Source organism: Salvia splendens, chromosome 21, assembly GCF_004379255.2.
Source record: "Salvia splendens isolate huo1 chromosome 21, SspV2, whole genome shotgun sequence".
NCBI lineage: Eukaryota > Viridiplantae > Streptophyta > Magnoliopsida > Lamiales > Lamiaceae > Salvia > Salvia splendens.
This window is the reverse complement of record NC_056052.1, coordinates 11,486,908-11,558,996: the sequence shown is the minus strand read 5'-3', so window position 1 is coordinate 11,558,996 and position 72,089 is coordinate 11,486,908.

Genomic DNA, 72,089 nt, shown 5'->3' with positions numbered 1-72,089 from the left:
TAAAATGTGTTTGTTTTTTTAATTGAATTGAGTTGAAATTAAAAAAAAATGAAATTGAATGAATAGTAATTTAAGGAACGGTTAAGGAACGGTTAAGGAACGAGGGTTGCAGGTTCCGTTCCTTAGTTAAGGAATGAAGTAAAAAAGTACAGTGGGGCCCTCAATTAGTGGTTTAAGGAACGGTTTAGGAACGGTATAGGAACAGCGTTGTGGATGGCCTTATAGCTCAAATAGATATTAAATGTCTAATTAAAATATAGAGTCATTTCTCTACTAGAGGAGAATGCTCCAATAATATCTATATTATTACAAAGACGAGCTACACATAGTTGGTGCTCTATTATTGGAGAAACTCCAATTTCCGAAGCATGCTCGTACAATTGTTGGGACAAGTCAGTAAATTGTATACGGTAAAAAGGTACAATGAATAGTGTGAAATAGTGCATGAATAGTGGAGTAGTGTTGCAGATGACTTCTTCTCCAAAATCCTCCACTCTCCCTTTTGTTTCAACAAGTGCAAAATGGGTAATAGGAATGGTTGGACATCATCAGCTACAAGAATAAATGTCCAGTACTAAATGATCATATAAATTTGAAATGATCACATTTAAGTTCACTGCGACATGCAAAGTAGAATTTTTTTCAAAAACTTCATAATGAGTTATCACAAATATATCATGCAAAGGAGTGGATGTGCTATAATAACACTCCCTCCATCCCATAGTAGATGTCACACTTGGAAATTGACGCGGGATTTTAGGAGGTGTTGTTTTGTGTGTTAAGTGGAAAAAGAAAATAATATATTTATATTAATGTGAGAGGGAACTTTTTCTAGAAAATGTAACATCTTTTGTGTGACAAACTAAAAAGGAAAGTATGACATCTACTATGGGACGGATGAAGTAATATTTAATGTCGGAGAAGAAGCTGAATATAGTGGAAGTGATTTTTTTTCATCCATCAACACACCACAAACACCTTCACACTCAAAACTTCCAACACACTCATACTTTTTTTCAAGCAAGCACGAAGGAAAAGGGAGATTTGCAGTCCAACCAAATTTTTTTGCTTTTCATTTCAGTGGGTCTTTCATCTAAATTTCATATTCTTTTATTTAAGCATGTCATATAGTATGAGAGATCATATAGAACATAGATCAAAGTCAAGCATGCTCTTTATATTATCGAATACGCCATATTTTTGTTTCATATTCAAGAAACTAGACAAGCTCCTAACATGTTTCAATTTGGAAATAAGTATCTTACAAATGACAGCTCCTTTGAAAATTAATAACTGAAGATCGAACCGTTCAAATTTAATTTCCTTAGGTGAAATTGAATTTGGATGAGTTCTTTACCTTCCTTTAAAATTTCATAACGATTGGACAATGTTTGAACTTCCGATTGTGTACAAAACCGACACTGCTATTGTTGAAAACGACAGCCACTTCCGAAATTAGTAATGGAAGATCTAACCATTAAAATTTGATCTCCTTCTGGAAGAATGATGCTTTATCAGTCTTCTACCTTCGGTTAAAATTTCGGGACAACCAGATATTGTTTGGACTTCCGATCGTGAAGTAAACCGAGACAGAGATGTTGAGCAGATACAAATAGGTAGGTTTCACGTATAGAGTTTCTGGGGTGGGAGCCTATTATTTGAATTATTTAAGTACTTGGACTAGTATTTTTCAGTCCGTTTGTTGTTGGGGCCATTTCAAGTATAAAATTCATTTGGGCCTTAGACTTTATTTTATGTTATGGGTCAACATTTACTAGTGCGTGATGGGTTAAATTTTGATAGAGTTAATTGAACTATAATTAATTAATTCTTCATTTGGGATTAATTAAGTGTAATATTGGGATTAAATTAATTGCTTGAGAAATATCTTGAATTAATTTAAGTATGTGAGTTTGTACATTTTTTTATTAAATTAATTAATCTCTTGATTAATTAATACCAATAATTAAATCTTTGGATTTAATTAAAGTGAATGAGTTTATGAAAGAGAGAAGAAAAATAGGATGCATATATCCTAGGAGCATATCATCCACTATTGCTATTTCCTTGAAGCTAAAGTAGATTTTTTTCTTTTATTGGACAAGGTCCATTGCAAGGAATTTAACTCCAACTGAGTTAATATTGTTTTACGGAGTTTGGAAGTATACAGGGTGAACTTTTCTATCCTACATACAAATATGGATAAAAATATGAAGTATATTTCAGATAATATTTATTTATGCAAATGATGTTGTCTTGCCATAAATATTTTATTTTATGTGATGATGTCTATCTGTTTTGGTTATACCGAATGTGCTATGCCAAAAATTATACTCCCTCCGTCCCCTAATAGGAGTCGCTCTTTGACCGGGTACGAGTTTTAAGAAATGTAGAGAAAAGTTGGTTGAAAAAGTTAGTGGAATGTGGGACCCATATTTTTATATGGGTTTTATAATAAAATGTGAGTGGAGTGAGTTAGTGGAATGTGGGGCCTACTACCATTTATGGTAAAAATGAAGAGTGACTCTTAATGGGGGGGGACGGCCCAAAATGGAAATTAGCGACTCTTATTCGGGGACGGAGGGAGTAAATCGAATTCGGGTCCAGCAAGGGGAGAGTCCCTACTCGGACTAGTGTACACGTGGACTGTGTGTCATCGAAAGGGTTGGCAGGTCTGGTGACCGTGCAAAGTGGTCACTTTCCCAACACAAGATGTTTTAGATACGACGAATTACTGAAAGAACTTAGATTGCACAATTGAACATTTTAAGTATGAGAATTTGGTAAGCTTGGGCTTTTATGAAAAACCCCTTAGTATTACTGTGACTGATGGCTTGACAATATTTTAAATGTATAATTGTATCTTTGGACAATGTGTTCATTGAGTACCTTTGTACTCAGCCCTGCATTTATTTCTAAATGTGCAGGTTGAGTTGTGATGGAGTGGAGGGTGCTGATCCAAGTAGGGCTTGCTTACTCCTGTGTCTATACAGTACTCTCGGAGGTTCATTTCTTCAAACATGGAACCACGTTCATTTGTTTCCGCATCATTATTTAAGCAAGTTAAATCCTGCTTTCCCTTTATGACTCTGACAAATACTCCATAAACAGTATTGTATGAACCTTGAACTCAAATCTTTATGATCGAGCGAATCCTATTCAAGTATTCTATTTGAGATGCTCGTAATCATATAAATTGGCTATATGTCTTTTCTTAATTTCCATCCCTAATCACGGTTAACCGAGTTTTACTATTCTTAGTAAAATGCGGTCGTGACAACTCTTTCCACTATTTTTTCTCTTTATTTATCTTACTTTACACATTTTTTTTATCTCTCTTACTTTACCGAACTATACATTAAAATCCGTGCCGTTTCAAAAATTTCTATTTTTAAAGGAAGGAGGTAGTAATATTTTGATTACTCGTAATATGGATATGGATGGACTCTTAATATTATTCTCTATTATGGTCCAAAATAATATTCTGTTGAAATTATATTAAACTAGGGATCATTTTAATTGATTAAGTCCAACATGTAAGACCAATGCAATATCCTTGAATCCTAATATATCTGGCTCATTATAAATCTATGGAAAGGGGACTAGACATATGACATAAATTATATCCCTCATAAGTGAAAATTTAAAAAACTTAGCTCCCATCACAGAGATTTTCGAAAATCTCACAAACAAATTCGATTTATGTCTCTTTTCTAGATCAAGTCCTTTACATGTGATCAGTTTTAATTTGTCGATAAAAAGATCATACCTTGAGTTTGAGAACAGATCGGAAGATTCGTATTGAGTATCAAGATCATTACGTGAATAAGCACAATCAATTGTTGATTCTGTGGAGAATCAAAAAGGTATATTATCTAACCATAAAATATATGTTTAGGACATTAATTTCCTGCAAGAATTATTGCGCTAACATGCTTATTATTCGAATGAATATGACTGCAATTAATCCTATAATCACCTAAATAAATACTTTTGTAAATTTATTTAGTTTGTTAAATCTTATGTTAAAAACTCAACACACAACACATGCACTAGAAAGTATAGTTCGCAATGATTTGTTTTCAATTTAAGGAAATTGAATTTTCAGGAGATGGCTTAGCAAATGTTGTACATGATCCTTTACGGCTTTGGGAGAAAGAAAAGGATAGGACTATTTGGGGTTTTGCCGAAATATGACTGATAAGGCTAATTTCATGCATAGGTCTAGGGCTTTAATTCGTGAAATTTCTGGGTCTAACACACGTTTTAAGCCAGGTGTGTGAAGATTTTCGCCAGGTCCAGCAAAGGAGGGAGACAGTTGCGTGGACCTAGGAAGAAGGCGAAAGAGTGGACATTATGTGGAAAATTGCTCGACGGAGGAAGCCTCGGAGTTGAAGGGTAGAATAGAGATTTCTACGAAGACTCTAGAAGGTTATGTCCGCGTCTATAAAAGGGAGAAGCATGCACGCTGGAGGGATCTTCTCGGGTGGGAGACCTCGAGAACAGCTTGTAGCTTAGTTCACTTTTTCACACACTTGGGTTCTTTCGTGGGGAGATTCAGGGCGTACTTGGGGTTCACCTCTAGTTTTCATACATTTCGATCTGGTCGTAACACCGTCCTTCTTTAGGGCGAAGAAACAATTTATTTTCCGTTTTCGTTTCTGCTGAATTCGCCGAGCTTCACTGTTCGAAGCTCGGACCTCTTTGTTTTCTGGATATTTCTCTGTTTTTATGCAAGTTTCGTTTTAGCTTATGCCGATTGTGTTGATCTTTGTTTGTTGATTATGTTTACTAGAATTCTGAGTTGGATTGTTGGAGTTGGTTGTTTTCGAGGTTGTTTTCTGGATTATTGCAGGTTCGTGGTTGTATCTGGGAGAATGGAGTTTGTTTGTGGATGAATCGGGCTTTTAACTTGCTGATGTTGTAAGGCTGTCTGTGATTGTTGGGATTTGGAGTTGATCTGAGCAGATCTATGAGAATCGGAGTTATGGAGTTGATTTTGCTGGGTGTTGAGTTCGGATGGCTTGGATCCGGAGTGGATTAAGCATTCGACGTGAATCTGAGCCGCGTTGATTTAATTTTATGCCTAGCCTACGTGTTTTCATTTCATTTCGCCTAGTTTATATAGATCTGACGTACGTCCGATTCGTAGCAAGTTTTCGGCGTCCCGATTTCTATATTCTGTTCGAATCTAGGAGTATGCTCTGTTTTCTCCATTTACGCGTCTGAGTTGGTTAGGAAATTGCATGAGTTTGTTAGTTGCAGCTTTTTCCGTACTTACCTTATTTGAATGTCATGGTCCCCACTTTTTAATTCTCTCTGCCTAGTCATATTTAGTCAGTCATTTACACGGTCTAGTGAATAATTGTTTCTTTCGGCGTTGATGTCTGATTTTATAAGTGTTCTGTGTCCTAGGTCTAGCATTTCATTTCCGTGCCTAGGTCTAGTGGTAGTTTAAACCTCAACCCTTTTGCGTGGAAGCAACCGCTTGTTTCCAGAGTCTCTAAGCACTACTTCACGACTCCATCTTCGTGGGATCAACCCCACTTCCCTATACTAATCCATAGTACTCGGGTTGAGGGATTTAATTTTTGAAGGGGAGTCGAGTGTGTCCAACGACAAAAACACTCTGTGTTCCTTGAGTTCCTGGACCTAGTGATCCAGCGGATTTAAGAAGCGCGGTGTCTTGACCAAGCACTTGCATAGTTTTCCCTGTAAGCACACGAAGATACGATCCGACACCTCCACTTCAAATGGCGCCGTTGTCGGGGATGGAGGGCGTGCTTAGTGTTAGTGTTCAGAGTCTGTGGTGTAAATAATTTTTACTTGTTTTCTTTCTCTTTTGTTTGTAGTTTATGAGCAGAGGCTCAGGATCTACCTACTGGAGCAACTCGTCTGGGAGGAAGCACGACCAGTTTAATTGGCGGGTTAAGAACACAGCCTCTACTGTGACCACCAGATCAGGGTTCACCATAGGAGATCCGTTTCCGAGTGAATTCACTAGCGACGAATCTTGGACGTCGTCAGGACGCGAAGATCCAGAGTCCCCACCCGAATCAGAAACAGAGTCAGAAACAGGGGAAGCAGAGGAAGTAGTCATGGCGCAGGTAGTAGATCCAGATCCAGAGATCGGCTCTCTCACTGCCCACTTAGATGGAGAGTCAGCACAAGCCATAGTGATGAATCCACGCCAGAGAACTATTGAGATAAAGACAAACGTGCTCTGCATCTTGCCGACGTTCTCTGGGCGTAGAAATGAGTGTTCGTATGAGTTCTTAAATGAATTCAGTAAGGTGTGTGGTATTCAGAAGAGGCCGAATGATGCAACAGAGGAGGATTATCGCCTACGTGCGATTTCGTTTACCTTGAAGGGGGAAGCTAACACGTGGTTATTAAGGTTGCCCCCGGATTCTATCCGCACATGGAGGGATTTCAAATTGGAGTTCCTAGATTATTTCTTCTTATCCAACAAGACGAATGCACTGAAGAAACAAATATTAGAGTATAAGCAGGATTACGACGAATCCTTGAGTCAGTATTGGTCGAGATTTAAGGGGTTGTTGAATGCATGCCCGAACCACCGAATGATAGAGGCAGAGACCTACTCTCTGTTTTACGAAGGAGCGACTCCTGAGTCAAAGGACTTAATGAATTCTTCGAGTGGGGGGAATTTCACAAGAAAGAGGGGAAGTGAAGCAAGGGAAATCCTGGGAAAGTTGATCGACGCTAAGAAGGCGTACGATAACCATAGGAATGCAGTAAGAAGAGAGTCGGTGCATGCCGTAAGAGAGCGAGAAGATGATAAAGTGGAGGCAAGGATTGATAGGCTCGAGAAGGCTCTTTTGAACGCGATTGAGAAGACGAATCCACTGACTTCACAAGGGAAGGAGAAATCTCCTGGTCCAGAAGATAGTCAAATTCAGCAATATTACGGGACCCGGGAAGGAGATTATCAGGCCCAGGTCAGTGCAATGGGTAGTTGGAATCCTGATGGGAGCTGGAATCCAGGAAGACAGAGAGATGCACCTTGGAGGAATCATCCGAATTTCAGATGGACTGACAATGAGCAGAATCAGCCAGCACCACAACAAAGTCAGCAGTTTGCACCTCAGCCCGAAAGGCAAGGTAACTGGTCAGGAAGGAATCAAGAGGGGCAGGGCAGCTGGATCAATCGGAACCAAGGAGACCACTCAAGCTGGGGGAACAGAAATCAGAATAATCAAGGGAACTCTTATGTGCCACCGCACCAAAGGAATTTTCAGAACAATTACCAGGGCCAAGGAAATCAATACAACAACTCTTCAAACGGTCAAAGGAACACTCGTCAGAATCAAGCGAGTGGACCGACTCTGAGTATAGGGCCAGGGTCCAGTCAACCACGAAAGTCACCAAAGAGTATCGATGATATGGTGCACGACCTCGTCAGTTCTCAGCAACATATGCAAAGCAACCTACAATCGAACAATGACGTAGTGCACAAGCTTCGAGATGCTCAACAGGAGCAAAAGGCAGCCATGGATATGTTGGCTAAACAATTGTCCCAGATAGCCACTTCTTTGAGTGATATGAGGGAAAATGAGGGAAAGATTCCCACCTCCGTAAGGCCACCAGATAGGGCGAATATAAGTCAGGTTACCTTGAGATCCGGGAAGGCATATGATGGGCCAGTGGTAAGCACGAAGGAAGCGATAAGCCCCAAGGAAGGTAAGGAAGAGGATACAATTCCTAGATCTAGGGACTCGGAAGGAGAACGTTCCTTGGTCAAGGATGACCTTAAGATAGGAGACTTGGAGAAACCCTTGCCTAAGTCAACTGAACCATTCTTCCTCGATCCAGAGCCAGTGTTTGGGAACGAGGCAGTAAGGTAGGAGACTGGAGAATTCTCAGCTGAAGGCTCTTTAGGAGCAGGAAAACGACTGAAGCCTTTCCCAAGCCGGGGGGAAGCCAAGAAGAAGTAGGAAGAGCCGGTGGATTTCATGGACACTTTTGGGAAACTAGAAATTAATCTACCATTCCTGCAGGCCTTGAAATTGCCGGTGTTTAGCAAGTTCATCAAGGAATTTATAGCTGGAAAGGCTAGACCCAGTGGGAAAATTTTGATAGGCGAGAATGTCTCGGCAGTGATTCAGAAGCGGAGGATGCCTTCGAAATGCAATGATCCAGGTATGTTTGCCTTACCCATCTCTATTGGTGATGTGAAAATCGAGCATGCTATGTGTGATTTAGGTGCGTCGATAAATGTGTTACCACTATCTATATACAAGAAGTTAGTAGGGGTAGGCATGGTGGACACGAAAGTTGTGATCCAATTGGTAGACAGGTCATGCATTTGTCCTGAAGGAGTGCTTGAGAATGTGATAGTGAAGGTACATGATTTCTTGTACCTAGCTGATTTCCATGTGATTAGGATGAGTGATAATGAGTCTGCAGAGTCTGGCGGAGTACTTCTAGGGAGACCTTTCCTGCGTACCGCTAAAACTATCATTGATGTTTTTGACGGTACTATCTGCCTTGATTACAATGGGGAGAAATATACATTCAGCATAGATGAGGCAATGAAAAGACCTCTTGACGTTGAAAATTTGCATGCTATAGATGTTATTAACCCCTTGGTCCAGGAATATCTTGAGACAGAGTTAATGCAGGAACAGAACGAGAATTCTGAGATAAGTCATGCCATTGATAGAGAAGTAGCCAGTTGGTGTCAAGCGATGAACACAAGTGAGTTATCGGATGAGGAACTAGCGGAAGCAATTCTGGAATTCTGTTCAAGTCCGGAGCTAGCTAGGTCAAGGAAGACACCTTATGTGGCGAGCATGGACAGTTCTACTGAGTCTAAGAAGGGAATGACAACAGAACAAAACCCCTTGCCCCAGGAAAAAGATGTCCCCAAGAAAGAATTGAAAACACTTCCACCTGGGCTCAAGTATGCGTATCTGGAGGAGAACGAAAACTTCCCAGTGATTATTAACAGCAGCTTGACCGAGGGACAAGAAGAGGAACTACTGAATGTAATCAAGAGAAACAAGAAAGCCATTGGGTGGACGCTCTCTGACTTGGTTGGAATCAGTCCAGATATGTGCATGCATCACATTCGTTTAGAAGAAGGAGCAAAGGCCTGTAGGGATCTGCAACGCAAGTTGAATCTGAACATGAGGGAAGAAGTGCTGAAGGAAGTATTGAAGCTGCTATCCCTAGGAATCATATATTCCATACCCGACAGTGAATGGGTTAGTCCCGTACATATGGTACCCAAGAGGTCAGGTATACAGGTAGTTAAGAACGATAAAAATGAATTGGTCCCCACTCGACTTGTTACTGGGTGGAGGATGTGTATTGACTACCGGAAGCTGAACGAGGCTACTAAGAAGGATCACTTCCCGTTACCTTTCATTGACCAGATGTTGGAGAGGCTCGCGGGCAAGCAATATTTCTGTTTCCTGGACGGATATAGTGGGTATTTTCAAATCTATGTGGATCCCGAGGATCAAGAGAAGACAACTTTCACGTGTCCCTTTGGAACGTATGCTTATAGAAGGATGCCGTTTGGTCTCTGCAATGCGTCAGGGACTTTTCAGCGTTGTATGATGAGTATTTTCTCGGATCTCCTAGAGGATTGCATTGAGATTTTTATGGATGACTTCACGGTGTACGGGAATTCATTTGACTCGTGTTTGGCAAGTTTGGATATAGTGCTGAGGAGGTGCCAGGAAAAGCATTTGGTTTTGAATTTTGAGAAATGCCACTTTATGGTCCCTGAAGGAATTGTCCTAGGGCATGTGGTATCGGAAAGAGGCATACAGGTAGATCAAGCAAAAATCGATGTCATCTCAAAACTGCCTTACCCGACAAATCAGAAAGAGGTGAGAGGATTCCTAGGGCATGCAGGATTTTATAGGAGGTTTATAAAGGATTTCGCGAGGATTGCTCAACCACTCACTCACTTATTGCATAACGATGTGGAGTTTGTGTTCGATGAGGAGTGCAAAAAAGGCTTTTCAGTTGTTGAAAGATAGACTAATATCTGCCCCCATTATTAGAGCGCCCGACTGGAATCTACCCTTTGAAATTATGTGTGACGCAAGAGACTATGCCGTGGGAGCGGTGTTAGGTCAAAGAATTGATGGAAAAAGATATGTGATCATTTATGCATCCAAAACACTGAATCAAGCTCAGAAGAATTATGACAACACCGAAAAAGAAATGCTGGCGGTGGTATACTCATTTGAGAAGTTTCACCCGTACTTGCTGGGGTCGAAGGTGATCGTTTTCACGGACCACGCAACTATTAAGTACTTGCTGGCGAAGAAGGAGTCTAAACCAAGATTAATCCGTTGGGTATTACTTTTACAAGAATTTGATTGGGAAGTTAAGGACAAGAAAGGAACTGAGAACAAGGTGGCTGACCACCTAAGTCGTATTTTTCAAGGGGAGACCGAGGAAACAATTCCAGATGCATTCCCCGAGGAACATTTGTACTATCTGGAAGAATTTCCTAGACCCATCAATTGGGAAAAGCTCATGGCATTAATAGGTCCAGGGGATGCCGAGAAAGGGAAATGTCAGACAAATACTGAGCCATGGTTCGCGGACCTGGCAAATTACTTAGTCACTGGAGAGGTGCCCAGTTCCCAAGTAATCTCCCGGGCCCAGAAGATGAAATTGAAGAGCGAGGCCAAGTACTATTTCTGGAATGACCCGTATCTGTGGCGAATGGGAGCCGACCAAGTAATCCGGAGGTGTATCCCGAAGTGGGAACAGAGGGATGTGCTGAATCATTGCCATGCCCTAGCGTGTGGAGGTCACTTTGGACCTAGGAAGACCTCAAGGAAGGTGTTGGACAGTGGGTTTTACTGGCCTACGTTGAATAAGGATGCTTTTGAATTTTGTCAGAACTGTGTGAGGTGTCAACAGACCGGGGGAATCTCCAGGAGGGACGAAATACCACAAGTTCCCATAATTGTATGTGAGATCTTCGATGTCTGGGGGATGGACTTCATGGGTCCATTTTCGTCTTCATACGGGAACACCTACATACTTGTGGCAGTGGATTATGTTTCGAAGTGGATAGAGGCAAAAGCAACCACATCGTGTGAAGCTAAAGAGGTAGCGAAGTTCCTTATAGCTAACATTTTCAACAGGTACGGAGTGCCCAGAGCTATAATATCTGACAATGGGACACATTTCCGCAACCGGACTATTGAGCTCTATGAGAAAGTACGGAGTTCACCATCGACTTTTCCACACCATACCATCCTCAGTCCAACGGCCAAGCAGAAATATCAAACAGAGAAATCAAAGCGATCCTGGAAAAGACGGTGAATCCGTCGAGGAAAGACTGGAGCAAGAGAATTGATGATGCATTATGGGCATACAGAACAGCATATAAAACGCCCATTGGAATGTCTCCTTACAGGTTAGTATTCGGCAAGATGTGTCACCTACCGGTGGAAATTGAGCACAGGGCGTACTGGGCGGTCAAAGAGATTAATATGAATCCTCGAGCTTGTGAGGGAGAGAGGAAACTGCAGCTCCAGGAGTTGGAAGAATTGCGACTTGAGTCTTACGAGTCAGCAATGTGGTACAAGGAAAATACCAAGTTGTGGCATGATAAAAATCTCCGGACCAAGGAACTACAAGTTGGGCAGAAGGTTCTCCTGTTCCAGTCCCGACTCAAGTTAATGCCCGGTAAGTTAAAATCCAAATGGATTGGGCCGTATACTGTTGTGAGTTTGCGTGCAAATGGAGCAGTAGAGATCCAGGGAAGTTTTTCAAACAATACTCCTTTTCTTGTCAATGGTCATAGGGTAAAGGTATTTAGGGATAACTCGGAGATGTGTGTAGTAGACGAAATGCCATTACGCGCACTCCCTGAATTCGCCTAATCAGTCTGGGAAGTGAGTGTTCTTAAAAGCTCTCCTAGGTCCAGTATTCAAGGAAGTTTTACCATACCCTGACCCAGGAAATCTTGAGAACACTTGAACATAAATTGTAAATATTTAACCGCTTTCTTTAAATCAAGAAAACCCAAACAAACTCAGAAAAAAAATAATAATAATCTTCCAAAAATATTTTCGAAATACCAGACTCCTTAGGAATGTTTTTGATACTGTCATATCCTAGAAACGGGGAGTCTGGCGTTTTAGTTTTTTTTTTTGTTTAATGTGTTTCCTAAGTATGGTTTCGCAGAAGGAATTTGCTAGGACAAGGAGTTGAGAAGTAAAATTTTGGAGGGAGTTGGCACCGGTTCGAATTTCAAAGGACACCTTTATGGGGAGGCGTACAGTCGCTAGCATCATGCCTGCAACTGCCTGCAAACCGTCCTCTCCCATACCTATCGGCTAATAACCGTGTTCTCCTTTTATTTTTCCTTACTCACTCTCTCTCTACATCCAAAATTCCCCAAATTTCTCTCTATGTTTTCTTTCTCTAACCCTAATCAAAGAAATTTCTGTCCAAGTTCTTGTCAAAACTTTTACAGAATTCTTCATGGATAACAAGCAGAGTACCGGAAACACTTCAGGATCCGCCGATTCAAGTGCGGCGGCGTTTATGGCGGATATACTACAAAAATTTGGGGGGCCAGACAAGGCAATGGAGGCGTTTGCCATGTTCGCGGCGGTAATGGGGAAATCTATACCAGTCGTTTCGACATCTGCCGTATCACAACCGGAAACTTCAGGAGTTTCAACACCCAAACCGGTGGCTGCCGCAGAACCCACCCCCGCTGTACCAGAAGAAGCCATCACTATTCAAGAACCAACCGCCGCAGAAACTCGCGAAGAAGAAGCAGATCTGACCGCGGGGTTGGAGTTGTTGGCCGTAAGTGAACCCAAGTTAGGTTCTGTCACTGAGGAGGTAAATCCTGTTATTGCCACTGTGATATTTGCTGAGAAGGAAACCCTGAATGCATCTGTGGGTATAGATCTTTCTGCGGCTGTAGGAGTTACAGAGGGGGAAACCCCTGTTTTGGAAGAATTTGCTATGGGGGAAACCCTTGTTGTTGATAGTAATGTTTCAGAAGTGGTTGGGGAAACCCAAATTAGTGAGAAAGATGTCAGAGAAGGGGAAACCCCTGAGAAGTCTGAGGGGACAGAAACCCCTGTTTACATTTCGGGTTGAACAAGGAGGGAGAGGCCCTCGATGCTGAGAATGCTCAAGAACCCGTCGATGTCGGGTTGAATTTGCTCGTAGACCTGACGGGGGACACCAATTCGCCAGTAAATCCAAGGGAGGAGCAAAGACAGGCTCGTCGGAGTCTGCTTGATGAGATACATGAAACCGTTCCGCAAACAGAAGAAGGATCGCTGAGTCTAGAGACTGCGGCTCCTGAGCAGGTAAACTCTCCTAGACCTACTGATGGGGAGAGCGACGAGGAGGAGCGCAGACACGCGGTCGAGAGGAAGAAGATGGGGAAGCAGATTGCTCCTTCCTCGTCCAAGAAAGCAAAAGGGAAGTCCGCTGACCACTCTCCCTCTCCACCTGCTAAAGTACCATTCGATGCCGAGTCGGAAAGCCCTAATGAGTCCAGTGACTTCGAGGAAGAACAAGAAGTGGAGCTCAATTTTGAGCCGAAAGAAATCTGGATCACTAAGGAACTGCTGAACGCGATGGGGAAGTTTGAGGACCCAAAACGTACATCAATATATGCGGAGAAGAGTTCCGTGGGGAAATATGCCAAATCTGGGAAGATGTACGATTCGGCCGAGCTTAAGGGGATCTCAAGCAATGACGGTTTTCGGGGGTATATAGGGGCAATCGGCTTTGACTGGTTGCTAAAGCATAGCACCATTGAGGTTCCGATAGACGTGGCGCGGGAATTTTTCTCGACTTTCCGGTTTAAATCCACCACCGACTTGGATGCCGATTCCATTAACTTCAGGCTCTTCAATGAAGAGCATGTGATGAGCATCAGGGAGTGGACTCTACGGATGGGTCTGCTGACGCGTACAGAAGATGACGAAGGATTATGGAATGAGAGAATGGTCGGCCCACCAAAGCTCACACCAGGTTTCAAAGCGCAGAGCGCATGGGAGTTCTTGACTCACCCGAGGGTGGGTCAATTTAAAACTAGTTGCTCGAAGGCTCACCATATCGAAGACAGGGTTCTGAGGTTCGCCCAAACCTTCATTAGCTACAATCTGATGGGCACAGCCAACACAGCCTTGACAACCGCCGACTTATACTTTACCTGGTGCATGGTCACGGGTGTACGTGTCCACTTGGGTTACTGGTTAGCTTAAGCCTGCCACCAAGTAATTGCCAACCCCTCCCGGCATCTATACACATGCCACCTTCTGGGGGTTTATTTGCAGCGCAATGTGATCATGAAGATCCACAAGGCTTGCCGGGAAGTGAAGATGTGTCTACCCCCTGAGGTTTTCAATATGGAGTACTTTTTCAACAAGGGGCTGCTAATCATGCACAAGAGGGATGTCTGTTTTTACGAAGTTGGTAAGTCGGAGGCCCAGATCAAACAGGAACAAGAGGTGGTGGGAGTGAAGGACGTTGCTGACGTGGGTGAAGCCAGGAAGCCAGTCGTGGAAGTGGACGCAATGAGGAAGGAATTCAGCTGGATGAGATCCGAGATTCAAAAGGTGATGGAAGGGATAGTGGCCCTGCGGGGTAAAGGGAAGGACAGTGGTGAAGCTGAGAGAGTAAGGAAGGAAGTTGCTGAAGTACGAACGGAAATGGAAGAAAAGAGAATGGAGGAAATGGTAGCCCTCAAGGGGCGCGTTTCTGATCTGGTGGTAATGTCGTCCCGATGTACTGAGAAGATGATGGAGGGTGTCGCGTTAATAATGACAATGATGAAGTGGTTACTTCCTGGACCTAGTGGCGGACCCAAGGCGCCAAGTCCAGGAGATCTATCTATCCGGAAGCAGCCACAAGTCACCAAGCCTCTAATCACCCCGTCCTCTACTAGACCCATGACCTTGAAGAAGACCGTACCCGGACAGACAGAAGAGAGGAAAGAGAAGCCGGAGTCGCCGGCAAGAAAGAAAGCTAAGGTGACCCAACAGGCCGTGCCGCCCAAGTCTGGCTCCCGAGGGGGCCAGGCATCGAATTAATCGTCCCAGCCCAAGTAACTTTTACTTTTCTTCTTTCATTGCTTTCTGTTTTAATTTTCTGTGCCAGCATGCTTGTTCTGTACATATGCGTTACTCTTTCCCGCACTTAGCCCAATTCCTGGTCTAAGTGTGAGAAGGGGTTGAACTGTTTTGCATGCTTGGTTTTAGTTGTTGTGCTTTCTCCCACTTAGCCCGGTGTACGGTCTAAGTGTGAGAAGTTTGTTTATTTTGGCATGTTGTTTGTCTGTTTTGTGTTCTATTTTATGTGTTTGTACTTCCCTATTTCCCCCCTCCACTAGGATAGCTTGGGGACAAGCTTGAGTGAAGTGGGAGGGGGAGGGAATAGGTGCAGAATGTGAATGCGAGTCTTATAGTTTTTTTAGTTTTGTCTGTATGTTACGTGCTGCATGAGCTAGTAGATACAATAAGGCAGAAAAATTCCCTTAGTAAGAGCGATTGAAGATAAGATACACGTCAACTTTGATGCCCTTTTCCTTAATAAACTTAAAATGGTTTGGATGAAGTGAGGACGATAGAGGATACCTTAGATAACCTAGTTGTGCAGCCCTACTATAAAGTGAGTTATAAGCCTAAACACTTTGAGCTAACTTGTAACAAATGGGCAACCACTTGATGCTTAGGGAGTAGAGTATAAAGGAGAAAAAATGGGTTATGAAGGAATAAGCTGGACAAAGTCCAGAACTGGTGGTATAAGCTGGATGAAGTCCAGGGGAAAAGAAAAGTAAAACAGAAAGTAAAAAAAAAAGGAGGTATAAGCTGGACGAAGTCCAGGGGGAAAATAAAAAGAGGAAAAAAGAAGCTTAATTATCTAAGGGCAGGAAGTAAAAATTACCTGACCCAGGAAATATTTGCCTGACCCAGGAAAAAAGAGGAGATGATAAAAAGGAGAAACTCTCATAACCCAACGCATCAGTGGTGTAAATTTAACTCTGGAGCGTTTTTTATCCTAACATCCCTGGTGAGGAATGAGTGATCGAGCGAACCTAACCGCTAGGGAATCCATAGGTTTCTTGACAAACTTACGAACCGTTTGGGTTGACAAAGGAAGAAGGAGGATTTGGAGACTGTAGACGATCTGAGAGAACTTAAGCTAGTAGGGACAGTCGCCTAAAAGTTGAAACTAGTGCATGTTTATGTGTTGTGTTTAGTGTTCTTTGTGTGTTATTTTCTTTTCTGAGTCTGTAAGTTTTCTAGGTCTAGTTTTTTGTTTTTGTTAGATCTTGTTTGTAGAGTCGTTCTTGGGAATCGTGCATTGAAATTCGCCTTATTTCATTTTCTTGTCTTTCATACTTGAGGACAAGCATGGTTTAAGTGTGAGCAGTTTGATAAGGCTAATTTCATGCATAGGTCTAGGGCTTTAATTCGTGAAATTTCTGGGTCTAACACACGTTTTAACCCAGGTGTGTGAAGATTTTCGCCAGGTCCAGCAAAGGAGGGAGACAGTTGCGTGGACCTAGGAAGAAGGCGAAAGAGTGGAAATTATGCGGAAAATTGTTCGACGGAGGAAGCCTCGGAGTTGAATGGTAGAATAGAGATTTCTACGAAGACTCTAGAAGGTTATGTCCGCGTCTATAAAAGGGAGAAGCATGCACGCTGGAGGGATCTTCTCGGGTGGGAGACCTCGAGAACAGCTTGTAGCTTAGTTCACTTTTTCACACACTTGGGTTCTTTCGTGGGGAGATTCAGGGCGTACTTGGGGTTCACCTCTAGTTTTCATACATTTCGATCTGGTCGTAACACCGTCCTTCTTTAGGGCGAAGAAACAATTTATTTTCCATTTTCGTTTCTGCTGAATTCACCGAGCTTCGCTGTTCGAAGCTCGGACCTCTTTGTTTTCTGGATATTTCTCTGTTTTTATGCAAGTTTCATTTTAGCTTATGCCGATTGTGTTGATCTTTGTTTGTTGATTATGTTTACTTGAATTCTGAGTTGGATTGTTGGAGTTGGTTGTTTTCGAGGTTGTTTTCTGGATTATTGCAGGTTCGTGGTTGGATCTGTGAGAATGGAGTTTGTTTGTGGATGAATCGGGTTTTTAATTTGCTGATGTTGTAAGGCTGTCTGTGATTGTTGGGATTTGGAGTTGATCTGAGCAGATCTGTGAGAATCGGAGTTATGGAGTTGATTTTGCTGGGTGTTGAGTTCGGATGGCTTGGATCCGGAGTGGATTAAGCATTCGACGTGAATCTGAGCCGTGTTGATTTAATTTTATGCCTAGCCTACGTGTTTTCATTTCATTTCGCCTAGTTTATGTAGATCTGACGTACGTCCGATTTGTAGCAAGTTTCCGATGTCCGGATTTCTATATTCTGTTCGAATCTAGGAGTATGCTCTGTTTTCTCCATTTACGCGTCTGAGTTGGTTAGGAAATTGCATGAGTTTGTTAGTTGCAGCTTTTTCCGTACTTACCTTATTTGAATGTCATGGTCCCCACTTTTTAATTCTCTCTGCCTAGTCTTATTTAGTCAGTCATTTATACGGTCTAGTGAGTAATTGTTTCTTTCGGCGTTGATGTCTGATTTTATAAGTGTTCTGTGTCCTAGGTCTAACATTTAATTTCCGTGCCTAGGTCTAGTGGTAGTTTAAACCTCAACCCTTTTGCGTGGCAGCAGCCGCTTGTTTCCAGAGTCTCTAAGCACTACTTCACGACTCCATCTTCGTGGGATCGACCCCACTTCCCTATACTAATCCATAGTATTCGGGTTGAGGGATTTAATTTTTAAAGGGGAGTAGAGTGTGTCCAACGACAAAAACACTCTGTGTTCCTTGAGTTCCTGGACCTAGTGATCCAGCGGATTTAAGAAGCGCGGTGTCTTGACCAAGCACTTGCATAGTTTTCCCTGTAAGCACACGAAGAAACGATCCGACACCTCCACTTCAATGACTGAGCCGACTATTCTGGTGATTAGAATATTGTTGAAAGACTGAACTTTGGGGCAAAATAAAATAAAAGGAAAAAAGTGGAACATTTGATTAAGAGACCGGAGTCGGAGAGGAAGAAGAAGCAGAGCATATCGTTCTACTACATTGGCGGAAAAGTACGATGTCATGTTAATGATTGAGGGCAGCCTTGACATAGTCATGCATGACTCCTCCATGCCCGTTGACGAGGCTCGTTTCATGCATTTGTTATGTGATAAAACTACACCCATTTCTGCAAGCTAACGTGCAAATGTGAGCAAGGTGTGTGTAAAGTCCGCCATAATCAAGAGCTGTGTGGATCAACTGGGCGGACAGACGGATCAAGAGGAATGGAATCAAGTTGTTGCGCTGAGTGGATCAAGTCAGATCAAATGGACGCAGCAGGAGCACCCGTACAAAAGATTGAGCATAACTTGAAGACCCCAAAAGCCAAGGGCAGGAAAGACTTTTCGAGAGGATGGTACCCTAGGGATCAGAACCCTACGTCTCTCTATAAATAGCAAGCCAAACGGGAGTAGGGGGATATACTCACATGGAGATACACACTTAGAAATTCAGCTCTCTTCTAGGGCTGAAATAGGTGATCACTATATTTCACCTTTTTATTTCCGTCGCACACACTTGGGTTTTAGTTGTGGTTGGGTAGTGGTTTTGTTTCGAAGTTTGAAGTTGCGTAACACAGTTCCGAGAAGGGGCGAAGATACAATCTTTCTATTTCGTTGTTCTGCTACAATTTCTTTTAAGTTTGTTTTGATGTTTATTGGCTTGGTTATCTTTGGAAGCACTTGAGGTTATGAAGTCAATTTTTCTTGAAATGTTTGTTTCTCTATGCATGATCTCGCTGGTTTAATTGCGTTTCTGATCTCTGAGCATATTTTGGTTAAGTAGTTTTGTTGTGGTGCTATTTGTTAAATCTAAGTTGCCGTTTACAATTCTCTGTTTGATTGTTGAGTAATTATGGATGGAAGATGTTAGGATGCTTATATCTAGTTTGTTTAAGGGCGGTGAAGCAGATCTGAACGTGTTTACGATGAATGAAAGTATGTTCGCATGTGATTAAGTTTTCTAGTTGTAGATATGAAAGTCGTCTTCGTTATTTCTGCATGATTATAGCTTAGTTAGTTTATTTACTTAATCTTAGCCTGTATTTTAGTATAGATTTAATTTTGTAAGTCTATTATTTTAAGTTGAGAGTAGTTCGTTAGCAAGGAAATGTTTGAGATCTGATTAGGCTTTGTTCTGTTCTGATTCTACGAGGAAGATGAAGTTGTTGTAAAAGTTTACTTTATCGTACGTTTTGCTGAGAACTGACACTCACTCACTTTTACTTTGTCTGGCTATTTCGGGAAATCACAGTATGAGTTTTTCAGTTCAGATAGGTTTTTTTTCCTCAAGCACCATCACAGCGGGGGGTTTAGGCAGACCCCCAACCTGTATATATCAAAACATCCAAGAAACATACATCAACCAAGTCCAAAAGTGACTCGGTCCGCACGAGATGTACAAATCACAAGAGCTAACATAGCTACTATGGTATCCACACAGACCGGGTACTACCCATCTAACAATCGAGAAAACTAACATAATAAGCAAATAAATACAAGGATGATGGCCAAGGGCTGACCAACTCCAAAGGAACACATAAAAATCATAAATCAAAACCATGAGCCAAATGTAGTAGTCATCCATCTCGATATCTAAATCTTAAGTTCGGATAGCCCAACTGGTCCATCCTCACGAGCAACTTCAAATACCGAGGCGTTGAATCCGCATCGAAGAAGGTGATGGCAGGGGTCTGGACCCCCCTACCTGCCAAAAAATCGGCTGCCCGGTTGCCCTCTCTATAGATGTGAGAGAACATAGCCTGCAGCTGTGAGAGCAAAGTGCGAGTGTGAGCCATGTGGTGTCTCACATCCGCTGCTACCTCGCATCCTGAAGTGAACACCGCGACCACTGCTGCAGCATCCATCTTGACCCAAAGCTGCGAGGAGAACTGCATAGCCAATGTCAACCCATGAAGAAGAGCTAAGAGCTCAACCTCGAAGGCCGACCCAGCTACGAGGGGTGTACAAAAGGCCCCCAAGAGAGAACCGTTTGAGCCCCGTACCACTCCTCCACCGCCAGCCTGTCTCGTCGAGGTGATATAGGCCCCATCGGTGTTCAGCTTCACCCAAGGATCGTCGGGTGGATGCCAAAGCACACTCAGGGACAGTAGAACTCGCCGGCGAGGAGGAGCCAAAGGCACGAAGTCAACGGCCGGGGTGCAACCGCGCCAATGAAGGGGGACTAGCACACCCACCGCCACCAAACAGGGAATAATGAAGCTGATGTGCCAAATAACATGTGAAGAACGAAAAGAAATGCCGCGGTGCTTGCAGCTATTCCTCTCCGTCCGAATAAACCAGTATACCAAACAGGGAATAATGAAGCTGATGTGCAAGACGATGGCCCTATGAGAGGACCTCCACCAAAAACCTAATCTAAGTGCAATATCAGTGCACGTGTGAATGTGTGTGCTAGTGTAAGGGAACCAGCCATTGAAGTAATCCCACACCGATCTCGCCAGAGGACTCGACACAAACAAATGCTGAAACGACTCAACTGAAAAAGAAGAGACACAACATAGACACTTGGATGCAAGAGAGATACATCGGGCCTGAACATAACACTCAACATGCCAAGTATGATCACGCCAAAACGTAGAAACCTCAGCGGCAGGGAGATCAGTCCCAGGCGGACAATAGGTCCTAAGGAGAATATCCCCGACCCACACGTTGTCCCAGAAACTAATCCGCCCTACGCCCAGGGACCACCTAATAAGACCATGAACCTGACCCCTAATGTCTGTGAGACGATGCCATATAGGACTATCATGCACAGAGTCAGGAGAAATGAAAGCACGACCAGCATGGAAACAATACTTGCACATGGTGAACTGCGCCCAAAAAGAATCATGCGCGAGAAATCTCCACCAGAGCTTGATGCTGAAAGCTTTGTCGACCTCGCGAAAACGACGGATGCCAAGGCCTCCCTCATCCAACCGTAGGCAAATCTTCTTCTTCCAGCTAACCCAGTGAATCTTCCTTTGCTCCCCAACGGTGCCCCAAAAGAACCGGGCCAAGATCTGCTCCAACTCCCTCATCCAATACTCATACGGCTTCAGGACCTGGAAGATGTGAAGTGGGATGGTGACAAGGGTGCTCTTGATCAGAGCGAGGCGCCCTCCAAGAGAAAGATGTCTGTGAGACCAGTTGTGAATCCGGTCTACCATCTTCCGTCGAATATCTAAAAGGTAGTCGGCCTTCAGCCCCCCCTTATAGATAGGGAGGAATCCCTGTTGGAATCCACTCGCCGCTGCCACCTCGGCCGCCCAAGCGTCGAACTTCTCAAAGAGGTAGAAATGACTCTTTCCCCTGTTCACCATCTGACCTGACACGGCAAAATAGTGCTCAAGACAATGAACAAGCCTCTCCACTGACTGTCTGTGCGCCTTGACAAAAATGATAATGTCATCGGCATAAGACAAATGGGATATGACCGGCGCACGTCTGGCACATCTGTACTCCATATCCGGATGTGTGTCCACAAGCCTATTCAAGCTCCTCGAAAGATAATCTGCAGCAAGCACGAACAGCGATGGCGATAACGGATCTCCCTGGCGAAGTCCCCTCGTAGACTGAAAGAAACCTGTTGGAGCCCCGTTCACAAGCACTGAGAACCAGCATGAAGAGATGCATCGGTCGACCATACTCACCCACCTCGGCGGGGATCCCATCCTCTCAAGCACCAGGAGGAGAAAAGGCCACTCCACTCGATCATAGGCCTTTGCCATATCTAGCTTGAGGGCCAGATTAGGCAAGTCTGCCTTCTTAATGAGCGACCTGCCGATGTCGTGAATCAGTTCCTGAGCCAAGAGCACATTATCACTAAGCAAGCGACCCTCTACAAAACTGCTCTAGTTCGGCGCCAAAACTAGTGGAAGCAGCGGCGTCAAACACGATGTCATGATCTTAGTGATGATCTTGTTGGTCACATTGCAAAGGCTAATCGGCCTGTACTCTGCCCAGGTCGTCGGGCTTGCCTTCTTCGGCAAGAGTATGATGGTCGTGGCTGTGAAGCTGCGGGGCATAGGAGCTCCGAAGAAGAAGTCCTCCACTGCTGCCACCACCTCTGCTCCAACGATGTCCCAACAGTGCTGGAAGAAAAGAGACGAGAAGCCATCCGGTTCTGAAGCGCTATCCCCACTGATGCCAAAGACCGCCCCTCTCACCACATCGGAGTCGGGGACTGCACAGAGGCCCTCGCGGTCCACAGACTCTGGGAGACCGCGCAAGAGATCTAGGTCCGGCTTCTCCAAGTGCTCAACGTCTGACGTGAGCAGCCGCTGGAAGTAGCCAACAACTGACTGTTTGATGTCCTCCTCTGACGTGAGAGTCTGTCCTCTTGCCTGAATGGCGTGAATCCGGGACTTCACCCGCTTCTGTCGCACCCACCCGTGGAAGAATTTGGAATTCCTTTCGCCTTCTGCCGCCCACCGAATGGCAGCCGTCTGTTTCCAGAAATCCTCCTCCATCCTAGTGCGGAGTACATAGAGAGCCGTGCAACGGCTAAGCTCACTCCTTTAGGCTCCTGTCGGGTCCCCGTCTATGCCGCCTGCGCAGTGGCAACTGCCTCCTCTGCCTCCCTCAGCTTGTCAAAGATGTTCCCAAAGACCTCCCTGTTCCATCCCTTGAGAAAACCCTTAACTCTGCTGAGTTTGAACTGAAGATTAAGCATGCCAAAGAAGCCCGTCTCCGCCGTCCACACTCTGGCAATCTCATCCCTGAAAGTTTGATGCCGAACCCACATGTTCTGAAACCTAAACGAAGGCCTCGGAATCTGAGCCGTGACCTGGCACCGCACTAGCAAAGGGGCTTGATCTGAAGAGATCCAAGGCAAATGAGTCACCCTAGTAGCCGCAAAGGCGGTCATCCAATGCTCCCCAAGAAGAACTCTGTCCAATCTCTCCCAACGCCCACTCCTCGTCCGTGTGAACGGTGGGCCATCAAAGCCTGGGTCCAGTAGCTGGCAGTCTGCTACAGCGTGATCAAGTAGAGTTTACGAGTTTAGTCAAGTTTTAGCAAATGGATCAGTTTAATTAGTTTAGTCGCTCAATTTATCTAGTCAAATGGTTTAACTTAACCCACTGAGAAGCGTGGCAGAAACCATTTCCAACTTGTCCTCAACAAAGGTAGAACACATCGTCTCTGTGGGATTCGACCCTTACTTCCCTTTACTAATTAATAGTATTGTGGGTTAAGGTTTTCAACTCCCTTAGTTCCTCCATTTGCGCACAAGAGAAGTTGGTTTATGTGAAGTTGATCAGTTGAATTTTAACTGGATCTATTCACAGGCAGGTACAGGTAAAGGCATACTTCATCCAGCTGGATCAAATTGTCACTCTGACTTGGTCAGTCCACAACGACAGGGGAACTCAGAAAATAACTACAAGAGATACACTCCAACAAATCCATTTGAGCTTTCAAATGGCGCCGTTGCCGGGGACTGATGACGTTCATCATACATTTGTTGCAAGACAATTTGATGTAAATATTGTTAATAATTTCTCTTCTTTTGATTTCAGTTGAAGAAAGAGACAACTTAGGGAGACAACATCGAAGATCAACGTCCTTACCTAACTGGATTAACTACCTTACCCGCTGGTGTGAACCAAGAGGGCAACTGGGGTAGAAGAACACTTAGATGGCAGAGCGTCTCAAGTTTTATTAAAAAGGATTAGTGTGAACTTTGTAAATAAACTTTTCATTGTTTTTTATTTTCCACAGTTGGAGAGCACAGAGTCCGAAGGGCAAGAGTGAGAAGAAGTAAAGTCGGTGGCTCTCCAACCCAAATCCATTCCTATTTCGCTAACTGACTTAGTTGCCAGCAAGAAGGAAAGTGAGGACATCACCGTTTTGGGTCAAGATGAGATACTAACCTCACCAAGCGAAGAAAGAGCCAACATGGTTCACAATCAGGCAGCTGATCCGGAGATCTGTTCACTTTATGCCCACTTTGGAAGCAACTCATCCACCGTTGTCACCACCACAGCAGGGCAAGAAGCTGTATACTTAAAACCAAATCTACTAGCGATCTTGCCTGTATTCATGGGGACTAGCAGCAAGAGTCCGGTTGAATTCTTGTATGAATTTGGCAAGATCTGCAGAGTTCAGAAAAGACCGACTGGATCAAGCGAGGATGATTTCAAACTAAAAGTTATTCCTCTCTCTCTCAAAGGGGAAGCAAATGATTTGTTCATAAGGCTACCCTCTAACACTATCAAGACATGGTTGGATTTCAGAGGGATTTTTCTGGAACAATTATTCCCAGCTGCCAAGGCAAACGTACTTCAGAGGGAAACCAAAGAAGTCACCCTGGGGAGTGATGAGGGCTTGAGTAGATATTGGTCTAGATACAGAAGTCTATTAGACGCATGCCCGAATCACAATATGTTGGAAGTAGAGATCTACTTGAGATTTTATGAGAGGATGAATGCAAGGAACAAATACCTGGAGAACTCGCCAAGCGGAGAAAGTTTTTTCACACTACGGGTTAGTGAGGCCAAGATCGTCTTGGAAAGGCTTATCTGTGCAAAAAAAGCCTATGATAATATACCAGTAGTTCAACCCCAAGGGAGTATGGTGAAGACTACCGATCGAGAAATCACCCATGGATGTGATGAGGGCTTGAGTAGATATTGGTCCAGATAGAGAAGTCTATTAGACGCATGCCCGAATCACAATATGTTGGAAGTAAGGATCTACTGAAGATTTTTTGAGGAGATGAATGCAAGGAACAAAGACCTGGTGAACTCGTCAAGCGGAGGAAGTTTTTCCAGACAACGGGTTAGTGAGGCCAAGATCATCTTGGAAAGGCTTATCGGTGCGAAAAACCCTATGATGGTATAACAGTAGTTCAACCCCAAGGGAGTATGGTGAAGACTACCACTAGAGAAGATGATGATCAACTTAAAAGTCGGGTTGACAAGCTTGAAAGAGCAGTCCGGTTAGTAATTGAGACAACTCACCCGCAAATTTCCGCAGTCAAGAACGACAACCAAACTGATCAAGCGAATTATCACCAAGGTGCAGGAGAGATTTGGGGCTCGAACAGAAGTTGGAATCCTGGGAGGCAAGGAGATGCATACAAAGATGAATACCCAAACTGCAGAGGGAGAGAGAGCAGCCTAGCTCAACCTCAAGGGAGCTGAATTGGAGAATACCCAACTTTCCCACATCAGCCTGAACCATATCCTGATGCTACCAAGATGCTTCCATGTCAAATGGGTTATCAAGATTACCAGCTTTGCCCCAATTTTCAAGAATATGAACACAATCAACTTAGTCCAACTAAGCCTACCCCTGCCCAAACTTAATTCCCGTCCCAATAGCATTCCCAATTCCACACAGCCCAAAAACAAACACCCGCTGCTCAAACCCAAACTTTCAGCCCAAATTTAAAAAAATATTAACACCACTATACCCAACCCAAAAACAAAAAAGTTGCTGCAGCCGGTAAGGAGCTCGCAGCTGCTCTCTTCATCGGCCGACAAGAACCGAACCAACCTATAAACAGGCCAGCCATGAATCCTCAACCCAGCACGGCTGTTGCGAGCTTGAACATGGCGGACTTCCCTCCAATCAGAAGCTCCAAACTCCCTCCAGCAGCTCTGCATGGTGCCGAGGGCAGCCTGTCAGCTTCTCCATCTGCTGCTCCCTCACCTGTTGTTCAGCAGGTACGCACGGTGGACAGCCTAGCCACGAGTGTAAATGCTCCATCACAATCCTGGGCTGATTTGATGGAGGAAGAAACTTCTTTGGAGGAAGGAATTGACGGGGAGAATTTCAAGGAGCAGCCGTCTTCATCACCCGGAAATAATGAAAATCGAACAAATATATTTTTTGGGAGGTCCATGGCAGATGTGCTTAAGATGGGGCAGCCGGCAGAAGGTCCTATACTTTTGGACCGGGAGAAGGCAAATAAACGTGGTGAAGTCCGCATCGTTGAAGGTAAACCGTGTTTATATTTTTCAGCTAATGAAAATTCCATTCTTGCAAACCGTTTAGGGCCTGCCGTAGTGTGAAAATTCTCTCACTCCATCCCCCCTACCCACCAAATTCAGAAGGCCTTAGGTAATCTCAAATTTGTGGGTTCTATGTCTTGGAATTTTTTGAATGCGAAGCATATCTTTATTCAACTGTCGGACATGCGTGATTATGTGAAGTTGTTGAATGGCCCTAATAACTCTCCTGTTTGGTATGTTGAACATCATCCTATGCGTGTGTTTAAATGGACCCCTGATTTTGATCATTTTTTTGAGATTTCAATCGTTTATATTTGGTGCAACATTCTCGCTTTACCTGTGCATTTATTTGAGGAGTCCTCTTTGATTGCTATTGGTGAGATGCTTGGTAAGCCTGTGCAAGTGGATCGTGCCACTATTACTAGATCTCGTGTTTCCTTTGCTCGTATTTATGTTGAGGTAGATTTGTCGCGACCTATTCCAGAGGAGATTGATATTAGTATTGCGAGGAAACTTGTGACATTGAAGGTGAAATGAGATAAGATCCCTCTTTATTGTTCCGAGTGCAAGCACGTGGGCCACTCGGCGATGACTTGATATGCTTCTGGGAAGCGGCCTATGCCTCCTAAGAGGGATTACTCTCACAGACCGCCCCCGCAGAACCGACCGACTCCCAACAGAAAGGGAGAGTCGCGTCGTGCTGAGCATCCCCTTGCTGCGTGTTCTGCGGCTGGTAAACAGCCTCAGGTTCTAAACCCTAAACCCTAAACCCATTGAAAGTGAAATGGGATAAGATCCCACTTTATTGTTCCGAGTGCAAGCACGTGGGCCACTCGGCGATGACTTGCTATGCTTCTGGGAAGCGGCATATGCCTCCTAAGAGGGATTACTCTCACGGACCGCCCCCACAGAACCGACCGACTCCCAACAGAGAGGGAGAGTCGTGTCGTGCTGAGCATCCCCTTGCTACGAGTTCTGCGGCTGGTAAACAGCCTCAGGTTCAACGGCAACAGCCTAGCGTTGGTCAGGCCAAAGAGAGGCCACCTCCCAAGGTCAGACAGCCGCCGCGTCAGGAAAGAAGTAACCAGGAGATGGCGGTTAGAGATACGTCCCCTGGCTCTTTCTTACACCCCGGGTCTTCTTCAGCAGCCGCAGAGGGCTCACAGGTTGTAGAGGACGACGGTTTCGTTGCGCCTAAGAAGAAGAAGAAGACCAAGAGCATTGCTAGTCGCGAGAAGCAACGAGAGAGACGTCGGGCTAAGGACGGGCAGCCGCCTGCTCGGCTAGGATAATCTCAGACGGAGTGTGACAGCGGGGAACTGAGACGGATGAGTCCTCGTCAGAGAGTGAGCGGGGATCTAGATCGCTCTCACCTTCACTTAGACTTGGCATCGGGTTTGGCCCTCTAGCGATGGTGTTGCATGGTAACAACATGTTCGGGGCCTTGGAGGACTTCCCCTCAGATGACATTGAGGAGGAGATGGATGCCCACCACGATACTCTGATGGTTGATGCCCCGACCAGGAGGATTCGATTCACAGAGCCAGCGGTGCAGTACATTGGACATACTTCCCCTCCCGCAGAGGGTACACCGAAGAGGGTGAGGCTTTCGGCCTCGGGAGTTCACTGAGTTTCCCATGTCTGGCTACTTCATGATCTGGAATGCCCAGGGGATAGCTAACACTACAAAAAAGAAGGCTGGGGATCCGTCTGGGGCTCAAGCACCGCGGTGCTTGAGCCCCAGACGGATTCCCAGCCTTCTTTTTTTAGTAGGCGCCTTGGGTTGCAGTTTAGGTGTTCGAACATAAACGCCTTGGATTGGCAGGTCAAGGTCATTGACGACTCTGAGCAGGTCCTACATGTCCGAGTTACTGCTGCTTTATTCTTTTTTTCAATCTATCTCTCCGTAGTGTATGCTAAGTGCTCGAGGGAGGGGAGATACGATTTGTGGAGTAAGCTTAGGGACATCTCGTTAGCTACTGACGGGGCACTCTGGCTTGTTGGAGGCGACTTCAACATATTCTTGCTTAAGGAGGAGAGACAGGGTAGCACGACAGACAGGCACGAAGAGATGATGGACTTCGTTGAGGCCGTCGCAGACTGCCAGCTTCTGGACCCAGGTTTTGACGGCCCACAGTTTACCTGGACGAGGAGTGGGCTCTGGGAGAGATTGGACAGAGTCCCTCTTGGGGAGCATTGGACGACCGTCTTTGCAGCGACTAGGGTGACTCATTTGCCTAAGATCTCTTCAGATCATGCCCCTTTGCTTGTGAGGTATCAGCTCACTACCCAGATTCCGAGGCCTTCTTCGGTATGCTTAATCTTCAGTTCAAACTCAGCAGAGTCAAGAGTTTTTTCAAAGGATGGAACATAGAGGTCTTTGGGAACATCTTCGAGAGGCTGAGGGAGGCAGAGGAGGCAGTTACCGTTGTGCAGGCGGCTTATGACGGGGATCCCACAGGAGCCCATAGAAGTGAGCTCAGACGATGCACCGCCCTCTATGTACTCCGCACTAGGATGGAAGAGGATTTCTGGAAGCAGAAGGCTGCCATTCGGTGGGCGGCAGAAGGCGAAAGGAACTCCAAATTCTTCCATGGGTGGGTACGACAGAAGAGGGTGAAGTCCCGGATTCATGCCATTCAGGCAGGCGGCCAGACTCTAACGTCAGAGGAGGACATCAGACAGTCGGCGGTTGGCTTCTTCCAGCAGCTGCTCACGACAAATGTTGAGCACTTGGAGCAACCGGACCTTGACCTCTTGCCCAGTCTTCCGGAGTCAGTGGACTGCAAGGGCCTCCGTGTAGTCCCCGACTCAGACAAGGTGAGAGCGGCGGTCTTTGGCATTAGTGGAGACAGCGCTTCAGGACCGGATGGGTTCTCGTCTCTATTCTTCCAGCACTGTTGGGACATCGTGGGAACAGAGGTGGTGGCAGCAGTGGAGGACTTCTTCTTAGGAGCTCCTATGCCCCGCAACTTCACAGCCACGACCATCATACTCTTGCCGAAGAAGGCAAGCCCACCGATTAGCCTTTGCAATGTGACCAACAAGATCATCACCAAGATCTTAACATCGTGTTTGGCACCGCTGCTGCCCCTAGTACTGGCACCGAACCAGAGCGGTTTTGTCAAGGGTCGCTTGCTTAGTGATAATGTGCTCCTGGCTTAGCAATTGATTCATGATATCAGCAGGTCGCTCATTCAGAAGGCAAACTCGCCTAATCTGGCCCTCAAGCTAGATATGGCAAAAGACTATGATCGAGTACAGTGGCAAAAGACTATGCTTGAGAGGATGGGTTTTCCGCTGGGGTGGGTGAGTATGGTCAGGCTATGCATCTCTTCATGCTGGTTCTCAGTGCTTGTGAACAGGGCTTCAACAGGTTTCTTCCAGTCCACGAGGGGGCTTCGCCAGGGAGATCCGTCATCGCCTTCGCTGTTTGTGCTTGCAGTAGACTATCTTTCGAGGATCTTGGACATGCTTGTGGCCACACATCCTGATATGGCGTATAGATATGCTTGATGCGCGCCGGCTATATCCCATTTGTCTTATGCCGATGACATTATCATTTTTGTCAGGGCTCACAGACAGTCCGTGGAGAGGCTGGTATATTGTTTCGAGCCCTATTCTGCCATGTCGGGTCAGATGGTGAACAAGGAAAACAATCACTTATATCTCTTTGAGAAGTTCGACGCTTGGGCGGATGAGGTGGCCGAGGTGAGTGGATTCCAGCAGGATTCCTCCCTTTCACTTACCTTGGTGTTCCTATCTATAAGTGCTGAAGGCCGGCTACCTTTTAGATATCCGACAAAAGATGGTGGACCGGATTCACAGCTGGTCTCATAGACATATCTATCTTGGAGGTCGCCTTGCTCTGATCAAGAGCACCCTTGTCACTATCCCTCTTCACATCTTCCAGGTCTTGAAGCCGTATGAGTATTGGATGAGGGACTTGGAGCAAATCATGGCCAGGTTCTTTTGGGGCACGGTTGGAGAGCAGAGGAAGATCCACTGGGTTAGCTGAAAAAAGAAGATTTGCTTGCCGTTGGATGAGGGAGGCCTTGGCATCCGTCGTTTTCGTGACCTCTTCAAAGCTTTTAGCATCAAGCTCTGGTGAAGATTTCTCGCACAGGATTCTTTATGGGCGCAGTTCACCATGTGCAAGTACTGTTTCCATGCTGGCCGTGCTTTCATTTCTCCTTACTCTCCGCATGATAGTCCTATCTGGCATCGTCTCACTGACATTAGGGGTCAGGTGCATGGTCTTATTAGATGGTCCCTCGGTGAAGGGCGGATTAGTTTCTGGGACGACGTGTGGGTCAGGGATCGCCCCCTTAGGACCTATTGTCCGCCTGGGACTGATCTTCCTGCCGCTGAGGTCTCTAGGTTTTGGCGTGATCATACTTGGCATGTTGAAAATTTGCATGATTATTTGGCTCTGTACGGTGTTCCTTTGTATGTGTTGGATGTTATGAGGGTTGTTCCGATTGAGGCGGGCAGGCAGGATGTGAAGCGATGGAGCTTGACTGGTGATGGCGAGTTCTCGACGGCCTCAGCTTGGGAGCTCATCCAGACACGGTCCCCTAGACATTTTGGATTTCACATGGTTCGGAATGCTGGGCTGACCCCGACCATCTCTATCTTCATCTGGCTCCTCCTCCTCCAGAGGGTCCCTGTTGAGTGTTATGTTCAGACTCGCGGTATCTCTCTTGCTTCCACGTGTTTGTGTTGTGTGTCTTCTTTTTCAGTCGAGTAGTTTCAGCATTTGTTTATGTCGAGTCCATTGGCAAGATCTGTTGGGGATTACTTCGATGGATGATTCCCATACATTAGCAAGCACATTCACACGTGCACTGATATTGCACTTAGGTTAGGTTTTTGGTGAAGGTCCTCTCACAAGGCTCCAACCTTGCACATCAGTTTTATTTTCCTTGTTTGGTATATTGGTTCATTTGGACGGAGAGGAATAGCTGCAAGCACGGCGGCATTTCTTTTTGTTCTTCCCATGTTATTTGGTAAGTGATTCAGCATTTCCGGATTTTGGTGGAGGCGGGTGTGCTAGTCGCCCTTCATTGGCGCGGTTGCATCCCGACTAGCTGGCGAGTTCTGAGGTCCTTGAGTGTTCTTTGGCATCCACCCGATGATCCTTGGGTGAAGCTGAACACAGATGAGGCCTTTTCTACCTCGACGGGACAGGCTGGTGGTGGGGGAGTGGTTCGTGGTTTAGACGGCTCTGTCTTGAGGGCCTTTTGCACACCCCTTGTGGCTGCGTCGGCCTTCGAGGCGGAGCTTTTAGCTCTACTCCACGGTTTGACGATGGCTATGGAGCTCTCATCACAGGTTTGGGTCGAGATGGACGTAACAACAGTGGTCGCAGTGTTCACTTCAGGACGCAGGGGAGCGGCGGACGTGAGACATCACATGGCTCGCACTCACATCCTGCTCTCACAAATGCATGTTAGGTTCTCTCACATCCACCGAGAGGGTAACTGCCATCACTTTCTTTGATGCAGACACAGCACCTCGGTACTTAAAGTCACTTGTAAGGATGGACCAGTTGGGCTATCTGAACTTCCGATTCAGATATCGAGATGGATGATGCTTTCTTCACTTTGTTTTGGATTTTGATTTGTATGTTTTATACTTCCTTTGGGCTTGACCATCTCTTGGTCAACACCCATGTCATTTTGTCTGCTCTTTGTTCTCTTGCTACATGGATAGTACCCGGTTTGTGGGGATATCCAAGTAGTTTAGTTAGAGTTGATGATATGCGTTACTTTGGAGGGCTGGCACGCTAAGAATCCCCAGTCTTACCAGAGCCAAGTCTATCCCAGTCAGAATCAATATCAATCTCAACCTCAGCAGGGTTTTGAACAATTTTTGAATATAAATAGGTATGCAAATTCCAAAGAGGAAAAGATTGAAGGATTGATGGCCTCACAACAGAGTATGAGAAGTTGCTCCAAATCGAATAATCAACTGACTTTGGAAATGCAGAATGCCTATTACGAGCATAAAGCCAGCACGGCCAAAATGATCAAGCAAGCATCCCTCTTAGCTAACCTCATGAAAGAGATGCAGGAGGATAGGGCAAGATCTCGGGTGAATGAGTGCAAGTGGATGTGAGGCCGAGAAACCCTCGAGTTCTGAACCTGAGTCGGAGATGCCACCAGAGGAACATAAAGAGGTAAGGGACGGTGAAATGATTGTGGTTGAAAGCTCGTAAGTCTGTTGTTTGTGTTCTATCTCTCGTAGTCTTTTTCTGAATTCTCCTGTCGTTGTGGACGGATCAAATTGGAAGGTCAAAATGATCCAGTTGATCAATGGATGTCTTTTACTTGCGAGTGCTTGAGAGTGGATCCAGTAGAAATTCAAACTGATCAACTTGCTTTAATCGAACCTTAAGTGCACACATGGAGGAACTCAGGGCGTTCAAAACCTTAACCCACAATACTATTGACTATTAAAAGGAAGTAAGGATCGATCCCACAGAGACGATGTGTTCTGCTTTTGTTGAGGACAAAATGGGATATGCTGCTGCCACGCTTTACAGGTTGGGTTAAGTTAGACTACTTGATTTAATGAACTGAGAGACTAACCCTACTAAATTGATCCGTTCGCTAAAATGAAACTAAACTCTAATTGATCAACTCATACTAAAATTTCCAGAAATGGCCAAACAAAGTACAAGTGGACGAGTGTTAGTCTCCTGCAAAACATACAATAAAGTAAACATTTTCCAACAACTTCATCTTCTTCACAGAATCAAAAGAAAACAGAGCATAATCAGATCTGAACATTTCCGAACACTTATGACCTAACAAATTTAACCTAACAAACTTGTAATTTAAAATCTACCCTATGAATTAAACTGCATCTACGTAAACAAACAACTAAGCCATAATCATGTAGAAATCACAAATCGACTATCAAATCTACAACTTCCGAAGCTAAAGCAGACATAATCACACCTTCAATCAACATAAACATACTCAGATCTACTCTACAATATTGCAAACGACCAGATCTAAACATCCTAAAACTTCCATTCAGAAATCCTCAGCAATCAAACAGAAAATCATAAACAGCTACTCAGATTTAACAGATCTCCTACAACAAACTTACTTGATCAAAATATACTCAGAAATTAGTCACGTAGGTAAATAAGCGAGATCATGCATGAAGAAACTAAACTCACTAAGTAAAACTAAATTCATACCTTCATAACTTCTTAAAAACAACCAAATCACCAAGCAACAAATAACCAAAAGCAAAATGTAGCAACAAGACAGCGAAATAAAAATATTGTATCTTCACTCCTCCTCGGAACTGTGTTACACAACTTCAAATTCGATAAACTACCGCCCAACTAAAACTAAACTAGCACTCAAGTGTGTGCGTGACGGAAATCAGAAATATGAAGCAAAATGAGCTACCATTTCAGCCCTAGAAGAGAGCCAAATTTCTAGTATGTGTTTCTATGTAAGTGTAAGCATCCCCCTTCCTACTCGCACTTGGCTTCCTATTTATAGAGAGGCGTAGGGCTCAGATCCCTATGGCACCTTCCTCTAGAAATATCATTCCTACCCTTGGCTTTTGGGGTGAGGTCTTTAGCTCCATCTTCTATGTGGAAAACTCCTGTTGGCTCTGTTTGATTCTTACTTGATCAACTTGGCACTGCAGTTTTTGACTTCATTCCTTGATCCGTTCGTCCACCCAACTGATCCTTTCATTATCAGAATATGGCAGACTTCACACACACCTGGCTCATATTTGCACGTCAGATTACAGAATTGGGTGTATTTTTATCATAGAACACATGCATGAAATGAGCCTTATCAAACTGCTCACACTTAAACCATACTTGTCCTCAAGTATGAAAGAAAAGAAAGAAAGAATGCAAGTTTCAATGCATGGTTATCATTCAAAGACATTATTAAACAAAATTAAGCATGTAAAAAGTTCTTGGAAAGGAAAAGCTCATAAGTAAACTCAAACACATTGTCATATAAACTGGTTTATGTTATTGGCAATTGTCCCCAAAAGCTTAAGGTCAATCCAATTGTTTACAGTCTCAAATTCCTTTCCCTCCCCCCTTCTACCTAATCTGTTTGTATGTTTGTCAAGATTGCTTCCATCCTTCCAACTGTTGGATTCGCTCAATCACTCATTCCTCACCAGAAATGTTGGGACCATTCACTCATTCATTTTTGTCCCTTACCACTGATGCTCGAGTTCTGTTGACAAAAACTAGCTCCTTAAGGTCTTTCTTTGGGTTATAATGGGGTCAGGGTTATAGTGTATATAGGTGAGGGTCCTATGGGTTCTAAGTTCCGAGTTTATATAAAAGTATAAAGGACATGTGTGCTTAGGGACAACACTCGAGCAACCTCCCCATGTACAATTCAAAACATCCCCAAACCTGTAGATACCCTTGGCCATTATGACCTTATTTATCTAACTTCTTTCATAGGATCAGGTTACATTATTCCCTGCCTTGCCTATTTTCTTTTTCTCACTTTTTCTTACAGGGGCAAGGTCACATCTCTCTCTTGCCCTATACTTTCTATCTTTTCCGGACCAGGTTATAATTTCCTGTCCTTTTCTCTTTTTTTAGACTATTAACTATATATATTTTTTTCTCTTGCTTACTTGGCTATAATTCTTTCTATACTATCCTCTCTACCCCAATTGGTGAGCTGTCCTAGACTACCCCCTTCTTCACATGGCATGGAGGTTCATGGTTTCAAAAAGAAAGGTGAATTCAATTGTAAGCTCAAAATAGGGTTACTAGGGGGTGTGCTCTTACAATGAGGCAGGTTCATATGGTTTGAAAGAATTAGGCTCAATTGGTTATTTCTATTACCTTTATTCCTTACTAGCCTATGTCATTTCCCCCTAAGCATCAATGGCATCCTCTCTATTTTTATATTTTAGTAGAAAGTGTTCTACTCTGGCTTCTAACTCACATTTAGAGGGCTTCAAAGTTGGATTAGATTAAAGCATTTCCATCATTCTCACATCCTCCAAACAGATTTCGGTTTATTGAAGGAGAGAATCTCATAAATCAACATGCATCCTTTCTTCAATCACTTTTACTAAGGGAATCGTTGCCTTTATTTTTCTTAAACCAGTTCATATCCAAAAACACATAAGTCCAAGGCAACTAACATATGACTCCCCACTGACTCGAACTCACATAAGTTGACACTAACTACACTAACTGTTCCCCCCTACCACTTCATTTTAGCTTGTCCTCAAGCAAACTTGATGAAGACTTGAGGACAGAATAAACTTCTCACACTTAGACCAAGCAGTGGGAGAAGAACAACCAGAAAACAAAACTATACAAAACATGTTATTAAAAGAAACTTCTCACACTTAGACCATGGACTGGGCTAAGTGGGAGAATAACACATTATAAACAAACATAAGCATGTAAACAAAAGTCTGAAACATATTTATGAACAAACTTCTCACAGTTGAATGGACACAAGCATTTATACTAGCAAACAGAAGGATGCTCAAGCGTAAAACTTAAAAACTAAACAAGAAATTAAGGATTACTTGGTTCTTCTAGTTTCCGTTTTTCTTCTAGCTCCCTTGGGAGCCAGTCACCCGAGTCAGCAGCCTGGTGCGCGCCAGCTTGACTTTCTTGGCAGCCGATGTTGTAGGCTCCTCGATCTCCGTAACGGGTGGTTGGTTGGTGGTGGTGGTATCCTTTCTATTCCTTAACATTTCGACACTTTTCACTTTGGTAGTCGTCGCCTCAACCTCAGTTTCCTTGCCTCTGTAGAAGTTGGTCTCTCCTCAGCCTCCCTTTTCACTTTGGTAGTCGTCGCCTCGACCTCAGTTTCCTGTTCCACTTCAATTAGTGCCTCCTCTGCCTGGCCTACTTCATAGAATTGAAGTGCACCGGATTCATCCTTTGTGACAAGCCCTGTGTTCAAGAAGAAGCCGATGTCGAACCAATCAAGGGCATCGCACATTGTGATGATGGATCGGGGTTTGGCTATTGTCATTTTAACATTCATCTGCAGAAAAGCCCTCAGTAAATGGAAGGCATAGAGGTGGCGAACAGGACGACGAGCAATCTTGTGAAGAGCGAGAGCAATCCGGTACCCAAGATGAACTTTAACGTTGGTCAACATCCACCATATAAAATACAACTCTAGGGTGGTGATGGTACCGTTTCCCTGGCCAAGAAGGTTATGAGCTACGAAGACTTGTGCCAGCCGGAGGACAGGGTTTATGATGCCTGTCCCTTTGATGCACTTGTTTTAAATGGAGCAGCGTCCTCAGTCGTCATCAGACTCCAGGTTATCTGCGCGTCGAAGCCCTCCGTGTCTTCTGGTTGGCCGAGCTCCCTCTCGGCCCACTCTCCAGCTTCATCTTCTTTTGGTGTCAGCAACCCTAAACTCAGAGACCACTCTCTAAGCGTCATCATCATTTCTTGTTTAAAAACCCTGAAGCGGATGGATACTGCATCTAGGTCGGTGGTTTGTTTGAACTCAAAGGAGGTAAAGAACTCCCATTGCTAGGTCCACCGGGACATCCACCAATGAGTGCTCCAAGAGTCACTCGAAACCTAATTGCAGTGATATACTCTAGGAATTGGGTCATCGAAGTAAACCATAGTCTCCAGCAGCTTTTGATGTACTGTCACCTCCAATTTTTCGTACATGCCTTCACTTTCGCTAGTGTCAATCACATCCTCACCTGGTTCTTCTTCTTCCCATTCGGTTTGGTAGTAAGGGGATCGCGTGAGGTCTGTTATCGATTCTTGGATGACGATACATTTGGGGGCCTGATGTGGCGTTCGCTTTGTGCTAGAGGTCGCAATCTACTTTCCCTTTTTCTTCCGTTCGGTAGCTTCTTTCTTCACGGCTAGCAAGTCCATGGCCTCCTTCTGTAAATCCTCGGAATCCTCCGTTTCTATCTTCCTTTGCGTCCTTAGACTTCTCTTGGTTGCCCGTTCATCAAGGGTTTCTTCATCATCAGTCGATCCTCCTTTTCCCACATCAACTACTTCCAGTTTCTTTTCTGCAGACTTCTCCTCCACCGTTTCTTGTATAGTTTCCTTCTAGGGCTCTTCGGTCTCCTCACATTCTCCACCGCTTCTTTCTCCTTCTTGGCTATTCTCTTCTTCACTGAGTTCCACCTCCTCCTTGCACTCTGTCTCTTCCTTACGATCGTCGGCAATTTTGGCGGATTCTGTCGCAAGGGAGGGATTCTGAGAAGTCAACAGTGCTGTGAGGGGTTGTGCTGCCGTTAGTTCCGTCTGGACCACTGCTCCGGATGGAATTCCGTTGGGGATAGGAATAGGTTGTTCCTCCTCGTCTTTAAATTTCTTGGCTAGTTGAGTGAAAACCTCACTCATTTTACCGGCTGGGCTAAATTTTCCAATTGCATCTTCCATAATCCTCAGGTAGACATTACCCACGTACGTCTTCGTTGGCTGGGATGCACCGCCGGCCGGCAGCACCATTGATTGAGAGGTTGGGGGTGTCATAACCTCCGGTCGAAGAGTTGAGGGGTTTTTCCGTACCCTGACTTTGGTTGAGGGTTTCTGGGGCTGGCTGGAAATAGATGATTTGTCCATGGGGAGTGACTTCGCCGGAAACTGAGACAAAGAAAATTAGGAATCTTGAGATGCTTGTGAATGCTTAAGGTTGTGAAGTATGAAAGATGGAAAATGAGACTACAAGAGGAATGATAATAGAGAGAGAATGAAGGGAACGGTCACGTGATGTCAGCGCCCGTTCGCCTCCTTCGCCAAAAATTTGAAATTTCAAAAATTTGAACCTTCCCCCTTTTTCACCTGTTTTAGTCAAAAAGTGAAACCACCTCCACGGTAATTCCCGCTCTTACCTTTTACCCTTCCTAAAAGAGGAAATAAAAAGTTTTTTATGGAACTCTAGTTGAGTATACTTAAAAATATGAAAATCATTTTGACATTAAAATTCTTCCCAGATGTGTCCAAAATTATTGAGAAAAAAAAGAAAAACAATTTTTACTACGACACATATTTTTTATGGTTGTGAACCACCCTTTGGATTCACTTGATCCAATGATTGACCCATTCATCCATCTTTGATTGAGCAAGTGGATCGCAAGGGTGTCCAACAACTGATTTTCTACTTGAACAACTCAATGTGCGTAGTGGAATTCCTCCCACTGCGTACACCGTAGAATTATTACCTACTCCCTTTACCAGATGGATCTTTAAGAAAAAGTTATAGAACAAAACACTTCCTTGAGATTTTCCAATTTTCTTGAGGTGGTGGACCGATTGAGTTGCAGGTTGACCTTTGGTTGTCTGAGCTTCACTGACAACGATTCTTTCCAAGACTTGAGGAGTATCACTTTCTGTCTGGTTATTCATCTTCGCACCTCCGTGCTTATCCCTCGGCAGCTTCCTTACCTCTTCATAGTCATCCATCATTAGGTTCTCGGTGCCGTCTTTACAGTTGACTGGATCAAGTGATTCTACATTTTCTTTCAACTTGATCAGTTCAGAGGTCGGCATATCTTTATGGGAGTGATTTTCGAATGGAGATCCTGAAATAACTTTCCTTCTAGCAATTCTTCCCGTCCACCGACTTTTCCGTGGGTGTCTCACCATCATAATTGCCCGCTTTTTCTTATAATTCTTGTAAGTTCCCTAAACTTTCCTCTTTTCCTTGGGGCGTAGTCCAAGGTCAGAACGATTACCGACTTTAAGCGGTTTAGGCCACGGCTCCGGCTGCTCACAGTAGACTAATCTCACAGCTCCTCTTTTAGGCCTCTCATCTTTCAGCTTTAGTCCTTCTCCTTCGTAGCACCCTTTCGGTTTGTCTATCATTGGTGGTGGTCTCTCTATTGGTGCACTCTCTCCTTCCAATCCAGATACAAATCTTTCCTCCTTCTCATCGAGTACATGCACCATTCTTGCTTGGAGGTAGAATAATGTAGCGCTGAATCCCACACAACGCTTGATGACCTCTTCTTCCTTTTCTTGAGGTTTATCATTCGTCTCCTTTGGAATTTCCTATGACGTTTCTTCATTAAGAGGCGTGGCGATTGTTTCTTCTTCAGCTTGGGACTCCTCCTCTGCTAGCTCTGCTCCAGCAGTTCTCACCTCCTCCTGCGGTTCTGGTGGCATCTCTGACTCATGTTCATTGCTCGATTATTCCCCTTCCTTAGGTTCGCATATACCTTCTTCATCTAACCCTTGTTCATTCTCCTGAGATCTTACTATGTCCTCATGTATCCCTTTCATGATATCAGCTAGTAAGGAGACTTGCTTGATCATTTCATCCATGTTGGTTTTTTTCTCATCATAAGCAATATGCATTTCTAGTATCAGTTCAACATTTGATTTCAAGCAACGTCTCATGTCCTGCTAAGATTCGATCAATCCTTCGATCTTTCCTCTATAGGTTTTGTATGCCAGTTCATGTCCAAGGGAAGCTCAAAGCTTTGTTGAGAATGCGGATGGTTTTGATTTTGACTGGGGTAGACTTGGCTCGGGTGAGACTGGGGATTCTAAGCTTGCCAGTCCTCACTTGACCATGTAGGGATGTGATCTTCAGCATCAGAGGGCTATGGCTGATGGAGTTGATTTTAGGAAGAAGGATAATGGCTGGGGTAGTTGGATTGATACGTTGGTTGACTGGATTCATAGTCTTGAAAGTCGGGGTAAGGTTGGTAGTCTGGACATCCCATTTGCCAAATGGGCATTTGGGTGGCAATTTGATGTAGTTCTGACTGGTATGGGAAAGGTGGGTACTCTTCCGCCTAGCCCCATTGAGGTGGGGCACTCCTGCTCACCCGTTCCCCAAAGTGTGAATATTCATGTTGGCTCGCGTCTGCTTGCCCCCATGATTCCAACTCCTATTTGCTGGGGTTTGGTGCCCCTTGCACAGCGAAAGACATGCATAAAAAAATAAATCATGCATACATATCTATTTGACTAATTATGGGATCAATTATTCACATGTTAAACATTGAATTGCATACAAGAACACACATAAATCATGTTAAAGGAATTAAAACCTAATTCATGATATTCTACGGTCTAGGGTAATCGATCTGATTCTCCAAAGAATCGACGATTGCTTGCTCCTTCTCCACATGAAGATCTTCGTACTCGACCACGAATCTTCTAATCTGTATCCCGAACTCAGATAATGACCTTTGGGTGGGCAAAGCTTGTCAGAATCGAAAAGGGCTTGACTAAATAGATTTCCGTCTCCTCTAGAGAGAGGGTGCACAAAATTTTAAGCTAAAAAATCATTAAATTAGTCTTCTATTTAGCCTCCTTTATATAGAGTTATGATGGGTCAGATTAGGGATCCATGGAGGTTGGACTTGGGCCAAACCTGTTGGACTTTTACTAATTAAATAGAGCCCCAATTTAATACAAGTCCAAACAAAAAATTATTATCATCCACTATAGTATAATAATATTGACTGCCCGTCCAATCCCAAATTACGAGTAATAAGAACTTTACCTCTTTAATTTATTATTTCCATGTTTAAGATATAAATATCCATTAATTAATTTAAGTCTGCTATTTGACTTTAATTAATTAATATCTTTTTCCAAGAGTTGTCTAGTTCAAAATCTTTATTTATTATTTTGGAATAAATTCCAACCGGTCGGGTTTCTGAATAATATAACCTTTTTCGAACACCTCTTGAGGATATTATCAAGCTGGACTCACCCAACACACGATTCATTGCAATAACAATACTAGCACATATACACATTAATCACCACTACCTAAGATATCAGGATTCTTGGATTGCGAAAAATCCGCACCATTTGATAAATCAAAGTAGTGCATAATCAATATCGTATGCTCAATGTTATATCAACAATGATTAAGAAATAACAATCACCGAGACCTCGTCTTTCAGTAAATAGCAAGAAAGATTTATCTCAACTGTTAGATCCTTCAGTGCTATACCACACCAGTGTCGTTTATTTCCTAAGGTAAGGAAACATGCGGATTGACACTGCAACCTTTCGTGATAGGCAGCCAAAGCCTATCTAGGTTAAAAGTGGATTGTAGAAGTTATTGTATACAAACAATTCTATCCGTGAAACATGCTCGAAATATGCTTTTCAGTATACCAATCCTAACAATCTCCTACTTATACTCAAAATCATGCTTTCGAGTATACCCATTGCCAAAACTCTCCTACTTATACTCTAAGCAGGTCTCGGACCATGATACATCGAACTACCATACTTTTCACCTCATGTGTAAAACATGTTGCCATATAGGCATTTTGTGAAAAATTCTGTCAGGGTGTTCTCTGATGATATCTTGGTAACCGTAATGTCTCGTTGCGCACTTAATCCTTAATTAATTTCATATTTCATCTCTATGTGATTGCTTAGCCTTATCAGATCGTGTTTCCCTTGAGTTAGGCAAATGACTAGAGTAATTATAATAATATAAAATACTCATAGGCATACTCGGAATCACGGTCAAAGCTATTATGAAGTTACTCAGAGTAACAACTACCTTAGCAGTTTCTAACGAAACCACACTTTTAATTTTCATGATAGAGTCTATGATTTGATCACACTCCTTCATGTCTTAGTATTCAACTCCTAAAGTGAACACATAGTCAGAGGATGACTCGATTACCGATCAATAATAAAATCAAGGGCATAACATGAATGTCTGGTAAACTAGAGCATATCGTTTAGTCTTTTTTCAAGTACTATAGTATATTCTTTACCAATCCAATGTCCTTGGCTATGGTTAATATGATATCAAGCTTCTATGCCAATGGCAAATCTAATATCTAACTTAATACACATCTATAGCATATATGAGACTTCCAACTACGGAACTTATCTCATTCGTCTTGATATCATTTAGTGTTGAAAATTACTTCGCTAGAGACAAGATAATTCCATTTAGAGAAGTAAAACCTTTTCTTGGAATTTTTAATGCTAAAGTGTCTAAGTATTATGTAGATGTAGGATTCTTTAAGAAAACATAACATTCTTTTTCTAGCAATCTAATGACTTAGATGCTTAGAATGTAACTAGTTTATCTTAAATCCTTCATCCTTAAACTGGGTAGACACCCACCTTGCATATCAGTTTTATTATTCTTTGCTTGGTATATTGGTTCATTTGGACGGAGACGAATAGCTGCAAGCACCACAACATTTCTTTTCGTTCTTCCCATGTTATTTGGAAGGTGATTCGGCATTTGCGGATTTTGGTGGCGGCGGGTGTGCTACTCTCCCTTCATTGGCGCGGTTGCACCCCGACTGTAGACTTCATGCCTTCAGTTCCTCCTCGTCGGCGTGTTCTGAGGTCCTTGAGTGTGCTTTGGCATCCACCTGATGATCCTTGGGTGAAGCTGAACATAGATGGGGCCTTGTTTACCTCGACGAGACGGGCTGGTGGTGGGGGAGTGGTTCGTGGTGCAGACGGCTCTCTCTTGAGGGCCTTTTGCATGCCCCTTGTAGCTACGTCGGCCTTCGAGGCAGATCTTTTAGCTATTCCTCATGGGTTGACGATGGCTCTGGAGTTCTCATCACAGGTTTGGGTCGAGATGGACGCTGCAGCAGTGGTCGCAGTGTTCACTTCAGGACGCGGGGGAGCGGCGGAAGTGAGGCATCACATGACTCACATTCGCACCCTGCTCTCACAGCTGCAGGTTAGGTTCTCTCACATCCACTGAGAGGGTAACCGGCCAGCCGAATTTCTTGCAGGTAGGGGGGCCAGACGTCTGCCATCACTTTCTATGATACAGATACAACGCCTCCGTACTTGAAGTCACTTGTGAGGATGGACCAGTTGGGATATCCGAACTTCAAATTCAGATATCGAGATGGATGATTTCTACTACACTTGGTTTTGGATTTTGATTTATTTTCTTTGTACTTCCTCTGGGCTTGGCCATCACTTGGTCATCACCCATGTTCTTATCATGTATTTCCTTTCATTCTTTAGATGGATAGCACCCGATCTGTGGGGATATCCTATGTATTTTGTTGGCCTTTTGATATGTATCCTTCTTGTGGAGCAAGTTACTTTTGGGCTTGGTCAATGTATGACATTATGTTGGCTTTGATATAGACAGGTTGGGGGTCCGCCTAACCCCCCACCGTGATGGTGTTTGGAAAAAAAATGGGTGGACAACCAGTTTTCTACGCTAGATAACCCTCTTAGTTGTTTATCAACTTTTATAGATGTCATCATCGTAGAGTACCAAAGAATATCATATATTAGTGCATTTTCAACTTTCTTGTACTTATAGTTATGTTAAGGGCACTAGTCAAATTTAAAAAATTTGACAATATGGATGAAACACATATTCTATGAATTAGATGCTTGCGTAAGACCATAAATGATCTACATGAGCTTCCAAATCACGTGTTTCTTGCCCTTCACTGCATAACCATTAAGATGTTCCATGTAGATGATCTCCTCAAGACTTCTACTTAAATAAAACTGTCTTGACAGTCATAATACATACATCATAATTTATGTAATCTACAATAGACAATATGATACAGATCGACTTAGGCAGAATGACATGCGAGAATATCATTCTCTCTGGGTATAACCCTTTAGCCATTATTCTAGCCTTTTAGGATCTATGTTTACACTTGCAGGTCCACTAGCTCCCACTGGCTAAAATAGTGCATGGGCAATATCGCAAGTCTTATAAACATTATTATCTATCTTAGATTATTATTCAGAATCTATCGTCTTTTCAAGAACGATTATCTGAATGAGTCAATACTTCCTTGTAGTTACAGGGATTAGATTCAAGTTGATCTAAGACTTAGTTTGAAGATTCTCTTAGACCCATGAACTTGTTATGTTGGCAAAGAACACTCCCACTACGACATGACTCTTACAATCTTAGGTACAACGTTGGTTTTCTTAGTGCACAAGTTTCTAATGGTATGACTTCTTGGTTAAGATGGAAAAATTGATATCTCTCATTTATCTTGAGAATTATCATGCTTGTTAGGCTTGAAGTTATTTTCATAATATTCATCTAAGAATCCAATATTTGTATAAACAAATACCTTCTAGTTTTGAAGAATATAAAACTTATACCATTTCTAGCATTTGGGATAACCTTAAAACATACCTCAGTACACAACTCCAATTACTTGGATACCTTTTCCAAAACATATGTTGGAATAACTCCACACCTTGAGATATGCTAGACTAGACTAGCCTCTAGTCCACAACTCGTGTGTTGTAGAAGGTACTGATGTTGTGGTAGTTTCTTTAAGGTATACTCGTTGTTTCCAACGCATATCCCATCAATGATAAGGTATCATTGAGTAAAACTGTTCACTTGTCGAACTCGTCTTAGAGGGACTTCGATATCTTCTTATATGACTATCCCAGGATATTTCAGGATAAAAATAAAACTCAAGATAAGACTGACCTTGGATTATAATTATCTAAATCTTACCAGGACATTTCAGGATAAAAATAAATTTCTCAAAATCCATACTATGAAGATAAAATCCAATCATTCCAAGATTTAAACAAATCTTAGATTATTTAGAATAAGAAACAAGAATATTTCATATCTATTAGGATTTATTCTAGATAAAATTAATTTTATCAAAATCCAATTAGATAAGGATTATCATATATTATCTTTATCCAAATCTATCTAGGATATTTTCTAAATAGAAATTAATCTATTTATATCCATATGATTGAGATAATCTAGAATTAATATTCATTAATTCAACTAGGATTTAACTAGATAAAACTAAATCTATCTTAAATCCAAAAAGACAATTACAATACTGGATTAATAATTATCTAAATCTTTTAAGATATATTCTAGATAGATATAAATCTATCAATATCTATAAGATAGAGATAAATTTTATTATCTAAATCTACTAGGATATTTTTTAAATAGAAATAATTCTATATATATCTACAAAATAAAGATAAACATGTATTTGGATTATCCAAATCTACTTAGATATATTATAGATAGAACTAAATCTATCTATATCTATAAGATATGGATAAACATAATTATTATTTATTTTAGTCAATCTAGGATTCAACAAGATAGAATAAAATCTATCTAAATCCATTATGAGCTCCAATCTGGAATGGCAATCTGGAATGGTTCCAAGATATGGTGGAGGCTACTGGATTAATTCTACTTGGTAATGACCAAGTTTGTCAAATAAAGGGAATTGGCCGGATAAGAATGAGGATGCATGATGGATCTGTTAAAATTCTCAGTGATGTCAGATTCATACCTCAAGTCAAGAGGAATCTGATTTCTCTTGGAACACTAGAACTAAAAAGGTATTCGTTTACATCAGTTGATGGTAGAATGGTGGTCCAGAAAGGCTCAGAAGTAAAGATGGTGGCTAAGAGAGTAAGGAGTTTGTACTATCTTGATGCTACTATTATAATTGGGGAAGAAAATGCTACTGTTATGTCTAGTTGAAGCTGTGGCATCTGAGAATGGGACTTCCTGCAGAAGGGAGTCTCAAGCAGCTAATCAAGAAAGGGCTGATCAGTGGAGATGCTGAGCAGAAAATGGATCTATGCGAACATTACTTGATGGGGAAGGCCAAGAAGTTGTCATTCCCGGCAGGTAAACAAAAATCCACTTCTCCATTGGACTATGCTCATTCGGACTTATGGGGCCCTGCTCCTGTGAATTCTTTGGGAGGGGGCAAATACTATATGTCAGTTATAGATGATTATTCTAGGAAGGCTTGGGTTTATGTTTTGAAAGAAAAATCAGAGGCATTTTCTGTATTCAAAAATTAGTGCAAAGAAGTAGAATTGGAGAAAGGTTGTTCTCTTAAGTGCCTTAGAACAGACAATGGTGTAGAATATTTGTCTAAAGAATTTGATAAATTCTGTAAAAGTAAGGGCATGTGAAGGCATAGAACTGTACCAGCTAATCCACAGCAGAATAGAGTTGTTGAAATGCTAAATATAACATTGTTGGAAAGAGTAAGATGCATGTTGTTTTCTTCAGGGATAGAGAAGAAGTTCTGGGGAGAGGCAGTCTCTACAGCTGTTCATTTAGTGAATAAATGTCCTTCTTCTAGCATAAATGGTGAAATTTCAGATGAAAGATGTATGGAAGTTAGGTAGATTATTCAAATCTGAGACCTTTTGGATGCAAGGCATATGCTCACACTAGGCAAAACAAACTGGATCCAAGAGCGTTGAGGTGTGTGATGTTGGGGTACGAGAAAGGTATGAAGGGTTATAGGCTTTGGTGTTTGGAGCCTAATAATCAGAAGATAGTGGTGAGCAGGGATGTTGTGTTCTTAGAAGACCAGATTCCATGTTTCAAAGTTACTCCAAGTATATCAGAGAATAGTCAGCTGGTGGATAATGGCTTTGAGGTGGAGTTGGAATCTATCCTAGATGTAATTGTTGAAGCTGATGAACCAGCTAATATGCCAATAGGTGATCAGGATGCTCATGTGAATAAGCAGCCAGATGATTTGAGTGATTACTTACTGGCAAGAGATAGGGTAAGGATAACTAACACTAGAATGCCTGCAAGATATTCAGATTGTGAGATGCTTTTCTTTGCACTAAATGTAGCTGAGCAATTGGAATATTCTGAGCCAGCCATATACTATGAGGAAGTTAATGGACCAGAAAGGAAGCAATGGATTAAGGCAATGAAAGAGGAGTTTGATTTTCTCATCAGAAACAAAACTTGGATTTTGGTGGATAAGGAAGTGATGAGGAGAGTTATCATCGGCAAATGGATTTATATAAAGAAAATAGAGACTGCAGATCAGGAGAAAGTCAGATTCAAAGCAAGGTTGGTTGACTGGGGTTTCACTCAGGAGGAAGGAGTTGATTTTAATGAAGTATTCTCTCATGTGGTGAAGCACACTTCCATTAGAATGCTTCTTGTTGTAGTAGCACAAACAGATTGGTTTCTCGAACAGCTTGATGTCAAAATGGCATTCTTTGAGGTCTCTGGTTCTGAAGATAAAGTTTGTATGCTCAAAATGAGCATATATGGCCTAAAGCAAAGCTCCAGGCAGTGGTATAAGAAGTTTGGAGAAAGCATGAGCAAGTATGGATTCAGAAAGTCAAAATATGACAACTGTGTCTATATAATAGAAAGAAGAAGGGTTCATCAGATGTGTATTTGCTGCTCTACGTTGATGATATGTTAGTTACAAGGCCTAATATTGGTGAGATTAACAAGGTCAAAGTGCAGTTGAAGGCTGATTTTGAGATAGAGGACTTGGGTGAGGCCAGAAGAATATTGGGTATGGATATAATCAGAGACAGAAAGAAAAGAAAGTTGTGGCTATTCCAGTCACATTACATCAAGAAAATTTTGAAGAAGTTTGGTATTGAAAATATGAAGCCCACTAGAACACTTATAGCTCAACATTTTAAGTTGTCTTGTGATCAAAAGCCTAAGTTAGACAAAGAAAGGGCAGAAATGAGTTTGATTCCCTACTCAAACATTGTAGGAAGCATCATGTATATGATGATTTTTACGAGGCTAGATCTAGCCTATGCTATTAGTACAACAAGCAGATATATGACAGATCATGGCAAAGAGCATTGGAATGCTTTAAAGTGGACTTTGAGGTATCTGAAAGGAGCTGGTGATCTAGGGATATTGTATGAGCAGCAGTCAGATACAAACAGGGATGCAATACTTGGCTTTTGTGATTCAGATTATGCCACTAATTTGGATACAAGAAGGTCTCAGACAGGTTATGTGTTTACTCTTTATGGATCTGCCATTTGCTGGAAATCTGGACGCCAGAGTGTAGTTGCATTGTCTACCACTGAAGCCGAGTATGTGGCTCTGACTCCAGCAGTAAAGGAGAGTAAATGGCAAAAGGGGATAGCAACAGACTTTGGCATTAACCAGGAAGCAGTGACCATCCATTGTGACAACAATGGAGCAATTTGTCTTACTAAGCATCAGATGTTCCATGAGAGGTGCAAGCATATAGATGTGAGACTTCACTTTATTAGAGATGAGGTGGAGAATGGGCATGTGAAGGTGGAAAAGATTGACACAGCCCACAATCCTTCTTATATGATACTAAGCCTGAGAATAAGGAAAAGTTTGATTACTGTTTGAGGTTATTGAATATGAGTTCTGTAAATGTCCAAAGTTGAATGGTTAGTCCAAGGTAGAGATTGTAAAAGGTGGATCAACATTCAGCTGAGAAAGTGAAGAGAAGCAAGCTCGGTGCATCCAAGAGTCAGTTACGAAATGACCGTTGAACTAGCCGTTTAAAATAGCTCCTGCAACCAAAACCAAATCCGGTTTTAGCTTAGATCTTTTCTGTTGTTTGTTTGAGTATAGATATAAAGTCCATTGAGGATTTTAGTTGTATTGAAACAATCAGTTTCAATAAGTCTTTTAGTTTTCGGTCATCAAGAATCTCTCTCTCCCTTCAAGCATCACTTATCTTGTTCTTCAATTCGACATCATCTTCTTCGCAAAACATAGTCTATTCTCTAACACTCATATTCCAATTTTGTATTCTATTCTCTAACACTCAGATTCCAATTTTTAATACAAGGTGAATTCCATGTTATCATTACAAGAAAACAATGATTACAACGTCAAATTGATACAAGAATGTAATGATTATAATATTATGAATCTAAATAATCATCTCACATGAGAAATCAAAAAGATATGCACAATAAAAATTGAAACATTCAAATTCCCGTCGCATTATAAAACGCCACGTCTTCTTCTTTTAGAATTTTCGAACTATGCATATTATAAACATATAACAAGCAACAAAAACGCATAAGATCATGCAATTCACATGACATGAAATTAATCCACATAATCAGAGCCAATTTTTGGCTCTGATACCAATTGCTGGGGTTTGGTGCCCCTTGCACAGCGGAACACATGCATAAACATATAAATCATGCATACAGATCTATTTGACTGATTATGAGATCAATTAATCACATGTTAAACATTGAATTGCATACAAGAACGCACATAAATTATGCTTAAGGAATTAAAACCTAATTCAGGATATTCTACGGTCTAGGGTAACCAATTTGATTCTCCAAAGATCACATGTTTAACAGATAAAGACCTTTGGGTGGGAAAAGCTTGTCAGAATCGAAAAGAATTTGACTAAATAGAAGACAGAATTCCCACCAGAAGGAATGAAAATTTCTCTCTCCTCTAGAGAGAGGGGGCACGAAATATTAAGCTAAAAATCATTAAATTAGTCTTCTATTTAGTCCCCTTTATATAGAGTTATGATGGGTCAGATTAGGAATCCATGGTGGTTGAATTTGGGCCAAACCTTTTGGACTTTTACTAATTAAATTGAGCTCAATTTAATATAAGTCCAAACAAAATATTATTATCATCCACTATAGTATATTAATATTGACTGTCCGTCTAATCCCAAATTACTAGTAATCTGGGTCTTACCTCTTCAATTTATTATTTCTCATGTTTAAGATATAAATATCCATTAATTAATTTAAGTCGGCTATTTGAATTTAATTAATGAATATATTTTTCCAAAAGTTGTCTAATTCAAAATCTTTATTTATTATTTTAGAATAAATTCCAACCGGCCGGGTTTCTGAATAATAAAACCTTTTTCGAACACCTCTTGAGGATATTATCAAACTGGACTCACCCAGAACACGATTCATTGCAATAACAATACTAGCACCTCTAGACATTGATCACCACTACCCAAGATATCAGGATTCTTGGATTACAAAAAATCTGTCCTTTTGATAAATCAAAGTAGTGCTTAATCACTATCGTATGCTCAATGTTATATCAACAATGATTAAGAAATAACAATCACCGAGACGTCGTCTTTCAGTAAATAGCAAGTAAGAACTATCTCAACTGTTAGATCCTTCAGTGCTATACCACACCAGTGTCGTTTATTTCCTAAGGTAAGGAAACATGCGGACTGACGCTGCAACCTTTCGTGATACGTAGCCTAAGCATATCTAGGTTGTGAAATTCTATTTCTCTTCTACAAAGAACCGACTGCATCACCTTCTGTGAACGTTGTTCACAACCAGTCTACTATGTAGAAGAATTTGACTTATTTGCTTTTTATACATTTAAATGTTTGAGAAACATCTTATAAATGCACAAGCAAACATCAATGCGATAAAATTACTTATTCTCGCATTGGGTTAAAAGTGGATTGTAGAATTTATTGTATACAAGCAATTCTATCTGTGCAACGTGCTCGAAATATGCTTTTTAGTATACCAATCCTAACACTATTAGAATTCCAAATCTCACCCGTATTTTGGTGATGACTCACTTGATCAGTCTGGGTGTGGGTTTTTATTGAAGGAGCTTGCGGACGACTTGTCTCAATCACTGATTGGAACGCTCTTTCAAGCTTGTCAATCCGACTCTTAAACAAATCGTCGTTTTCTATCATGGGAGAGTTCATTACATTCCCTTGGGCAGAGTGATTGATGTATCATCATACCCTCTTTTTGCGCATAAAAGCCTTCCCGTGACAATCTTGGTCTCACTCACTCAGAGTTTGGAGAAACTTCCCCCGCTTGATGAGTTCACCAGATCTTTATTTCTCGCATCCATCTCCTCGTAGAACCTTGAGTAGATCTCTACTTCCAGCATGTTGTGGTTTGGGCATGCGTCCAGAAGACCTCTGTATCTGTGCCAATATTTACTCAGGCTCTCATCATACCCCTGAGTAGCCTCTTTGATTTCCCTCTGGAGTGCATTTGTCTTCGCCGCTGGAAAAAATTGGTTTAAAAACTCCCTTGAAATCTGACCATGTCTTGATGGTATTAGAGGGCAGTCCCCTAAACTAAGTATCGGCTTCCCCTTTCAAGGAGGGGGAATGGCTTTTAGCTTGAATCCTCCTCACTTGACCCGGTCGGCCTTTTCTGCACTCTGCAGATTTTGCTGAACTCATGCAAGAACTCCATTGGACTTTCAGTACTAGTTCCCTTAAACACAGGTAAGATGGCTAGTAGATCTGGTTTTAAATATACTGCTCCCTGCCCCTAGGTGATGGAGATGGTATGTGTTGGTCCGTTCTCCAAGTGGACACAGAGTGAACCTACCTCTGGATCATCTTCTTGATCATAAACCATGGTTGCTTCTTCCTCGATTGAGGTGGCTATTGATTTAGCCGGATTCGAGAAGGTAGTGTCTTGATTTCCTTTACTGCTAACATCAGAGTCTATTGGCGGAATGGGAGGTGGTTTGGATTGGACAGTGTTTGGTTCAACTTCTTCCTCTGTTTGCCTCCTGAACTCGGTGCTCTCCAACTGGAGAAAACAAAAGACAATGAAAAGTTTATTTACAAAATTTACACCGATCTTCTTAAACAAAACCCGAGACGCTCCACTCATCTATGTGTTCCTTTGCATCAGTAGCCCCCTTGGTCCACACCAGCGGGTAAAACAGTTGATCCACATAGATAAGAAAGTTTATTCTTTGTTGCTGTCTCCCTGAGCTATCTTTAAACTACGATCAAAAGAAAGAAAAAGAAAATATTAACAATATTTACACCAAAGTGTCTTGCAACAAATATATAGTGAACGCCATCATCCCAGGCAATAGCACCATTTGAAAGCTTGAAAGAGCAGTCCGATCAGTAATTGAGACAAGTCACCCGCAAATTTTCACAGTCAAGAACGACATCCAAACTGATCAAGCGGATTATCACCAAGGTGCAGGAGATATTTGGGGCTCAAACTGAAGTTGGAATCGTGGGAGGCAAGGAGATGCATACCAATATTAATACCTAAACTGCAGAAGGAGGGAGAGCAGCCTAGCTTGACCTCAAGGGAGTTGGATTGGAGAATACCTACGTTTCTGATGAGGCTCGTTTCTTGCATGTGTTCTGTAGTAAAACTACATCAAATTATGTAACTAACGTCCAATTTTGAGCCAGGTGTGTGTGAAAATCCGCCATATTCAGTGAAGGAACAAATCAGTTGGGCGGATGAACGGATCAAGGAAAAAAGCCAAGAAACTGCACCATTGAGTTGATCAAGTCAAGAAATTAAATGGAGCTAGAAAAGTCCTCCGGATGGGAGATAGAGCTGAAGACCCCACCACAAAAGTGAAGGGCAGGAATGACATTTCAGAGAGGATGGTACCCTAGGGATCGGAGCTGTGACGGCCGCCCTTACTAGGGATAGTGAAGACGGGGAAAACGTGACGAGGGGAGGGACTAAGGAGCGGGGAAGAAATGGGGGACACAATAAAAGTTGACACTTAATGCAAAAATTTGATTAACTTCCAAAAGAGAAAATACTTTAGTCTACAAAAACATTTTAGTTTATCAAAAGTAAGCAGCGGAATAAAGTCTCAAAGTATTTGACACAATAAAGTCATACGAAGTAAAGTAAATTCTTGTGACATCAGTTTTCAAAAGTAGCAGCGGAAATAAGTTAACAAAGAGAGTCATAGGATGACGCCTATGTATGAAGACACAACACATCCAAATTTCCTAAGCCGACTCAACATACATCGCAACACCCCACTCAACCTGCACATAAAGAAAACATATGCAGGGCTAAGTATTTGATATACTCAGTGAACACACGCCAAAATATTTGATAAATGTTATGTCATCCATACCATAGTGAACTCGAGTTTTAACATTTCAGAATAGAAGTATCATCGAGTATCACAAAAACATTTTCATAGCCTGGCCAGGCAAAACAATCTCCCCACTTTCTCAACAATCAATCATTCATATCCTCTTACCATAGTGCGACGAAAGTGTGGCCACACTATTCGCCCACGAGACCGGCCGACTAGCAAGGACGGCTCACGATCCCCTCTGTGTACACAGCCTGATAGGGTTTGCGGCTGCCCTACTCAGACCCGAATTCATTTATCATAGCCCTATAGCCTAATGGAGCGAACTCACAAACTAGGCATCAAGCACAATCTCAACATATCCCTATAGCCTAACGGAGCAAGCTCAAACGAACTAGGCATCAAGCAACAATCTCAACATCAAAACAATCACGGCATAACATAACACTTTAAACTACCCTTATAGCTCCACAATCATACTTTTGAAACGTAAAAGAGTTTAGTAAAGAAAGCCCACAAAATACTTTGCTAGAAAGCCCTCCTTGATTGCTTACAAACACGGTTTACAACTTTATTGAAATCCTTGCTCTTCGTACCCACGTACGCACAACAACCCTTCTCAACATCATAACCACATAATACAACACAATCAGTTTTCTATCAACACATTACTCATGCATGCCCTATCGTTCCTTTCATCGTTTTCTTAGTTGCCCATCCCAAAACGTTCATCAACAAAAACGTAACGAACACTCAAGCATACATCAACGTGTAACACATAGCCACATCATAGGATACGTTTCTTATTCACACATGTATCATTTATTCACTTAAAACTTGACAACAAGTATTATTTTAACATGACAGAAATCTGACAGAACTGCACAGTCGTTTTGTAAAAATCATTAAAAATCCATCCAACCTCCGTTGGGGCTGAAATTTTATCACAACACAGTAGACACATCAAGGATCATCAAGATAAAATTTCACATCAAAATCACATCTTTAGATTGGTCAAATCAAAAACGAAACTCACTGGACGAGAATACAAATTCGGACAGAACTGCGCAGTAACTTTACAAATTCATTTAAAATTCATCTTTCGTCCAAAGAGGCTGAAATTTATACACAACACCGAGGACATCTCAAATTTTACTCAGTTAAAAATTATGCAAAATAAGACCGTTTGGTCGGTCAAACACACGTCGGAATCTACTGTCCGAACACAACAGTTTTAATGCGTCACAAATTCGAATTAGGGTTTATCTATCATTCATCCAAACACATATATTTATGCTTCCAACACATAATCATGCTTCAAAAAGATCTCACAGCCAAGTTCTCATATATCCACATATCATTCACCAACGAATCATCCACAAGCTCACACACACACATACATACACGCACATACACATACTTTCTCATGCAAACATCCTTCCCAACCGATTAATATTTAGATCTACGATTTCTACACTCACTGTATGCATGAGGGGGTCAAGAAACATGGATTCAATGGTAAGAATGAGAAAGATGAATCAAAGTATACCTTTCTCTTGAAAAATAATCGGTAGGAATGTCGAATGATGCGATTCTTCGATAAATCTAGAATTTCCAACTCCACCATGATGCAAGAACAAGGAATTGGTGAAGGATTTGTGGAGAAGGAGAGGGGGAGAAAAAAATCGTGTGGGAGAGAGGAGAGGAAAAGAGTGGCGTGAATAATGGGGATAGGGTTAGGGTTTGGCTTATTTATTCTCTAGGTTTAATCCCACACTAAAATAAAATAATTAAATTGTGGGGGAATAAAATAAAATCCCACAATTAAAAATTAAAGTAGGCATGTGGAATGGGAGAGATCAAGGAAAAAAATACTTAAATCCTCAAATCAAATAGGAATAGGATTTAAATTTGGTAAGATATGGTAAGATTTAATTGGATTTTAATTCAAGGAAGGAGACAAACAAGATACCAATTAAATCCACAAAATAATTCATTCTCCTAATTACTAGGAGAAGTCAAAAATCTCAAGGGATGACATAATTTGGTTTGGATTTAATTTGGATAAATCTCCCAAAGCAATTAATTAAATCCGAGAAGAAAATATTATTTCCAATAAATAGGAGGGCCGAAAATTCCAATAAAATGGCTAGAATAATTATGCATGATCCCATTTAATTTAATTCACACATTGGAAATTAACTCACATTAACTCACATAACTCACAACAACTAATTTCACATAATTAACTCAAACACATAGAGACTCAATTTCCACAAAAGAAATTTTTATTCAACATCCACATTAATAGAAATAGAAGTCGCAAAATTTCGGGGTGCTACATCCTTCCCCTCTTAACAGGAATTTCGTCCCGAAATATTGTCGTCTCACAAAAACAAATCGGGGTACTTCTCTCTCATCTTATCTTCTAACTCCCACGTGGCTTCCTCGCGGCCAGGGTGTTCCCACAACACTTTCACGGATGCTATTGACTTATTTCGTAACTCTTGCACCTTTCGATCTAAGATTGCTTCGGGCCTCTCCTCGTAGCTCATGTCGGGTGTCAGGACAACCTCTTCTTGATGTATCACATGCTTGGGATCAAATACGTACTTGCTCAACTGCGACACGTGGAACACTTTGTGCACATTCCCGAAACTAGGAGGTAACGCCAGACGATACGCTACAGGACCTACTTCATCAATAATCTCGTACGACCCTACAAAACGTGGTTTCAATTTGCCCTTCACTCCAAACCTCACAACTCCTCTTGTCGGGGATACTTTCAAGAAGACTTTGTCACCAACATCGAATTTGATCTCCGTTCGACGCACGTCAGCGTACGACTTCTGCCTATCTTTGGCTTCTTTGATCCTTGCACGGATTTGATGCACAATTTCGGTCATCTCCTTGATAGCGTTGTTGTTAGTATTCATTGTCATCAGAAACACAACTTCCTTACGTTCTTTCACGTGTACGAAACGATAAAACACAAGTGGGCAAAGTTAAGTAAAAAGTGGAACTTCCATAGATAGCTTGGAAAAGAAAGACAAAACATTCGTTCAAGACTAAAAGCAAAAGAGGTATTACTTCTACTCGTTTCTAACAACCTAAGACAGAAACAAAACATCGAATTATCTATCGTTATTTTCTTCCTCTTCGGGGTTCTCTTCTTCTTCCGGGTCCTCTTCTTCGTGATACTCGTCAAGCAAACGGAGGTCTTCGTCATCCTCCATGGCATCCCATGCATAATCGTCCTCGAAGCCCGGAACCATTCCTACTCATGCTCCGGCTTCATCTCCTGCCACGGGTCCAACCTCGATCATGTGTTTGTCCTCCCATACTATCTCGTCTTCCTCCTCTTCCACCGACGGTGGTAGCTCAAAACTGGAATTGACTATAGCGCACTTCACGGCCTTCAAGAATCCGTTCATGTGACCGTCTATCTCGTTACTTCGCTGTTCGTACCAAGTGAAATGTCTAGCCGTCGCTACCATCCATTCCTTCCAACTCTCGGGCATTAACCCAACTAGCTTTCGTATGCCACCGTATTCCGTCTCATAGTACCCCTGGATCTCTTTCCATAGGGTTTCGAAATGGGCGACAAACTCTCCCAGAGCTTTTCCTTCCTCTCTTTGATAGCGGCGGTACTTGTTCCATGCTTGTTGCGTTCTGACATTATATTGAGCGCTCTTGCATGCGGTTTGTTTTGTTCGTACCATCTACGCGAAGACGAAGATGTTCCTTAAAAGACGAAGATTTTCAAAAATATATTTTATCTCGTTGTTTGTAATGGTTCTAAAGTTCGTCACGTATCACCAAGTTTGAGGCCGTCCAAAGGCTTCCTATGTTCACATGCTTACGTTGTAGTACTTTCACACATAACACGTACTTAGGACATCATGCCAATCTTGCTCATGTCCCACATAATCATACCTTAACAATATCATATTTGCACATACAACACGTGCTTAGATCATCTTGCCAATCATGTTCATGTTCCACATAATCACACTATCATATTCACAGATATAACACGTGTTTAGATCATCATGCCAATCATGCTCATGTTCCACATAATCATATCATCACAGTATCATTTTTCACACATAACGTTTATTCACATGCGTACACTTGCCAAAACATCCTCATCATATCATCATCAATTTTTATACATCGATCTCACATTCTTTCCACAACTTAGAACATACCTCACTTTCTTTGGTTGAGCATGATGCTTTGGATGTTGAGCCTTCGTGATACTTCTAGTCTAAAGTTCACTAATCTAGACTTAAGGTAAAAGAAGACTCTCGGACCAGAGCGAAAGAACGAAGCTCTGTTACCACTTTGTCACGACCGCCCTTACTAAGGATAGCAAGGACGGGGAAATCGCGACCAAGGGGAGGGACTAAGGAGCGGGGAAGAAATGGGGGACACAATAAAAGTTGAAACTTAATGCAAAAATTTGATTAACTTCCAAAAGGGAAAATACTTTAGTCTACAAAAACATTTTAGTTTATCAAATGTAAGCAGAGAAATAAAGTCTCAAAGTATTTGACACTATAAAGTCATATGAAGTAAAGTAAACTCTTGTGACATCAGTTTTGAAAAGTAGCAGCGGAGATAAGTTATCAAAGAAAGTCATAGGATGACGCCTATGGATGAAGACACAATGCATCCAAATTTCCTAAGCCGACTCAACCTGAACATAATGAAAACATATGTAGGGCTAAGTATTTGATATACTCAGTGAACACACGCCAAAATATTTGATAAATGTTATGTCATCCATACCATAGTGAACTCGAGTTTTAATATTTCAGAAAAGAAGTATCATCGAGTATCACAAAAACATTTTCATAGCCTGGCCAGACAAAACAATCTCCCCACTTTCTCAACAATCAATCATTCACATCCTCTTACCATAGTGCGACGAAAGTGTGGCCACACTATTCGCCCACGAGACCGGCCGACTAGCAAGGACGGCTCACGATCCCCTCTGTGTACACAGCCTGATAGGGTTTGCGGCCCTACTCAGACCCGAATTCGTTTATCATAGCCCTATAGCCTAATGGAGCGAACTCACAAACTAGGCATCAAGCACAATCTCAACATAGCCCTATAGCTTAACGGAGCAAGCTCAAACGAACTAGGCATCAGGCAACAATCTCAACATCAAAACAATCACGGCATGACATAACACTTTAAACCACCCTTATAGCTCCACAATCATACTTTTGAAACGTAAAAGAGTTTAGTAAAGAAAGCCCACAAAATACTTAGTTAGAAAGCCCTCCTCGATTGCTTACAAACACGGTTCACAACTTTATTGAAATCCTTGCTCTTCGTACCCACGTACGCACAACAACCCTTCTCAACATCATAACCACATAATACAACACAATCAGTTTTCTATCAACACATTACTCATGCATGCCCTATCGTTCCTTTCATCATTTTCTTAGATTGCCCATCCCAAAACATTCATCAACAAAAACGTAACGAACACTCAAGCATACATCAACGTGTAACACATAGCCACATCATAGGATACGTTTCTTATTCACACATGTATCATTTATTCACTTAAAACTTGACAACAAGTATTATTTTAACATGACAGAAATCTGGCAGAACTGCACAGTCGTTTTGTAAAAATCATTAAAAATCCATCCGACCTCCGTTGGGGCTGAAATTTTACTCAGTTAAAAATTATGCCAAAATAAGACCATTTGGTCGGTCAAACACACGTCGGAATCTACTGTCCGAACACCACAGTTTTCATGCTTCACAAATTCGAATTAGGGTTTATCTATCATTCATCCAAACACATATATTCATGCTTCCAACACATAATCATGCTTCAAAAAGATCTCACAACCAAGTTCTCATATATTCACATATCATTCACCAACGAATCATCCACAAGCTCACACACACACATACATACACGCACATACACATACTTTCTCATGCAAACATCCTTCCCAACCGATTAATTTTTAGATCTATGATTTCTACACTCACTATATGCATGAGGGGGTTAAAAAACATGGATTCAATGGTAAGAAGGAGAAAGATGAATCAAAGTATACCTTTCTCTTGAAAAACAATCGGTAGGAATGACGAATGATGCGATTCTTCGATAAATCTTGAATCTCCAACTCCACCATGATGCAAGAACTAGGAATTGGTGAAGGATTTGTGAAGAAGGACAGGGGGAGAAAAAAATCGTTTGGGAGAGAGGAGAGGAAGAGAGCGGAGTGAATAATGGGGCTAGGGTTAGGGTTTGGCTTATTTATTCTCTAGGTTTAATCCCACACTAAAATAAAATAATTAAATTGTGGGGGAATAAAATAAAATCCCACAATTAAAAATGAAAGTAGGCGTGTGGAATGGGAGAGATCAAGCGAAAAAAAATACTTAAATCCTCAAATCAAATAGGAATAAGATTTAAATTTAGTAAGATATGGTAAGATTTAATTGGATTTTAAATCAAGGAAGGAGACAAACAAGATACCAATTAAATCCACAAAATAATTCCTTCTCCTAATTGCTAGGAGATTTCAAAAATCTCAAGGGAAGGCATAATTTGGTTTGGATTTAATTTGGATAAATATCCCAAAGCAATTAATTAAGTTCAAGAAAGAAAGTATTATTTCCAATAAATACGAGGGCCGAAAATTTCAAATAAAATGGCTAGAATGATTATGCATGATCCCACTTAATTTAATTCACACATTGGAAGCTTAATCACATTAACATACATAACCCACAACAACTAATTTCACATAAATAACTCAAACACATAGAGACTCAATTTCCATAAAAGAAATTCTTATTCAACATCCACATTAATAGAAATAGAAGTCGCAAAATTTCGGGGTGCTACAGGAGCCTACGCCTCTCTAGATAAAGGAAGCCCAACACAAGAAGAGGGAGCTCTCACGACAGGGGGGTCTCACAGGCATTCTTAGAGTATCTTTAGGTTTTCAACTCTCTTCTAGAGATGGAATTGGGAGCTCTCAACACTTCATCTTCTTGATTTCCGTCAAACACACGTGGTCTTATTTTAGTTTAATTTAGTCATAGTTTGGTGTTAATTTTCTGCTTTTAATCGTTCTGTTCTTGCTACTCCGCTTCGAGAAGAAGCGATGAAACAATTTTCTATTTTCGTTGTTTGCTTTCAGTTTACTTTTGAAGTTATCGACTTTTGATGTTTATGATTTAATAATTTAGAGTTATGGTTTCGTTTCCAGCTGATGTGTTCTATTTTTTCATGCATGGTGTTTCTGATCTGCTTTCGGTTCCTACTTTATGTCACATGTCTTAGCTCAAAATGTTATGTTTCGTGTTGATTTGATCAAATCTGTGTTTTGCATTTATATTTTGTCTGGTTGTGAAGAAAATCATATTTAGGATGTTTAGATCTTGTAGTTTATGTTTTATTTCTGCATGATCATGGTTTAGTTTCTTGTTTACGTAACCGTAGCTTAGATCTTAGGAATAGAATTAAGTTTACAAGTTGTTATGATGTTTCGTCTTTCGTAGCTTTTAGATCTGCTTTTTACTCTGTTTTTTGCATGTTGATTCGGTGAAGAAGATAGAGTTGTTAAAAAGTTTTACTTTATCGTACACTTTGCATGGGACTGACAAGCCCCCGTTTATTCTGTTTGCCCATTTCGGGAAAGTTTAGTTGAGTTGATCAAGTAGATTTAGTTAGTTTATTTTTCTCAAGTCAAGTGTTAACTTAACCCACCCCCTAGAAAGCGTGGCCGAAGCCATTCCCAAATCGTGTCCAGCAAACAAATGTCAAACACATCATCTCTGTGGGATCAATCCTTACTTCCTTATACTAGTTAATAGTATTATGGGTTAAGGTTTTGAAAACACACTTTGAACTCTTCCATTCATCTCACTCAAGTCGAATCTAAGTCAAGTTGATCAGCCTGAGTTTCCACTGGATGCACTCACCGGCATTTTGCAGGTAGAAGGCGTACAATTGGACAGCTGGATCAGTTTGATGATTTAACTTGACCAAGCCACAACGATACGAAAAGAATGAGAAGAACAGAGTGGGAAAAGTGCAAGTTTTGCATTTTCCCACATCTGCCAGAACTATATCCTCATGCCAGCTAGATGCTTCCATGTCAAATGGGATATCAAGATTACCAGCTTTGCCCCGATTTTCAAGAATATGAACCCAATCAACTTAGTCACCTCAACCATTACCTCAACCATTATCCTTCTATTCAAACTCATCGCCCTGTGTGGATAAGGGAGGGCTGGCAAGCTCAGAATCCCCACTCTTACCAAAGCCAAGTCTATCCCAGTCAGAATCAATATCAATCTCATCCTCAGCAGGGTTTTGAACCACTTTTGAATATAAATAGGTATGCAAATTCCATATAGGAAAAGATTGAAGGATTGATCGCCTCACAGCAGAGTATGAGAAGTTGCTTTAAATCGAATAATGAACTGACTTTGGAAATGCAGAATGCTCATGATGAGCATAAAGCCAGCATGGCCAAAATGATTGAAAGAGCAGGTTTGTGCAGGTGTCGTTTCAAGCAAAGGGTGTATCCTACTGATCAGTATGGTAGTCCCTGCTAATCCTGAACCTGGTATCAATAATCCTCAACCCACTTCTACTGGCTAGTATAGTGGACGTAAGGGTCGAATCCCACAGAGATGAATGCGTTTTGGGAATTGTGGTGATGTTCTGGAAAGGTTTGGTTAGCTATCACGCTTTAGGTTGAGACTTATCTAGGCTGAAATTTAAGGTGGTACACTACTGACTAGGAGGTGTGAGAGACGTTTGATAAGCAGTTGTGTACGTGAGAGTAGGGGAGATTATGTCTCTGAAAAAATGTGTAAGGTACGGGATTACTATAAAAAGCTAAACGGAATATCAGAGGAAAAGAGGTAGTTAGGTGACTAGACTGACAGATCTGTAGGGTACCGCCTGAAAAGGTAGAAAAAGTAAGGACAAAAGCAAAAAGTAACTAAAAAGTAAAAGTGGTCCCAAACTCGGATGGAGATGTTGTCTTCTTCAACATAAATCAAATCAGATCAGCAAAACCAGATTCATCACCATAAAAACACAGATTAACAACTTCAAGAACACAGATCTATAATTAAAACTTCAAATCAAAAGATCGAACACTGAAACTGCAATTATGCTTACTGGCCAACATGCGGGGTGGCAGAAATCACGTAAACTGGGGTTTCACACTTAACTAATTCAGATCTAAAATCTAACAGCTATCTAGACTTGCAAACTCAGAGAGATTAACTACAGCAGTTAAAATATGTGATTCCACATTGGAAATTACCGTAAAAGCTAGATCTAAGCTATCTAGACAGAAAGAAGCGAAAACAAACATGAACCGATGCTGGAAAACAACTTCATATTCAATAAAACGTTTGGATCACAACTAAGACTTCAAAGTAAGCAAATATTTTAAAGTGCAACAAATCCAATCGTAAGAAAATAGAATGCGATTAACTAAGAAAGCAATAAAGATTGTTTGCCACTCCGGGCGATGAAACTGTTGACACTGCGAGACACGCTGACGGGAACGAGAGAATGGAACTCCGGCGAACTGATGATCTTCAAGTGACCATGGCTGTGGCGAGGAACGAGAATTACGAAGGATAATGCTGAAGGAGTGATCTACCAAAGAGAGATTGCTAACTAAGCGTAGGAGTTAACTAACTAATTGATGATGATTCTCTCTCCAAGTGGCTTCCTTTTATAGGGAGGCCTCCCTTAATTTTTAGGGTAGACTTCTAACATGAAATGACTCTTTTGCCCACCCTTGCTTGCGGCTGATCTTCCCAGCTATCCTTCTTCTCCATCTCGAGCCTTTTTGGCATGCATACTGGTCAGGATAGCAACATCCTGATGCCCCTTTTCGCCTGAAGTATCCGAAGCTTTGCCTACTGGCTAGAACACTCAACCTGCACACTTAAGCAACTGTTTTGCAGATATAATTCAATTATGCACATCATACTGACCAGTAACCAAGGCCTAGAATACGACTTATCAATGATCAAGCAAGCATCCCTCTTAGCTAAAGTCATGAAAGAGATGTAGCAGGATAGGGCAAGATTTCGGGCAAATGAGCATAGACTGGATGAAGTGAGTGCAAGTGGATCTGAGGCCGAGGAACCCTCGAGTGCTGAACTTGAGTCGAAGATGCCACCAGAGGAACATAAAGAGGTAAGGGAAGGTGAAAAGATTATGGTTGAAAGCTCTTAAGTGTGTTGTTTGTGTTCTATCTCTCATAGTTGTTTTATGAGTTCTCCTGTCGTTGTGGACCGATCAAATTGGAAGGTCAAACAGATCCAGTTGATCAATGGATGTCATTTACCTGCGACTGCCTGTGAGTGGATCCAGTGGAAATTCAAACTGATCAACTTGACTTAATCTAACCTTAAGTACTCAAATGGAGAAACTCAGGGCTTTCAAAACCTTAACCCACAATACTATAGATTAAGTGTTTAAGGATCGATCCCACGATCCCATAGTGACGATGCGTTCTACATTTGTTGAGGACAAAATGGGATTGGTTGTTGCCACGCTTTACAGGGTGGGTTAAGTTAGACTACTTGATTTACTGAACTGGGAGACTAACCTTACTAAACTGGTCTGTTCGCTAAAATGAAACTAAACTCTAATTGATCAACTCATACTATAATTTCCAGAAATGGCCAAACAAAATAAAAGTGGACGAGTGTCAGTCTCCTGTAAAACGTTAAAGTAAACCTTTCCTGACAACTTCATCTTCTTCACAGAATCAAAAGAAAACAGAGTATAATCAGATCTGAACATTTTCGAACACTTATGAGCCAGCAAATTTAACCTAACAAACATGTAATTTAAAATCAACCCTACGAATTAAACTGCATCTACGTAAACAAACAAGTAAGCCATAATCATGCAGAAATCACAAATCGACTATCAGATCTACAACTTCAAAGCTAAATCAGAGATAATCACACCTTCAATGAACATAAACATACTTAGATCTACTCTACCATATTGCAAACGACCAGATCTAAACATCCTAAAACATCCATTCAGAAATCCTCAACAATCAAACAGAAAATTGTAAATAGCTACTCAGATTTAACAGATCTCCTACAGCAAACCTACTTGATCAAAATATACTCAGAAATTAGTCGCCTAGGTAAATAAGCGAGATCATGCATGAAGAAACTAAACACACTGAGTAAAACTGAATTCATAACTTCATAAGCTTCTTAAAAACAACCAAGTCACCAAGCAACAAATAACCAAAAGTAAAATGTAGCAACAAGACAACGAAATAAAAAGATTGTATCTTTGCTCCTCCTCGGAACAGTGTTACACAACTTCAAATTTGATAAACTACCACCTAACTAAAACTAAACTAGGACCCAAGTATGTGCGTGACGGAAATCAAGAATATGAAGCAAAATGAGCTACCATTTCAGCCCTAGAAAAGAGATGAATTTCTAGAACGTGTTTCTAAGTAAGTGTAAGCATCCCCCTTCCTACTCGCGCTTGGCTTCCTATATATAGAGAGGCGTGGCTCTGATCCCTAGGGTACCGTCCTCTCAAAATGTAATTGCTGCCCTTGGCTTTTGGGGTGGGGTCTGTAGCTCCATCTTCTATGTGGGAAACTCCTGCTGGTTCCGTTTGATTCTGACTTAATCAACTTGGCACTGCAGTTTTTGACTTCATTCCTTGATCCGTTCGTCCACCCAACTGATCCGTTCATTCTCTGAATATGGCGGACTTCACACACACCTGGCTCATATTTGCACGTCAGATTACAGAATTGGGTGTATTTTTATCATAGAACACGTGCATGAAACGAGGCTTATCAATGGTATAGGAGAATCCCCAAGCTGAAGAAGAGTTGGTCACCCTGCCTCTTAATGACGAAACACCATGGGAAGTTTTAGGGGAGGTAAAAGATGGACCTCAAGAAGGGAAAGAAAGGATCACCAAGCATTATGGGGGGCCTGAAGCCACATTATTCTACCTCCAAACAAGAACGGTGCGTATCATCGGTGAGAAAGTGGAAGGACTCGTATCTGGAGATGTAGAAGAAAATGCACCAAGGGAGAGACCATCTTCAGTGATAGACAAACAGAATGGGTGGCGCAAAAGAGAAAGGCCAAGGCTGAGAAGTGAAAGGACTGGAAGGAGAATACCCAGGCAATTCTACTTTAAGCAATTGGAGACATGGCCTGAGCTGATTAAGGGTTGAGCTCCTTCTGACCATGTATTGCGCCCCAAAGAAAAGAAGAAACTCCAAGGTACTTACAGGAACCATAAGAAAAAGCGGGAAACAACGATGGTGATGTACTTTCAGAGAAGTTAGTGGAAAAGAAGGACGAATGGAAGAAAGGTTATTCCAGGCATTCCGGCTAAGAATCCTCTCTATGATGGTTTACTGCCCCCTGAACTGATCAAGTTGGGGGAGAACTCGGAATTACTTAATCCAGTCAACCGTAAAAATAGCAACCGAAAGGTGGAGGTCTGTGAGGAGGGAAGGAAGTTGTCGATGAATGAGCACAGAAGTGCGGAGATGACTAACTGGGTATGAAGTACTACTCCTCAGGTTTTGGCAGGAATCGATGTCAGTAAAGCTCAGACAAGCAAAGGTCAACCCGCAACTCAATCGATCCACCACCTCAAGGAAATTGGAAAATCTCAAGGAAATGATCTGGTCTATAACTTTTCCTTAATGATCCATATGGTAAGGGTAGTACGTAAAAATTCCATGGTGTACGCAGTGGGAGAGATTCTACTACGCACATTTAGTTTGATCAAGTAAAAAAACAGTTGTTGGACATCCTTGCGATCCACTTGCTCAAACAAAGACGGATGTGAGGGTCAATCACTGGATCAAGTGAATCCTAAGAGTGGTTCATAACTATAAAAATGCGTTGAAGTAAATATTGTTTTTCTTTTCTTCTTTTTCAAAAAAAAATTTGGACACGTCTGGGGAGAAATTTAATTTCAAAAGATTTTCATATTTTTAAGTGTTCTCGACCAGAACTCCATAAAATCATTTTATTTTCACTTACTTTATTTTTTATTTCTATTCTAAGTACCTAGATAGGGTGATAAGGTAAGAGCAGGAATTACCGTGAAGGTAGTTTTGTTTTTAACTAAAACGAGTAAAAAGATGGAAGTTTCCAATTTTCGAATTTCGAATTTGGCGCAGGAGGCGAACAGGCGCTGACATCACGCGACCGTTCCCCTCCCTCTCTCTCTTTTATTAGTCTTCTTGCCTTCTCATTTTTTTCCATTTTTCACACCTCACAAACCTTTGGCATTCACAAGCATCTCAAACTCCAAATTTCTTTCCTCTCGGTTTTCGGCGACACAAGTCACCACCACCTCATTTAAGACCGCCGATCATGGACAAATCATCTGCCTCCAGCTAGTCCCAGAAGCCCTTAACCAAACTCAGAGTACGAAAGAAACCCTCAACTCCCCGACCGGAGGCTACGACGCCCCCAACCTCTCAATCAATGGTGCTGCCAACCGCCAGTGCGACTCGGCAGCTGGAGACGTCCCCGAGTGAGTCGTACCTGAAAATTATCAAGGACATGATAGGGAAGCTCGGCCCCACCGGAAAGAGTAGCGATTTTTTCACTCACCTGGCCGATGAAAGTAGGAAGAAGGAAGCCAACCCTAGCCCACTTCCACTCACAATGCCCACCGATCTTACCATGTCTATTAGGACATCGACTGCACAACCTCTCGAAGAACCAACACCCGAATTCACCACCTCCCCCATCGAAGACTCCACCGAACAGAACCAAAATCAAGAAAATGAAGAGGTGGTGGAGCAAGGCGAAGAGGGGAGCAGTCGGAAAAAAGAAGGTGATGGGGATGGGAATGACGAAGTGGAGGAGGAGATAGTTCAGGAGCCAGTTGAGGAAGAATCTGCAGGAAAAGATCATGAAGTGGTTGACTTGTAGGAGGGAGAATTTGATGGAGATAAGGAGACCCTCGATGGGAGGGCGGCCAGAAGTAATCACCGAACGCAGAGGAGGATGGAGACAGAGGAGCCCAGGAGCCTACAGGAGGAGGCCGCGGCCTTGCTCGCCGCAAAGAGAGAGGCTGCTGAAAGGAAAAGAATGGGGAAGCAAGTGGCTACCTGTAACATCCCAAATTTTTGTGACTCTTTTTATATGTTTATTTGAAATTTTCAATTATGAAACTTTTGTTTCAATGAGATTAAGTGAATTGCGTGAAGTAATTGTCGGGAGTGATGTGGAATGAAGTGCTTGATATTTTATATTTTCCAATGAGGGGAAAATAATTAGTAGGATCATGCATTTATTTTTTTTCGAGCCAATTCATGGGAATTTTCGGCCCTTCCTAATTCTTGAAATAGTATTTCATTTCTTGGATTTAATTAATTATTTTTGGATATTTATCCAAATTAAATCAAAACCAAATGATCCCTAAATGGTACTACATGAAATTCGAACTCTAGCCTATTATCATTGGGAGTTTCGAAAATCTCCTATTTAAAATAGGAGGATGAATTATTTTATTTGATTTAATTGGTGCTTTGTTGACTCCTTTCTTTTGAATTAAATCCAATTAAATCATGCCACCTATTATTTCTTCACCAAAATAAATAGAGAGTTGAAATATTTCCTTGGCTATTTAAGCCTAATAACTTTCGGCCTCTTCACTAATTTTTGGAGGATAATTTATTTATTTCCTATTTTGTGGGATCCTTTTTTATTCAATTAAATACCATACTAATACCTATGCCAAATTAATTGGGGATGTGAACATTTCCTTATGTTGTATCCTTCATGTCACACGCCCTACACTAGTATTTTTCTTTGTGGGAATATAATTATTTGTTACCTATTTTATGGGAGCCTTTTTCCCATAAAGAAATTACCAAATTTAAATCATATTCTATTTAATTGAGGATTTAAATAATTCCCTTGTGCAAGTCCCCTTAAATTTTCGGCCCTTACTTCATTTTTCCCACTTAGAGATTTAATTTATTTTGTTCCCTTGTTTATGGAATACTCATTGTTTTATGTCCTAAATTGTGATTTATTTCTCTCCAAGTAAAAATATAAAAAAAAATTCCTTGTTTAATTGCACCCCTAATTTTTTAAAATTAGGCTTCTTATAATTGTGGAATTTTTATTCATTAGCCTATATTTTAATTCTCCACAATTTATTTATTTAATTTACTCATGGACTTAAACCTAGAATATAAATACCACTTAAACAAACCCTAGCCCCCACTCTCCCTCACCAAAATCGTCCACCCCTCTCCCTCTCTTTCCCTCACACGTTTTTCCCTCCTCTCCCACTCTTTCTCTCCAAAAATCCTCCAATCAAGCCTTGTTCTTGCAACCATTGAAGTTATTTTCAAGAGTCTCCGACGAATCGCATCGTTCATTGTTTCTACCGATTCATTTTTGTCAAAGAAGGTATATTTGCTCACTTTTCCTCATTCCTTTCATTTGAACCATGTTCTTGAATCCTACACGCATGTAGTGGGTGTAGGAATCATAGATCGCAAAGTTAATCGGTGGGAAAGTGAGTTTGCTTGAGAACTTTGTTAGTAATGCGATTTTTGATTGAATTGTGTGAAGTTTGATTTGAATCTTTGGTAAATGATCTAAGTTTATGTGCAAACATGTTTAAGAGAGTCTTATCAAGCATGATGGTGTGTTATAAGCATGAGAATTTGTGTTTGGATGATTGGGAAAGAAACTCTAATTTTGAAATTGTGAGTCTGAAATCTGTGACGTTCGAACAGTATTTCCTGATGTGTGATTGACCTAACAAACAATCTAATTTTGGTATGAAAATTTTACTGAGTGATTTTCGAGGTGTTTTCTGTGTCTCGTATAAATTTCAGCCCTTTTTGTCGAAAAATGAATTTTTGAAAAATGTTTGAAGTCGACTGCGCAATTCTGTCAGTAACGTGTGTTCTCGACCAAAACGTTTCGAAATCTGTTTGACCGACTAAATAACCTCTGATTGATGTGATTCTTGAACTATGTGAAATTTTGAAGTGTCTTCTAAGTCTTGTAAAAATTTCAGCCTTATTGGACATCGTATGAATTTATGATGAATTTTTCAAATGAACCGTGCAATACTGCAAGAATTTTTATATTCCGACCATAGAGTTGTTTCAATGTTTTGACTGATCAAATGACATGATTTGAGTGTGAAAATTTACCTGAATGAACTTGAATGTGTCTACTGTGTTGTGACAAAATTTTAGCTTCATATGAGGTCGGATGAATTTTTGGTGATTTTTAAAAACCAACCGCACAGTTCTGCCAGTTTTGCTGATATGTGAAAATATCACTTATTGCTAAGTTTTGATGAATTACTTAGTGCATGTATGATTTGAGAAGGTATCCTATGATGTGATTATGTGTGACGTGTTGAGAAAATTTATGACATGTCCTCTTTGTGTTGGTGAATGATGGGATGGGTAAGAGAACGATAAAAAGGAACAATAAGACATGCATGATAATATAAACTTATGGAAGGCTGATTGTGTTGTCGTTGACAAGGGTGATTGTGTATACGTGAGCTCGAGGAACGAGAGTTGCCATAAGTTGGAATTTGATTTGTTAAGCGAACGAGGTGGGCTTTCTTTTCAAACCTCTTTATTTTCCAAAAATATTACGTGGTGTTATAACGGTGGTTTAACTGTTATGTCATGCCATGTTTTTGTTTGTGAGATTGTTGCCTGATGCCTAGTTCGTCTGAGCTTGCTCCGTTAGGCTATAGGGTTGTGTTGTGAAACGAATTCGGGTCTGAGTAGGGCCTCAAACCCTATCAGGCTGTGTACACTGGTGGGATCGTGAGCCGTCCTTGCTAGTCGGCCGGTCTCGTGGGCGAATAGTGTGGCCACACTTTCGTCGCACTGTGATATGATGATTGTGATTGATGGAATGATGTGAAAAGTGGGGAGATAAATTGTCTGGCCAGACTTGAATAGTTTTTGTGTTCTCGTGATTTTTCTTACCACATATAAAACTCGAGATCACTGGTATGGATGACATAACTAATATAAATTGTTTTCGGCATGAGCCCATTGAGTACAACAAGTACTCAGCCCTGCATATTATTTTTCTTATGTGCAGGTTGAGCGGGATGTTGCGGTGGATGTTGAGCTGGCTTAAGTACCTAGGATGCGTTGTGTCTTCATACATAGGCGTTATCCTTGACTCTCCTTAAACCTTATTTTTCCGCTGCTATAATTCGAACTATGTCTCAAGACTTTAACCTTCTCTTTATATTTTGTGTTTGAACATGTATGGTGGTGTTAGGTTTCAAACAAGTATTTACGTTGTCTTTTGAAAAAGGTGTTCTCCGAGATTTAAGTTAAATGTTTGTTTGACCTTAGTTATTAATTGTTTTATTTCATAAGTCTAATTTTTCCGTTGCTCTTTTAAAAGCATTTTACCTTAAGTCTTCTCAAAAAATTTTATAACCCTAAACTTCTTAAAACTAGGTTGTTTTCCTTTCTTAGGTTAATTAAGTCTTTTTTTAAACTGTTATCCATGCATGTCGGTCACGATCGCCGCGGTTATGGTACCCCTTTGTATGGGCGGTCGTGACAGAGTGGTATCAGAGCTTCGTTCTTTCGCTCTGGTCCGAGAGTCTTCTTTTACCTTAAGTCTAGATTAGTGAACCCTTATTGACTAGAAGTGTCACGAAGGCTCAACATCCAAAGCATCACGCTCAACCAAGAAAAGTGAGGTATGTTTTAAGTTGTTGATGAAATGTGTGAACGATGTATAAAATTCACGATATGATGAGGATGTTTTGGGCAAAAGAATGCATGAGCATGTAATTACGTGATGATTTAAGCACGTGTTGTATGTTTGAATGTGATATTTTTATGGTATGATTATGTGAGACATGAGCAAGATTGGCCTGATGACTTAAGTATGTGCTATGTGTGTGAAAGTGTTATGACGTAAGCATGTGATTATGGGAAGATGGTGTGTTTTACATGAAAGATGGAAATTAATGATGTTTTGAGAATGTTGAAATTTTTTTGAGAAAAGATGAGTAATCTAAAAGTGTTGTTTCAAACATATATGTGAAGTGCATGAGTGTTTCGTTTGGAATGCAAATGTGTTATGAGTTTTGCAATATTAATGACTAGTTGTTCTAGTGGGAAAAATATTTATGTTGTGGAAAGTTGTTGGAACTTTTTGAAAAAAAAAATATCTTTGAACTTTAAATGAAAATATGTTAGTTCTTTCTTTTGAGAAAATTAATTGATCAATGGAAAATGTTGTGTTTATGAATTGTTCAAAAAAATAAAAATAAAAAAAATTGAGTTTTGATAAAAAAAAAATTTACTTCGTTTGGAAAATTGAGCTGTGGAAGTGTGATGTTATGTATGTTATGAGGTGCGAGGTATGATGTGTTATTCTATGGAATGTTTTATACGAATGATGAAAGTTGATGCGAAATTACGATTTAGTTTGAGTCAAAACTTTTACTTTAAAAGTGAGATGTGAAAAATTTTTAGGAAAGTGTGAAAGTGTAAAGAAATTTTGTTTCAAAAGTTTTGAATATAATGTGAAGTTCGAAAGTGTTTTGCTATGGGATGTGAAAATGTGGTGTGTTTATCTTGAGGTATGAATGACGTAAATTGAAGTAGATGATGATCTATGAGATGATGAATTGTGTTGTGAACTTAGAGTACCTAAAATATAAGCCTAGTTGACCGCGCGAATCGTAGTTCTAAGTTGAAAACTTAACAATTGCTTTTCCGAGCAATAAAACGTACGAGAATATGAGAGTTTAGGCAAACACTTAAGTCAAGCTGCGAGACAAGAAGAACCGATGCTAAGAGATATTTTCATGCAACGGCGAGCGATCATACTCGTGATTAAATTAGTATAGTGTAATCTTGCGTAAGTGGAAGCACGATGGGGATGATCTCCATACCCTGCTAAGGAGCACGAGGATGATAACCATGTCCTACGAGGATAGTCATTATGACAGGCAAAGAATTTTATGAAGATATGGATTTCAACTATCGTTATTAGTGGCAATGACACGAAGAATCTCAGCGTGGAATCCACAGTTCTTAGAGCGATGTTACCAGTTCCGGCTTGCGAGAGATGAACAAGGAGGTGCGACTTTAATAACTGGAACAAACTATTCTAATCAACAGTTCTTACTTGGATTATAAGAAGTTATCTTTCAGACCTTTCAAATAGTCGTGGGCCATTGTCTATTTAACAGCTTGTTTCATTCACCCCTTGCAAGTGATGCATATTGTTTCTTTTCCTCTATTGAGTCATAACTCACTTTCAGTTCTTGGAAAGTGGTGTTGCCTTCATAACTTTGGACACTTGGATTGATTGTAGTCTTCTTTGACCTATTATTTATACGGA